Source organism: Triticum aestivum, chromosome 7A, assembly GCF_018294505.1.
Source record: "Triticum aestivum cultivar Chinese Spring chromosome 7A, IWGSC CS RefSeq v2.1, whole genome shotgun sequence".
Classification (NCBI taxonomy): Eukaryota; Viridiplantae; Streptophyta; class Magnoliopsida; order Poales; family Poaceae; genus Triticum; species Triticum aestivum.
Window position 1 is genome coordinate 216,472,960 of NC_057812.1, and position 71,476 is coordinate 216,544,435.

The window sequence follows — 71,476 nt, forward strand, 5'->3', positions numbered from 1 at the left end:
CAGGGCAAACCATTGAGATAGGTTCAACAACTAAGGGCTCTGTGGGAGCAGCCCGATCCTTCTTGGTCTTCTGCTTCTTCTTGGAGGGAGCAGCATCAGAGGCTTCAGGATGTTTCCTCTTTCTCGCTTCAGCCTCAGCAGTCCTCGTCTTCTTCAGTTCTGAAGCAGTTGACCTGACCTTTGGCTTCGAGCTAGTCATGCTGGCTGGGAAGACAATGGGATGTGCTTCCTGCCTTGGTGCGTCGGGTTCAGCCATAGCGGGCTTCTTCTTCTTCTTTGTTGTCATCCTGGGATCGATGCCAGGGCACCCAAGGACCTTGCGATTCTCAGCCTCATTGTAGACTTTCACACACTTGTCAGCCAGGCTCTTCATGCGCTCACGAGAACCTTGAGCTTCTGCATGCTTCTTGAGAAAGGCTTCTTTGAGCTCGTGCAGCATGATCTTGAAGTTCTTGACCTCTTGCACGCTGAGCTTGGCCATATGCTTGTTAAACTGAGCTTTCTCAAAGTCGATCTTTTGCTTCAGTTCAACGATGTGCTGAGGTAGAGCTAGCTCTGAAGCAATGGCGCCATGGAAGGCGACACTGAGGCCAATTGGAAGTTGCAGATCTTCAAAGCTGAGGTTGGGTGTGTCAAACCACTCATCAATGAAGTTATGGATGATTGCCACATCAAAGAGAGGCAAATCATTGAAGATTTATGCTTCTTCTTTGCTCTTGATCAGTTGCTCAAGAGCGTCATCTGCAAGATCTTCATCGCTGGATAGATCAATAGTATCATTGCGCAGAATAGCAGCAGCAGTCAGTTCTTGGCTGGTGTGTTGCAAAGGCATCTTTGCTTTCGAGGGCTTGGAGATGCATGACAAATCTTCAGACTGCACACTGTCTTTAGGAGGTGCAGTAGCCAGTGGCTTCGCTCGTGAGATTTTTGGTGCTGAGGCAGGCTTTGAAGCTTTAGGCTGCTTCAGTTTCTTTGGCTTCGGCGGTGCAGGCGCTTCATCAGATTCAGCGTCATCTGCAGGCTCATCCACGGTTGTCCCTTGAACCATGATATGAGTGATGAGACCTTCCAGGTTGTAGAAGGGCCCAACAAGATTGGGTTCAGCTTCGCGGGTGCCATCGGCACGGGGAGCAGAGGGACCAGGGTTGAAGTCTAGTCCCAATGACTTCTTGTTCTGCTTTGCCGAGGCAAACAGGAAGTTGCGCTTGAACATATTGTCGTCACGGCACCATAGTAATATCGATGGGTCAGCCTCCGCAGGCTGTGGTCCACGGACCATGCAGGGATAGAAGCCTTGTTCAATGGCTTCATCTCTGGACCTGGGTTGAAGATTTTTGTATAGGATGTCTCCCCATGGTCGCTTGATGGCATTCTTCTCAGCATATTCCTTGGTCACAAACCTGTACTTGAACCACTGTTCTGCCCAATATCGTCGAATCCATTGGATTCGTGTCTTGCGCTGATTGTAATCTTCTTCTAGATCTGTCTTGTACAACTCTGAGAGGTCATCGGGCAGATCTCTTGATGTTTCACCTCGACGCTTTCTGCCACCCTTCCTTACTGATTTCTCTGAATCCATGAACTTCAAACTGAATGGCTTTAATACGTTCAAAGACTTCAAAGGCTTTTGCTTGTTGGATAAACAGGAACTAGCTTCGGGAGAATTTATATGATGCTGTAAGAATTCTGCAAATGAATGCAGACTATGAGAACCAAGGGATTCTCCCACGAACATGTACCTGTGACAGCATTAAGGTGCGAGGGAAGGGGAAGAGGTCATATGCATTCTCAGAAGATTTTGAAGATAAATCAGTTCAGAAGACATTGACCTCATCGTGCGAAGACATTCACTCATAGATAGGGCATTGGTTCCAGATTTGTACGAATCCACGGATCAGTACAAGTGAGGAATCTAACTACTTTGTGAAGCATAAGTGAACATACTAGGCATATTATGAGATGCAGTATGAAATAGATCCAACTTGTGTGAACAGAAACTGCTTGTGGTAGAAAGTGACGAATCTATAGGATCAAAGGGGCCGTAAAAAGGAAGTTTTATTTACCACACAAAGAACTGCTAGACGGAGTGGAAGAGGAGGCCGAGCAGTTCAATCGTCCGTGCCCTAACTTGGCGACGGAGGACACCTACGGCAACGGCGGAGAAGACGATGTCCGCGGTCGGCGTGAAGACGGTGTCGGAGAGGTCGCGGCAGCTAAGTGCTTCGTCGCCGGCGTCGTCGAGGGCTAGCGGTGGCGCTAGGGTTTGTGCGAGAGTGGAAGAAAGGATAATGACTGTGGTGAGGTGTGTATTTATAGGGACAGGGACGGCACAGCGTTATTACACAGGTGCCCCTGGCGATTCACATCTGAAGAACACGTGGCCATCATGCAACATATCGGAGGTTGTTCCACGTTCCCACGCACGCCTGGATTGTCGGGTGGTCGTTCCCACTTCTCCGGGTTTCAGGTGAAGGAATTAGCATTGAAAGCGGACTTAATGTTTGTCTCTATATCTTCTGCTGATAAGGACGCAGAGAAGACATTCGATAGTTTCAATAGAATGCATATGATTTGGAGAGATAGAGTTTGAGATAGATAGCATAGAGAGGTTAGGGTCCGATCACATTCACTTAGTTCAAAAGATTCAACAAGAAGACATAGCTATAAGTGAATGCTGTAGAGGACAAAACACTAGTATATATATATATATATATATATAATCAACATAGTGAAGATAATCATGAAGACATGTTGAGATTGAAGCCAAACCAAATGTGAAGACATAGCAAGTGTAACGCCATGGGTAAAACACTTCAAACATAAGAATTTGGGGGTGGCGTTACCCACCGTATAGGAAGTATTAGACCCAGACATGGCGCACAATTATCGTGGCGCTCCGACGTCAAATTCCACATTAATGTATTCACACTTAGAATGTATGTCTTCATTGATTGAAGATATACTTTACTTCATGTGTTTCACACCTAAGTCATCAATACGCATAAGTGTTAGGATGTGTGCCGGATCACAGGACATTTGAGGATTCCAAGATATCTAGCTCACACTGTAACTTGCAAAATCTCTTCTCATCCAAGGGCTTGGTGAAGATATCTGCCAATTGCTCTTCAGTGTTGACGTGTATGATATCAATATCTTCCTTCACAACATGATCTCTGAGAAAGTGATGACGAATTTCAATGTGCTTTGTCTTCGAGTGCTGAACTGGGTTGTTGGCGATCTTGATGGCGCTTTCGTTGTCGCAGTAGAGTGGCACTTGCTTCAGATGAATGCCATAGTCTTTGAGTGTTTGCTTCATCCACAGAAGCTGAGCGCAGCAAGATCCAGCAGCAATGTATTCAGATTCAGCAGTGGAGAGAGATACACAGTTCTGCTTCTTTGAAGACCAACATACAAGTGATCGTCCCAGAAAATGACATGTGCCTGATGTAGACTTGCGATCCACCTTGTCACCAGCATAATCAGCATCCGAGAATCCAACCAGATCAAACTCTGAGCCCTTTGGATACCATAATCCTAGTGTTGGGGTGTAAGCCAAATATCGAAGAATTCGCTTCACAGCTAAGTGATGCGATTCCTTTGGTGCCGCTTGGAATCGAGCACACATGCAAACACTAAGCATAATATCTGGCCTAGATGCACATAGATAAAGTAAAGAACCAATCATGGAGCGGTATACCTTTTGATCGAACTCTTTACCATTGTCGTCGGGACCCAGATGATGTTTGGCTGGCATTGGCGTCGTGAAGCCTTTGCAGTCTTGCATACCAAATTTCTTCAGGCAATCTTTGAGGTACTTCTCTTGAGATATAAAGATGTCGTTGCGTTGCTGACGTATTTGAAGACCAAGGAAGAACTTCAGCTCACCCATCATGGACATCTGATATTGCTCTTGCATCATATATCCAAACTCTTCACTGTATTTCTGATTGGTGCAGCCGAAGATAATGTCATCCACATATATTTGGCACACAAACAGTTCACCATCATATGTCTTCGTGAAGAGAGTGGGGTCGAGGGAACCAGGTTTGAAGCCTTTGCTCTTCAGGAAGTATTTGAGTGTGTCATACCAAGCCCGAGGGGCTTGTTTGAGGCCATACAGTGCCTTGTTGAGCTTGTACACCATGTCAGGATGTTTTGGATCTTCAAAGCCAGGCGGTTGTGCAACATATACTTCTTCTTCAATCTTGCCATTGAGAAAAGCGCTCTTCACATCCATTTGATATAGAAGTATGTTATGATGATTTGCATAGGCCAGCAGTATGCGTATGGCTTCAAGTCTAGCCACAGGAGCAAATGTTTCATCGAAGTCAATCCCTTCAACTTGAGTGTATCCTTGAGCAACGAGACGAGCTTTGTTTCTGACAACTTGACCATGCTCATCTTGCTTGTTGCGATATATCCATTTGGTGCCTATTATATTGTGCTTGCGAGGATCAGGACGCTTAACCAGTTCCCATACATTATTCAGCTCAAACTGTTGAAGCTCTTCTTGCATAGCTTGAATCCATTCAGGTTCCATGAAGGCTTCTTCAACTTTCTTGGGTTCAGTTATTGAGACGAATGCGAAGTGCCCACAGAAATTTGCTAGCTGTGTTGCCCTTGAACGAGTGAGTGGACCTGGTGCATTGATGCTATCAATTATTCTCTCAATCTGCACTTCATTTGCAACACGAGGATGTACAGGACGAAGATTTTGCTCTTGCTGATCATTGTCATTGTTAGAGGGATTGTCTTCAGGCTGAGCATTGTCTTCAGGTTGATCAGGTGCGGAGATGATAAGTTCCTCTTCAGGTTGAGCTTCAGAAGGTATGATTTCTCCAGTTCCCATAAGTTTGATTGATTCACTGGATGGAACTTCATCTAGCACATTTGGCAGGTGCTCTCTTTGTGAGCCGTTAGTCTCATCGAACCGCACATCCACTGTTTCAACCACTTTATAATGAAAGAGGTTGAAGACTCTGTAGGAGTGCGAATCCTTTCCATATCCAAGCATAAAACCCTCATGTGCTTTTGGTGCAAATTTTGAAGTGTGATGTGGATCCTTGATCCAGCACCTGGCGCCAAATACTCTGAAGTAACTGACATTTGGCTTCTTGCCAGTAAGGAGCTCATAGGATGTCTTGTTCAGAAGCTTGTGAAGATAAACACGGTTGATGATATGGCATGCAGTGTCAATGGCTTCAGGCCAGAATTTTCTTGGAGTCTTGTATTCATCAAGCATCGTCCGAGCCATCTCAATAAGTGTTCTGTTCTTGCGTTCGACGACGCCATTCTGCTGTGGCGTGTACGGAGCTGAGAATTCATGTGTGATGCCTAAGTATCAAGATATGTATCTAGGCCAGTGTTCTTGAATTCAGTGCCATTGTCACTTCTGATGTGCTTTATCTTGGCGCCATAGTTGTTCATTGCTCGATTGGCGAAGCGTCTGAAGACATCCTGCACTTCAGTCTTGTAAAGGATTATATGCACCCAAGTATATCTTGAATAATCATCAACAATGACAAAGCCATAGAGACAAGCAGTAGTAGTAAGAGTTGAGTAATGAGTGGGACCGAAAAGATCCATGTGTAGCAGTTCGAAGGGTTGAGTCGTTGTCATGATTGTCTTCGAGGGATGCTTGGCCCTCGTCATCTTTCCTGCTTCACAGGCACCGCATAAGTGATCCTTCTTGAACTTGACGCCCTCGATGCCTATGACATGCTTCTTCCTTGCAAGGGTGTGGAGGTTCCTCATGCCAGCATGCCCTAGCCTTCGATGCCAGAGCCAGCATTCAGAAGCTTTTGCTAGAAGACATACTGCAAGTTGTGGTCCTGCTGAGAAATCTACCACGTACAAATCATCTTTCCGATACCCTTCAAACACTAGAGACTTGTCAGATTCCATTAGTACAAGGCAACGATATTTTCCAAACATCACAATCATGTTTAAATCACAAAGCATTGAGACAGACATTAAGTTGAAACCAAGGGATTCAACAAACATGACTTTATCCATGTGTTGATCCTTTGAGATTGCAACTCTACCTAGACCCAATACATTGCTTTTACCAGTGTCATCAAATGTGATGTGACTTTTGTCAGATGGACGTAAAGTTGAGTCCATGAGAAGGCTTCGCTTGCCAGTCATGTGATTTGTACACCCACTATCAATAATCCATTCTGAAGCAGCTGGTGTCGTACCCTACAGTGCAGTTAGGGGGATAGGCTTCACGAAGAGAATTGTGAAGCAAAAACATTTGACGAACCAGTGGATTATTAAAGTTTAGATCGAGATTAGGACTGATAGGGCAAGTTGCAAGCGATTCAGGAACAAAGTACATAATAAGACCATTTGGGCATTTGATCTTGCGCCCTACAAGATGTTTAAGGTCCCCAACAATAGTGTCAGACGATTTTGGTTTTCGGCTGGAGACCTTTCCCTGCAAAAGAGAGTTAAGCTTTCTTAGCCACCCACATCTTCAGGGGTGGCTTCGAAGCAATGAGTCTAAGTGCAGCATCTGAGAATTTTGGCTTTGGAGCCCTAGCAAAAAGTCTTGCAGGTGGACAATAGTACTCATAAGAATAAGCAGAATAGTTCTTGGTCTTATGAACATGGCGGTTTGATGAACCGCGCTCATATTCATAGGCCTGAGTATGGCTTCCCTGCAAAACATTTGTGTTAGTGCAACTCAGGTGAGTCCTCTGTCTGTATGAAGCCCTTGGACCGTATGAAGCCCGTGGTCTGGGGTTTGTCTTCTTCACATGTGGTGTCATGATGACATTCATAGGAAGATTCTCCAAACACCTTTTCGGCACCCAGATCTTCTTCATAGGCGGTCCATTCCTGCAGTTAGTACAAATATACCTGGCAAACACTTCACCATTCTGATTCTTAAACAGTTTATAGTTTGCATCAAAGGATTCATCAATAACAATGGGGTTAGCACAACTGAAGCCAAATAGGGTGGATGGATCTGCTGAAGGTTCCTTTGCAGCAACCCATGTGGTTTTGGGGTACTGCTCAGGTTTCCAGTAAGAGCCATCAGCATTCATTTTCCTTTCGAACCCAACACCATCTTTCCTAGGGTTCTGGTTCAGGATCTGCCTTTTGAGGACATCACATAGTGTTTGATGCCCTTTGAGACTTTTGTACATCCCTGTTTCAAGCAGTGTCTTCAACCTAGCATTCTCATCAGCAATAGCAGTGGTATCCTCAGCAGAGGGGTTAGTTACCACATCAACAATTGAAGATATTGCAACAGTAGCAGCAGTAGAACATTCAGCAACAGAAGTAGCGTTATCACGCTCAATGCATTTAAGACATGGTTGTTCAAATCCTTCCTGAGCTGAACTGATCTGTTCGGCGCGAAGTGACTCGTTTTCCTTTTGAAGATCTTCATGAGCCGCTCTCAATTTCTCAAGATCTTGCTTCCTTTGAAGATAATCATAGGAAAGCCTTTCATGAGTTGTTGAGAGCATTTCATGACGACTTTCAAGTTCCTCATACTTAACGTGAAGATTTTTTATGTCTTCAATTAAGGACTGAGATCGAGTCATTTCAGCGTCTAACAGATCATCGCTTTTGTCTAACAGTTTTTGAATGTGTTCCATAGCTTTCTGTTGTTCAGTTGCAATTTTAGCAAGTGTTTTGTAGTTGGGTTTGGAACCACAATCAGAGTCATCGTCACTAGATGTTTGATAGTGAGTAGTGCGTGTGTTTACCTTGGCACTGCATGCCATGAAGCACTAGGAAGGAGCGGAGTAGTCCTTGTCATTTGCATCAGTGTCGGTGATGAAGTCATTGTCTTTAGTGTTGAAGATGGACTTGGCAACGTATGTTGTAGCCAGACTCGCAACGCCAGAATCGGACTCCTCCTCAGACTTCACCTCCGCCTCCTCAGAAGTAGACTCCTCCTCAGAATCCATTTCCTTGCCAACAAACGCACGTGCCTTGCCAGATGAGCTCTTCTTGTGTGATGAAGACTCTGAGGAAGACTTGGAAGAAGACTTTGAGTATTTCTTCTTCTTCTTCTTATCGTCAGAGTCATACTCCTTGCTCTTCTTCTTCTTGTTCTCATTGTCCCACTGTGGGCACTCAGAGATGTAGTGGCCAGGTTTCTTGCACTTGTGACATGATCTCTTCTTGTAGTCATGAGCAGAAGCTTCATCATTCCTTGAGCTTGATCGTGAAGACTTTCTGAAGCCTTTCTTCTTGGTGAATTTTTGGAACTTCTTCACAAGCATAGCGAGCTCCCTTCCAATGTCTTCAGGATCATCAGAACTGCTATCAGATTCTTCTTCAGATGAGGAGACAGCTTTTGCCTTCAAGGCACGAGTTCGCCCATAGTTGGGACCATAGATGTCTCTTTTCTCAGAAAGCTGAAACTCGTGTGTGTTGAGCCTCTCAAGTATGTCAGACGGATCGAGTGTCTTGAAATCAGGACGTTCTTGAATCATCAAGGCTAGGGTGTCAAAGAAACTGTCAAGTGATCTCAGGAGTGTCTTGACGACTTCATGCTTGGTGATCTCAGTAGCGCCGAGGGCTTGAAGCTCATTTGTGATGTCAGTGAGTCGATCAAATGTGAGCTGGACATTCTCATTGTCATTTCTCTTCAAGCGGTTGAAGAGGTTGCGAAGGACACTGATTCTTTGATCTCTCTGGGTTGAGACGCCTTTGTTGACCTTGGAGAGCCAGTCCCAGACTAGTTTAGATGTTTCCAAAGCACACACACGGCCATACTGTCCTTTGGTCAGATGACCACAGATGATATTCTTGGCAGTAGAGTCCAGTTGAACTAACTTCTTGACATCAGCGGCAGTGACACCTTCTCTAGCCTTGGGAACGCCGTTCTTGACGACATACCATAGGTCGACATCAATGGCTTCAAGATGCGTGCGCATCTTATTCTTCCAGTAGGGATATTCAGTTCCATCGAAGACGGGGCACACAGCGGAGACTTTAATTATCCCTGCAGTCGACATAGCTAAAACTCTAGGTGGTTAAACCGAATCACACAGAACAAGGGAGTACCTTGCTCTGATACCAATTGAAAATCACACAAAACAAGGATTTGAACCACCATGTCTTAAATGCATTGAGCGTGATAATGCTACTTCTGTTGTTGAATGTTCTACTACTACTACTACTACTGTTGCAATATCTTCAACTGTTGATGTGGTAACTAACCCCTCTGTTGAGTATACCACTGCTATTGCTGCTGAGAATGCTAGGTTGAAGACATTGCTTGAAACAGGGATGTACAAAAGTCTTAAAGGGCATCAGACACTATGTGATGTCCTCAAAAAGCAGATTCTGAACCGAAACCCGAGGAAAGAGGGTGTTGGGTTCGTAAGGAAAATGAATGCTGATGGCTCTTACTAGAAACCTGAGCAGTACCCCAAAACCACGTGGATTGCTGCAAAGGAACCTTCAGCAGATCCATCCAATCTATCTGGCTTCACTTGTTCTAACCCCATTATCATTGATGAATCCCTTGATGCAAACTATAAACTGTTTAAGAATCAGAATGGTGAAGTGTTTGCCAGGTACATTGGTACTAACTACAGGAATGGACCGCCTATGAAGAAGATCTGGGTTCCGAAAAGGTATCTGGAGAATCTTCCTTTGAATGTCATCATGACACCTCACGTGAAGAAGACAAACCTCAGACCAAAGGCTTCATACGGTCCAAAGGCTTCATACAGACAGAGAACTCACCTGAGTCGCACTAACGCAAATGTTTTGCAGGGAAACCATACTCAGGCATATGAATATGAGAGCGGTTCATCAAACCGCCATGTTCATAAGACCAAGAACTATTCTGCTTATTCTTATGAGTACTATTGTCCGCTTGCAAGACTGTTTGCTAGGGCTCCAAAGCCAAAGTTCTCAGATGCTGCACTTAGACTTATTGCTTCTAAGCCACCCTTGAAGATGTGGGTGGCTAAGAAAGCTTAACTCTCTTTTGCAGGGAAAGGTCTCCAGCAGAAAACCAAAATCGTCTGACGCTATTGCTGGGGACCTTAAACATCCTGTAGGGCGCAAGATCAAATGCCCGAATGGTCTTACTATGTACTTCGTTCCTGAATCGCTTGCTACTCTCCCTATTAGTCCTAATCTGGATCTAAGCTTTCATAACCCACTGGTTCGTCAAATGTTTTTGCTTCACAATGCTCTTCGTGAAGCCTATCCCCCTAACTGCACTGTAGGGTACGACACCAGCGTCTTCAGAATGGATTATTGATAGTGGGTGTACAAATCACATGACTGGCAAAAGAAGCCTTCTGATGGACTCAACCTTACGTCCATCCGACAAGAGCCACATCACATTTGTTGACACTAGTAAAAGTAAGGTATTGGGTCTAGGTAGAGTTGCAATCTCAAGGGATCAACACATGGATAAAGTCATGTTTGTTGAATCCCTTGCTTCAACTTAATGTCTGTCTCAATGCTTTGCGATTTAAACATGATCGTAGTATTTGGAAAATATCGTTGCCTTGTTCTAATGGAATCTGACAAGTCTCTAGTATTTGAAGGGTATCGAAAAGATGATTTGTACGTGGTAGATTTCTCAGCAGGACCACAACTTGCCATATGTCTTCTAGCAAAAGCTTCAGAATGTTGGCTCTGGCATCGGAGGCTTGGGCATGCTGGCATGAGGAACCTCCACACCCTGGCAAAGAAGAAGCATGTCATAGGCATCAAGGGCGTCAAGTTCAAGAAAGATCACTTATGCGGTGCATGTGAGGCAGGAAAGATGACGAGGGCCAAACATCCCTCGAAGACAATCATGACCACTACTCGACCCTTCGAACTGCTTCACATGGATCTTTTAGGTCCCACTCATTACTCAACTCTTACTACTACTGCTTGTCTCTATGGCTTTGTCATTGTTGATGATTATTCTAGATATACTTGGGTGCACATAATCCTTTACAAGACTGAAGTGCAGGATGTCTTCAGACGCTTCGCCAATCGAGCAATGAACAACTATGGCGCCAAGATAAAGCATATCAGAAGTGACAATGGCACTGAATTCAAGAACACTGGCCTTGATACATATCTTGATACCTTGGGCATCACACATGAATTCTCAGCCTCGTACACGCCACAGCAGAATGGGGTCGTCGAATGCAAGAACATAACACTCATTGAGATGGCCAGAACGATGCTAGATGAATACAAGACTCCAAGAAAATTCTGGCCTGAAGCCATTGATACTGCATGCCATACAATCAATCGTGTTTATCTTCACAAGCTTCTGAACAAGACATCTTATGAGCTCCTTACTGGAAAGAAGCCAAATGTCAGTTACTTCAGAGTATTTGGCGCCAGGTGCTGGATCAAGGACCCACATCACACCTCAAAGTTTGCACCAAAAGCACATGAGGGTTTTATGCTTGGATATGGAAAGGATTGCACTCCTACAGAGTCTTCAATCTCTTTCATTACAAAGTGGTTGAAACAGTGGATGTGCGGTTCGATGAGACCAACGGTTCACAAAGAGAGCAACTGCCAAATGTGCTAGATGAAGTTCCATCGAGTGAATCAATCAAGCTAATGGGAACTGGAGAAATTATACCTTCTGAAGCTCATACTAAAGAAGAACTTATCATCTCAGCACCTGATCAACATGAAGACAATGCTCAGCCTAAAGACATTCCTTCTAACAACGACAATGATCAGCAAGAGCAAAATCTTTCGCCCTGTACATCCTCGCATTGCCAATGAAGTGCAGATTGAAAGAATAATTGATAGCATCAATGCACCCGGTCCACTCACTCGTTCAAGGGCAACTCAGCTAGCAAATTTCTGTGGGCACTTCGCATTCGTCTCAATAACAGAACCCAAGAAAGTTGAAGAAGCCTTCATGGAACCTAAATGGATTCAAGCTATGCAAGACGAGATTCAACAGTTTGAGCTGAATAATGTATGGGAACTGGTCAAGCGTCCCGATCCTTGGAAGCACAACATAATAGGCACCAAATGGATATACCGCAACAAGCAAGATGAGCATGGTCAAGTTGTCAGAAACAAAGCTCGTCTCGTTGCTCAAGGATATACTCAAGTGGAAGGCATTGATTTCGATGAAACATTTGCTCCTGTGGCTAGACTTGACGCCATACGCATACTGTTGGCCTATGCAAATCATCACAACATTCTTTATCAAATGGATGTGAAGAGCGCCTTTGTCGGTGTCAAAACCGGCGGATCTCGGGTAGGGGGTCCCGAACTGTGCGTCTAGGCCGGATGGTAACAGGAGGCAGGGAACACTTTGTTTTACCCAGGTTCGGGCCCTCTCGATGGAGGTAATACCCTACTCCTGCTTGATTAATATTGATGATATGGGTAGTACAAGAGTAGATCTACCACGAGATCAAGGAGGCTAAACCCTAGAAGCTAGCCTATGGTATGATTGTTGTGTATGGAGTTGATTGCCTACGGACTACAACCCTCTGGTTTATATAGACACCGGATAGGGTTAGGGTTACATAAAGTCGGTTACAATGGTAGGAGATCTTGAATATCCGCATCGCCAAGCTTGCCTTCCACGCCAAGGAAAATCCCATCCGGACACGGGACGAAGTCTTCAATCTTGTATCTTCATAGTCCAGGAGTCCGGCTGAAGGTATAGTCCGGCTACCCGAACACCCCCTAATCCAGGACTCCCTCAGTAGCCCCCGAACTAGGCTTCAATGACGATGAGTCCGGCGCGCAGATTGTTCGGCATTGCAAGGCGGGTTCCTCTCCAAATCTTGTGTACCTATAGGAATAATGTCCGATTTTTGTAACGTAGTGATCCTCGGCTTCTACACCCAATAATGGCCGTCTTCCACGTGTTCAAACGAATGCGAAAAGCCAGGGTGTTCTTACATCCACACCCCTAGCCATATAAATGAGCCGCCTATTTAACGGGATGGGGATTTAGGTCCAAAACACATCTTCTCCTCTCTGCGAGTTATCATCAGAGCGCTTCCAGCAAACGTCCATTCCAGCATGGCCAACCGTCGCAGCTCCTTCCCTCGCCCCTCCGGTCCCAAACCCGGGGACTGGGAGAGTTGCACCGTCCCGCATAGCAAGTTAGCATCACTTCAGGCCAAGGGATTTCTCCCTCAGGCGTACATGGTCCAGGTCTGAGCCGGTCTCGCCACCTACAATGGCGGAAAACAAGCGGAGAGCACCCCCAATCCTTCTAAAGGAGAGCGGGTGTGCTTCGCCCCTATCTAATAAGGGGACTGGGATTTCCAATTCATCCATTTCTCCGCGGGCTTCTGGAGTTCTACGGCCTCCAGCTGCACAATCTCACGCCCGCCTCCGTATTGCATATTGCCGGTTTCGTCGCCCTTTGCGAGCTATTTTTAGGCGTTGAGACTCATTTCGCGCTGTGGAAGAGGTTATTCTGCCTGGTGCCCCGTTCTCAAAAGGGTTCTATATACCAAGTGGGCGGAGCCGAAGTATGGCGCATCTTCGGGACCGGATACCTATCCGGAACCCCAAAGAAGGCGTCTGAGGACTGGCCTTCGGAATGGTTCTATATAGATAACATCCCGCTACCGGACCCTATCCGGGTCGGTCTCCCTGAGTTCAACAGTGCTCCATTGAAGAAACGCTTGAGCTGGCGTCCGCGGAGCTCTCAGAGAGAAAGCGACAGAGACGTCCTTTACGTGATGGGCCGGATAAGACTGTTGGCTCATTTCGGACTAACCATGATTGGAGTCATGGCCGCATGCATTATGCGGGGGGTGCAGCCGCTTCAATATAGAGGCCACCCCATGTGGGATTTCAACAGGGAGGATGACGCCACTCGTTACGGTCGTAAGGGGCCAGCCTCAGGTGCCGCCCTAGTAAAGATCCTATCCTCTTTGTACAAGGGAGAAAAAGGAGGAATTCCTCTGCGTCAATCCGCGGGCCGGATTTACTATGTACGATCCTCCAAGTTGGGTAAGTGAATAATTGCGCTTGCCCATTTGTTTGATATTCCCACGGTTAGATATGTAGTCTAACGACTTTATTGCAGGAACTGCGACAGGAGGTAAAGGATATAAACAGCCGCCCCCCATAGCCCGAGGACCCAGAACGGTCCCTCGATCCGGACTCCGAAGTGGATCCGGACATATTGGTGGAGCTTATCGACGGGGTGTTCCATCAGCTAAGCAAGGACAATACCTTGGTAGCCATCACGGCTGATTACCCAGGGTTAATCCCGGACTCCCAGGTGACAGAAACCGGAGTCTCATTCCCTTGAGAGAGATTCCATTCTCACGTATTCCAGTGTTTCTGACGACAACCGTGTTTTGCAGGGGAGATTTCCGAGGCAGGAGGCCGAACCTGCGGCGGCTAGCCAACGAGGGGCCGCAGGGCCCCGTGGGGCAAAAAGGAATGTAGTCCGGACTGAGATGCCGGCGCAAAGGTATAGCGCACCCTCTATTTCCCTGGTGTTATTCTGTCAGGGCATATTAACGTTCGTGCTATCTTTAGAACGAAGAGACCTCGCCGGACTACATCCGGAGAGATTGCCAATCGCGCCTCGACCAGCCAGGCTCCAACATCTGGCCAGGAAGCGGAGGTGAGCACAAGGTGCGCACCGGACGCTCCTCTGACGGAGGATGCGGACAGGCTGTCTACCACAAATTCTGAAGTGGAGAGTGCCATGAACCACAGGCATCGCCGGACAGTTCTACGCGACGCTTGTTTCTCCCAAGAGGCTTTAGATGCCTTTAATTCAGGAGATGCGTACCTCCGTGCCGCTCAAAATGGTTTAGCCAGAGCCACAGAGCAGTATGTAAAAGACATACGGGTAAGAAAATTTTGGTCAAATATATATATATACCAGTAGCCCTCGAGACTTGAAACAGTTAGAGCAACTGATTTAAGAATCATTTAATATGCAGGTTCTTACAGAGAAGAATACCGTACTGTCCCAGGAGTTGGAAAAGTGCAAGGCCCAACTAGAGGCCGCACTAGCCGCAGCAGGGGAGCCCAAAGAGACCCCCTCGGGTAAGATACACTTCGAAAGATTAGTATTGTGCAGTGTGGGTGCAAATCTGACAAATTATGTTGCAGATGGCGCCGAACTCGATCCGGAAAAGCAACAACTCTTACGCCGGCTAAAGGCCGGTGAGAGTACGTTGACAAAGGTGAGGCGAGAGAAGAATGATCTTCAGGATGCCAACACCAGGCTGGACGTCGAACTTAAAGATGTTCATGGCCAGCTGTCGGACTCCACGAAGGAGAATCAGCGGCTTCGACGCGGCATTTTTAGTAAGTGCTTGAATGAACTTTGAAAAAAGAGTTTGGCGAGGAAGTCGACTAACAGAGTAATGTCTGTAGGTATGCTCACAGGTCGTCCTTCAGAGGAGATGCCCGGTTCTACGGGTGACCTTCTTCCCGAACTCATGCAACTGCACGAGCGAATTCGGCAGGCGATGCGAGGCGTTGCCCAAGCCTTATGGCCTGCCCACTCCATGCCCGAGGGCCTTGGAGAGCTTGCGGAGAAGCTGAAGGGAGCTCGGCGGCGCTTCCGGTTGTGGAAGATATCGGCCTGCCAACAAGGCGCTAGGGAGGCCTGGGCCATGGTGAAGACCCGTTTTACGAAGTCTGACCCAAACCACATGGCCGAGGTCGGACCAGTGGGGCCTGACGGGAAGGAGATCCCTGTAAGCTTAGTATACGGCCAAGTAGAGTTAGCCGCGAAGTATTCCCAGCAGGACTGTAAATTAGACAGCCTGTTAGATGGTATAGAAGAGGAATACAATCAGTCAGAATGACTATGTAATTTTGAATTGACATGTGTAATGCCTTCTAGCCGGATTGTAGATCGTTTGTCGTTGCCGACCTTTTCGCTTCAACCTCGGGACCTGACGGTCCGGAGTGTGTCCGAATACCATAGCGGTTATATAAGAACCAGGGTATGCGTGGAGACCAGGCGTAGGGGTCATTAGTGCTTTATCAGACAAGTGCCCAACTAGTTATGTTATATTACATGGTTAGTAAGAAACATCTTCCAGAGAGAATAGTTCCGTTAGGGGTTCCTTTCGCTGGGAGGCATGCCCTAAAGTGCATGTCCGGACTGCGTAAAAAGACGCAGAAAAAAAGCATCTGGGGGCACATAAAATGAGTAAAAAGATCATCTTTTATTTCACCGACCGAATATTCCCTTAAGAACGCTAGCTTTCGGCTTCACCCAGTCTGAGGTACACATCCGGCTGACCCGGCAGTAACAATCGCAGAGGTGCTCCCTTTACCTCCTAGCCGAACAATCGGGAACGTAGGGGTAAGCACAGGAGCCAGGCAACCCAGCTTGGCCAAAACTTAAGTCATATCGATGCATATAATGGTGAAGAAAAAGGTACATGCGGAAGTTTGACGCATGTGTTGGGCGTGAAGCCCGTATAAATAAGCTTCTGTTAAAGAAGCCCCCAGGTTTAATGAGCGCGAGTGGAGCGTCACTAGATGAGCCTTTAAGGGCTATAAAATAAAAGAGGGGAAGGAGAGAAATGTAAGACAGAAAAATGCAAAAAATGGACAGAGGAAGGAGACGAACACAGAGTCCGGCGCTAGGCATAGAATCTTCGGAGACGGGTGGCGTTCCACGGGTTCGGCTCGAGTCGGTTATCCGACGCATCTCGCAGGCGGTACGCCCCGCCAGTCAGGACTTGGTCGATTATGAATGGACCTTCCCACTTGGGCTTGAGTTTGTCCTTTTTCTTATCCGGCAGGCGTAGAACTAGTTCGCCAACATTGTAATTTTTGGCCCGTACTTCTCTGCTTTGATATCTTCGGGCCTGCTGTTGATAAAATGCGGAACGGGCTTTTGCCACGTCACGCTCCTCCTCCAGGGCGTCCAAGTTGTCCTGCCGATCGAGCTCGGCTTCTCTTTCTTCGTACATGCGCACTCTAGGTGAGTCATGAATTATGTCGCAGGGCAGAACTGCCTCTGCGCCGTACACCATAAAAAATGGTGTGTATCCGGTGGTGCGATTTGGCGTGGTCCGCAGCCCCCATAGCACGGAGTCGAGCTCCTCTACCCAGTGCGTGTTAGATTCCTTGAGGGACCGCACCAGTCTGGGTTTAATGCCGCTCATGATAAGACCATTTGCACGTTCGACCTGGCCGTTGGTTTGTGGGTGATAGACGGAAGCATAATCGAGCTTGATGCCCATGTTTTTGCACCAGAGTTTTACCTCGTCGGCGGTAAAGTTTGTACTGTTACCGGTTATGATGCTGTGCGGGACGCCATAACGGTGTACAACCCCGGATATGAAGTCTATCATAGGTCCGGATTCGGCCGTTTTAACAGGCTTGGCTTCTATCCATTTGGTGAATTTATCCACCATGACCAGTAAGTATTTTTTCCTATCGGTCACACCTTTAAGGGGTCCGACCATGTCAAGCCCCCCAGACCGCAAAAGGCCAGGTGATGGGTATAGTTTGGAGTGCGGTGGGTGGCATGTGGCTTTGGTTGGCAAAAAGTTGGCAACCAGCGCATTGTTGGACTAGGTCCTGAGCGTCTGCCCGGGCCGTCGGCCAATAAAAGCTTGTACGGAAAGCCTTGCTAACAAGGGACCGAGCAGCAGCGTGGTGACCACCGAGTCCGGCATGAATTTCAGCCAGAAGGTTCCGCCCTTCCTCTTCGGAGATGCACCTTTGAAGGACTCCGGTAGTGCTTTTCTTATAAAGCTCTCCCTCATGGACTCTATAGGCTTTAGATCGCCGCACTATGTAGTGGGCCTCGTTTTGGTCCTCTAGGAGTTCCTGCCTAGTAAGGTAGGCTAGGAATGGTTCTGTCCACGGGGCGATGACCGCCATTATTACGTGGGCTGAAGGTGTAATTTCGTTGGCAGAGCCTCCAATTGTGTCAGATTGTTCGGCGTCGGGTGGTGCGGCTGGGTCCGGGCTGTTATTTGCGGGTTCCCCCTCCCATGCTACGGATGGCTTGAACAATCTTTCCAAAAAGATGTTGGGGGGGACTGCATCGCGTTTTGCTCCGATGTGTGCCAGGACGTCCGCTGCTTGATTGTTTTCTCGGGCTATATGGTGAAACTCCAGCCCTTCGAACCGAGCTGACATTTTTAGGACGGCATTGCGGTAAGCTGCCATTTTTGGGTCCTTGGCGTCGAAGTCTCCATTAATTTGGGATATCGTGAGGTTTGAATCCCCGCGTACCTCTAGGCACTGGATACCCATGGATACTGCTATCCGGAGGCCATGTAGGAGGGCCTCATATTCGGCTGCATTGTTGGAATCCATGTACATGATCTGGAGCACATATTGGACTGTGTCTCCTGTGGGGGACGTCAGGACGACGCCAGCCCCCAGTCCGGCCAACATTTTGGAGCCGTCGAAATGCATAATCCAGTTTGAATGTGTGTCGTACTCTTTAGGGAGCTCGTCCTCCGTCCATTCTGCGACGAAGTCGACCAAAACTTGCGATTTAATAGCTCGCTGTGGCTTATAGGTTATATCGAACGGGAGAAGCTCGATGGCCCATTTTGCAATCCGGCCCGTTGCGTCGCGGTTGTTGATAATATCGTTGAGTGGTACTTCCGAGGCTACTGTTATGGAACACTCTTGAAAGTAGTGTCGTAGCTTCCGGGATGCCATGAATACCGCGTATGCAATCTTTTGATAATGCGGGTACCGTGATTTGCATGGAGTGAGGACAGTGGATACGTAGTAGACCGGCCTTTGAAGGGGGAATTTGTGTCCATCCGTTTCCCGCTCGACAACAAGCACTGCGCTGACAACTTGATGTGTTGCTGCAATGTACAATAACATTGGTTCGCCGGTGTTCGGCGCGGCCAGGACTGGGTTTGTTGCCAATATGGCTTTTATTTCATCAAGTCCGGCCGTGGCGGCCTCCGTCCACTCGAAGTGTTCGGTGCGCCGAAGGAGGCGATAGAGGGGTAGTGCCTTTTCTCCCAAGCGGGAGATGAAGCGGCTTAAAGCCGCCACGCATCCGGTTAATTTTTGTATTTGTTTGAGGTCCTTTGGGACATCCAATTGTGACAAAGCTCGGATCTTGGCTGGGTTTGCTTCAATTCCTCTACCGGATACAATGAAGCCCAAGAGCTTTCCGGCTGGAACGCCGAAGACGCATTTTTCTGGGTTGAGCTTGATGTCATATTGTTCGGAGGTTATCGAATGTAAGCCTCAAGTCGTTTACTAGGGATTCGACATGTCTTGATTTGACGACCACATCATCCACATACGCCTCCACTGTTTTGCCGATCTGGTTTGCCAGACATGTCTGGATCATGCGCTGATATGTTGCGCCGGCGTTTTTCAGCCCGAAGGGCATTGTGTTGAAGCAGAATGGGCCGTATGGTGTGATGAATGCTGTTGCGGCTTGGTCTGATTCTGCCATCTTGATTTGATGGTAACCGGAGTATGCGTCGAGGAAACACAACGAATCGTGTCCTGTGGTGGCATCGATAATTTGATCGATGCGGGGGAGGGGAAGGGATCCTTTGGGCAAGCCTTGTTAAGGTCTTTAAAATCGACACACAGGCGCCAGGATTTGTCCTTCTTTGGTACCATCACCAGGTTTGCTAGCCAGTCCGGATGTTTTATGTCTCTAATGAATCCGGCCTCCAATAGCTTGGCTAGCTCCTCTCCCATAGCCTGTCTCTTGGGTTCGGAAAAATGCCGAAGGGCTTGTTTGACAGGTTTGAATCCTTTTAGGATATTTAAGCTGTGTTCGGCCAGCCTGCGTGGGATCCCTGGCATGTCTGAAGGGTGCCAGGCGAAAATGTCCCAGTTCTCTCGTAGGAACTCTCGCAGTGCGGCGTCTGCATCAGGGTTCAGTCGTGCCCCGATTGAAGCTGTTTTATTGGGGTCCGTTGGATGGACCTGGAATTTGACTATTTCGTCGGCTGGCTTGAAGGATGTGGATTTGGATCTCTTATCGAGTATCACATCATCCCTGTTAACCGTGGAGCGCAGCGCAGTCAGTTCCTCGGCCACTAAGGCTTCGGATAGTGCCTCAAGGGCTAATGCGGCCGTCTTGTTTTCGGCGCGGAGTGCTATGTCCGGATCACTAGCTAGAGTGATAATTCCATTCGGCCCGGGCATCTTAAGCTTCATGTACCCGTAATGGGGTATTGCTTGGAAGATTGTGAATGCTTCCCGCCCTAGTAAAGCGTGATATCCGCTCTTAAACGGGGCCACCTGAAACGTGACTTCTTCGGACCTGTAATTATCCGGCGTGCCGAACACCACATCTAGTGTGATTTTTCCTGTGCAGCGCGCTTCCCGACTGGGGATTATTCCTCTAAAGGTTGTGCTGCTTCGCTGATGCGGTTCCAGTCTATTTCCATTTTTTGAAGGGTTTCCTCATAAATGAGGTTCAGTCCGCTGCCTCCATCCATGAGCACCTTGGTGAGGCGAAAGACGTCCACTATGGGACTGAGGACCAATGCTGCTGGTGCTCGGGCTGTTCGGAATCTAGGTTCATCACTTGCATTGAAGGTAATAGCAGTGTCGCTCCATGGATTTATTGTTGCAACTTGATAGACTTCGGCGAGGCTGCGGAGTGTTCTTTTTCGCATATTGTTTGATGTGAAAGTCTCGAAGACTATGAGAACGGTACTGGTGTCCTTGGGCTGGCTTTCTGCGGCCTCCAGAATTAAGAGGTCCTCTCCAATTTTGGCCACCTGCCGGAGTATCCAACACGCTCTAAGGCTTTGAGTTGGTGTGGCGTCCTCCGTACTGTGAATTCTACAGGGTCCATCAAGCCACCTTTCTAGTACGGTTCCATGCCCTGTAGAGGGTTTTGGTTTTTTGGTGTTTATCCCGGGTGTCCTATGATGATGCACCCTCTTAGTTCGGATGGGATTACTATTCAAGGTCGGATTGTCCCAAAATTTTATTTCGGTTTTCCAAGCGCTTTCCATCGCACAGTATTTTTGTACTATGGACACCGAGTCAGCGAAGCGTGTAATATCACGACGGCTTACGACGTTAAGGATTCCCTCGTCCGTGCAATTACTGCAAAAAATAGAGATTGCGTCTCCCTCGCGGCAATCCTTTATCCTGTTCATAACCAGGAGGAATCTGGCCCAGTAATGATGTACTGTTTCCTCGGGCCTCTGCCTGATTTGGGAGAGATCGCTTATGTTCGGGTGGGCGGGTGTCGTTGAATCTGAAACCTCGCCCAATCCAAGATTCGGAGGCCGAAGAGTTTCCGAACTCTGAAGTTCGGATTCTTGGATGTTGTCCAACGAATCTAGCCCGTTGCCTGATCCTAAGCTCAGGTCTTGAGTTACATCCTCCTCTCCGCGGGTATCCGGCTTGGAGGAGTCGGGAATTCGGACGTAGCTAGTCCTTAAAATAGATGAAGGGTCGCCGCACTGCGCCTCTACCACGGCAACGTGGTGGGTGACTTGGGGAGAGTTAATTTCTCTTAGATCGGGTTTAAGCCCAACCTGGTCGTAATCCGTAGCGACCCCCAGGGCGGCGATGCGATCCAAGAGCTCGTTTACGGAAGAGAGCTCCATTGGATCTAGCTGCTCGACGAGCTCCGAGCTGACGTGTAGGTTGCTTTTGATGACCCGAGGGGTCACCGTCGGCGCAACAGCCGAACAGGCGGTCATGAGGAAACCACCTAGCCGGAGGGTTTGGCCGACAGCCAAGGCTCCCTTAGCAACGGCGCCATCTTTAAAGACGGGAGGAGGCATCCTTCCTGATTGTGACGGCGCAGAGGACTCTCAATGAAAGCACCAATGTCGGTGTCAAAACCGGCGGATCTCGGGTAGGGGGTCCCGAACTGTGCCTCTAGGTCGGATGGTAACAGGAGGCAGGGAACACTTGTTTTACCCAGGTTCGGGCCCTCTCTATGGAGGTAATACCCTACTCCTGCTTGATTAATATTGATGATATGGGTAGTACAAGAGTAGATCTACCACGAGGTCAAGGAGGCTAAACCCTAGAAGCTAGCCTATGGTATGATTGTTGTGTATGGAGTTGATTGCCTACGGACTACAACCCTCCGGTTTATATAGACACCGGATAGGGTTAGGGTCACATAAAGTCGGTTACAATGGTAGGAGATCTTGAATATCCGCATCGCCAAGCTTGCCTTCCACGCCAAGGAAAGTCCCATCCGGACACGAGACGAAGTCTTCAATCTTGTATCTTCATAGTCTAGGAGTCCGGCTGAAGGTATAGTCCGGCTACCCGAACACCCCCTAATGCAGGACTCCCTCAGCCTCCTGGCAAGATTGAAGAAGAAGTGTATGTTGCACAACCTCCTGGCTTTGAAGATCCAAAACATCCTGACATGGTATACAAGCTCAACAAGGCACTGTATGGCCTCAAACAAGCCCCTCGGGCCTGGTATGACACACTCAAATACTTCCTGAAGAGCAAAGGCTTCATACCTGGTTCTCTCGACCCCACTCTCTTCACGAAGACATATGATGGTGAACTGTTTGTGTGCCAAATATATGTGGATGACATTATCTTCGGCTGCACCAATCAGAAGTACAGTGAAGAGTTTGGATATATGATGCAAGAGCAATATCAAATGTCTATGATGGGAGAGCTGAAGTTCTTTCTCGGTCTTCAAATACGACAGCAACGCAACGGCATCTTCATATCTCAAGAGAAGTATCTCAAAGATTGCCTGAAGAAGTTCGGTATGCAACACTGCAAAGGCTTCACGACGCCAATGCCAGCCAAGCATCATCTGGGTCCTGACGACAATGGTAAAGAGTTCGATCAAAAGGTATACCGCTCCATGATTGGTTCCTTACTTTATCTATGTGCATCTAGGCCAGATATTATGCTTAGTGTTTGCATGTGTGCTCAATTTCAAGCGGCACCAAAGGAGTCACATCACTTAGCTGTGAAGCGAATTCTTCGATATTTGGCTCACACCCCAACTCTAGGATTATGGTATCCAAAGGGCTCAGAGTTTGATCTGGTTGGATTCTCGGATGCTAATTATGCTGGTGAAAAAGTTGATCGCAAGTCTACATCAGGCACATGTCACTTTCTGGGACAATCACTTGTATGTTGGTCTTCAAAGAAGCAGAACTGTGTATCTCTCTCCACTCCTGAATCTGAATACATTGCTGTTGGATCTTGCTGCGCTCAGCTTCTGTGGATGAAGCAAACGCTCAAAGACTATGGCATTCATCTGAAGCAAGTGCCACTCTACTGCGACAACGAAAGCGCCATCAAGATTGCCAACAACCTAGTTCAGCACTCGAAGACAAAGCACATTGAAATTCGTCATCACTTTCTCAGAGATCATGTTGTGAAGGAAGATATTGATATCATACACATCAACACTGAAGAGCAATTGGCAGATATCTTCACCAAGCCCTTGAATGAGAAGAGATTTTGCAAGTTACGGTGTGAGCTAAATATCCTAGAATCCTCAAATTTCCTATGATCAGGCACACATCCTAACCCTTATGCATATTGATGACTTAGATGTGCAACACATGAAGTAAAGTATATCTTCAATCAATGAAGACATACATTCTAAGTGTGAATACATTAATGTGGAATTTGACTTCGGAGCGCCACGATAATTGTGCGCCGTGTCTGGGTCTAATACTTCCTATACGGTGGGTAACGCCACCACCAAATGTTCTATTTTGAAGTGTTTCACTCATGGCGTTACCTTGCTATGTCTTCACATTTGGTTTGGCTTCAATCTCAACATGTCTTCATGATTATCTTCACTATGTTGATTATATATATATACTAGTGTTCTGTCCTCTACAGCATTCACTTATAGCTATGTCTTCTTGTTGAATCTTTTGAACTAAGTGAATGTGATCGGACCCTAACCTCTCTATGCTATCTATCTCAAACTCTATCTCTCCAAATCATATGCATTCTATTGAAACTGTCGAATGTCTTCTCTACGTCCTTGTCAGCAGAAGATACAAAGACAAACCTTAAGTCCACCTTCAATGCTCATTCCTCCACATGAAACCCGGAGAAGTAGGAACGACCACCCGACAATCCAGGCGTGCGTGGGACATGGAACAAACCCCAAAATTTTGCATAATGGCCACGTGTTCCTCAGATGCAAATCGCCAGGGGCACCTGTGTAATAACGCAGTGCCGCCCCTGTACCTATAAATACACACTTCACGGCGGTCATTATCTCTTCTTCCACTCTCGCACGAACCCTAGTGCCACCGCTAGCCCTCGACGACGCCGACGACGAAGTGCTTCGCTGCCGCAACCTCTCCGACGCCGTCTTCACGCCGACCGCGGACATCGTCCTCTCCGCCGTCGCCTTAGGTGTCCTCCGTCGCCAAGTTAGGGCACGGAAGATCGAACTGCTCGGCCTCATCTTCCACTCCGTCTAGCAGTTCTTAGTGTGGTAAATAAAACTTCCTTTTTACGGCACCGTTGATCCTATGGCTTTGTCACTTTCTACCACAAGCAGTTTCTATTCACACAAGTTAGATCTCTCTCATACTGCATCTCATAACATGCCTAGTATATTCACTTATGCTTCACAAAGTAGTTAGATTCCTCACTTGTACTGATCTCTGGATTCATACAAATCTGGAACCAACTCCTTATCTATGAGTGAATGTCTTCGCACGATGAGGTCAATGTCTTCTAAACTGATTTATATTCAAAATCTTCTAAGAATGCATATGACCTCTTCCCCTTCCCTCGCACCTTAATGCTATCACAGGTACATGTCCGTGGGAGAATCCCTTGGTTCTCATAGTCTGCATTCATTTGCAGAATTCTTACAGCATCATATAAATTCTCCCGAAGCAAGTTTCTGTTTGTCCAGCAAGTGAAAATCTTTGAAGCCTTTGAACGTGTTGAAGCCTTTTAGTTTAAAGTTCATGGCTTCAGAGAAATCAGCAAGGAAGGGTGGCAGAAAGCGTCGTGGAGAAACATCTAGAGATCTGCCAGATGACCTCTCAGAACTGTACAAGACAGATCCTGAAGAGGATTACAATCAGCGCAAGACCCGAATCCAATGGATTCGAAGATATTTGGCAGAACAATGGTTCAAATACCGATTTGTAACCCAGGAATATGCTGAGAAAATGCCATCAAGAGACCGTGGGGAGACATCCTATACAAGAATCTTCAACCCAGGTCCAGAGATGAAGCCATTGAACAAGGCTTCTATCCCTGCATGGTCCGTGGGCCACGTCCTGTTGATGCACACCCATCGTCACTACTATGGTGTCGTGACGACATTCTATTCAAGCGCAACTTCCAGTTTTCCCAGAACTCAGAGAAGCAAAACAAGAAGACATTGGGACTAGACTTCAACCCTGGTCCCTCAGCTCCAAGGGCTAATGGCACACGAGATGCAGAACCCAATGTCGTCGGTCCTTTCTACAACCTTGAAGGCCTCATCACCCATATCTTGGTTCAAGGGACTGCAGTGAATGAGCCTGCAGCTGTCGCTGAATCAGATGAAGCGCCTGCAGCGCCAAAGTCAAAGAAGTTGAAGAAGCCAAAAGCTTCAAAGCTTGCCCCTTCACCAAAAATCTCACGGGCGAAGCCACTGGCAACTGCACCTCCTGAAGACAGTGTGCAGTCCGAAGATTTATCACGCATCTCCAAGCCCCAGAAGGTCAAGATGCCTCTGCCACACACTGGCCAAGAGCTAACAGCTGCTGCCATTCTGCGCAATGATGCCATTGATCTGTCAAGTGATGAAGATCTTGCAGATGACGCTCTTAAGCAACTCATCAAGAGCAAAGAAGAAGCAGAAATCTTCAATGATCTGCCTCTCTTTGATGTAACAATCATCCACAACTTCATTGATGAATGGTTTGACACGCCAAACATTAGATCTGCAACTACCCATTGGCCTCAGTGTCGCCTTCCATGGTGCCATTGCTTCAGAGTTAGCTATCGCCCAGCGCATTGTTGAACTGAAGCAAAAGATTGACTATGAAAAGGCTCAGTTCAAGAAGCATATGGCCAAGCTCAGCGTGCAAGAGGTGAAGAACTTCAAGATTATGCTGCACGAGCTCAAGGAAGCCTTTCTCAAGAAACGTGCAGAAGCTCAAGGTTCTCGTGAGCGCATGAAGGTTCTGGTTGACAAATGTGTGCAGGCCTACAATGAGGCTGAGAAGCGCAAGGCCCTTGGGCATCCTAGCATCGACCCCAGGATGGCCGCAAAGAAGAAGAAGAAGCCCACTACGGCTGAACCCGATGCACCAAGGCAGGAAGCAGATCCCATTGTCTTCCCAACTAGCATGACTGGCTCGAAGCCAAAGGCCAGGTCAACCGCTTCAGAACTGAAGAAGACGAGGACTGCTGAGGCTAAAGCCAGAAAGAGGAAACATCCTGAAGCCTCTACTACTGCTCCCTCCAAGAAGAAGCGGAAGACCAAGAAGGAACGGGCTACTCCCACAGAGCCCTTAATTGTTGAACCCATCTCCATGGTTCGCCCTGACGCTGAACATCAAGAGCGTCAACTGACTATCCATGAGCCTGCTTTCACAGAGGCTCATGAAGCTGAAGACTTTCCAGCAGCTGATCCCATCGCTGCTGAAGACATTAGTCATCATGACCATGTTGAAGATGATGCAACCCTTCCTCAGCTAGAACACCAACAGGTATCATCGCCTGTGCTAACGCACAGCGAACTCATCAGCATTGGTCGTCCACTGACACCAATTGCATAGGATGCTTCATGGGCGGATCACCCACAAGCACAAGAGGAACATGACTTTGGGGCCCAGCTAACTCCAACTCCACAAGCGTCGCCAGCGTTACGCAGGCTTCGCAAAGGACCAAGGCCTCCAGTCTCTGAGTTTGAAGGTAAAGCTGCTGAAGACATTCCGGCTGCATCAACCTATGAAGAAGAAACCCCAAGCGCTGCTACACCCCCGTCTCACCAAGAAGCTGTTCTCGAGGAGAACGTGACTGTGACCGACCCTCCAGCTCATCAAGTGGAGGTTGAAAATCTTGAGGCTGCCACCACCACCACCAATGAAGCCACTGACGCTGTCATGGCTGAAGCTAATGTGGAACCCTCCCCACCAAAAGCATCAGAAGTCAGTGAAGCCACTGATCCCACTGCTTCTATTCCTGCACTTGCTGCCGGTCCCCAGTTCGACTATCATGTTGAGCACAGGCCTCAGGTACAGAAGTCAATCCCAAGATTGCCCAGGTTCCCAGGTCCTGCATCAGCACCTGGATCCTTCAATATCAATGGCTTCAGAGCAGACAACACATTCTTCAATAGCTCCAGGAACCCCTACTCAAGGGAAAGAATATCATCTGATCAGTTCTAGAGCTATCCACAGAGAAGCTATTACTCCTGCATTCTTTACAATCAAGGTCGCATCTTCCCCCACAAGCGTCTTGACATTGAAGCTATAGCTGGTCTGCCATGTCTGGAAGAAGCTCTGGATTGCTTCAAAGAAGTTGGACTGCTGTCGTTCGTCACTGACCAAGAGCATTGGAATGAAGAGTTGCTGCTCCAATTCTATGCCACACTTCACATCCGCGGGTATAGCAGAGATCCGAAGACTTGGGTCCTGGAGTGGATGACAGGAAACGTTCATCACGAAGCCAAAGCCTTTGACATCATTGAGCTCACTGGTTTGCCCACTCCTGGCGATCTCTACGAGCATGGTTGTCCGCTTCATAGTGAAGCTATTGAGAGCATCTTTCAGAAGACTGAACCTAATATGAGTCAGATGCTCAGTATGATGAAGCCATTGCCCCAAGATGCTGCTTATCCCACGGAGTTCTTCATTGAAGACCTTGAGTATCTGCCAAGAACCATTTATCACATCATAAGGCGAACTCTCTGGCCAATCAAAGGACATTCTCCCCATGCCAACCTGGAAGGTGCAATGAAGACTTTGGTCTTCTACATTCTTCATGGAAAATGCTTCAATACACAAGATTTCTTCATTCGCCAACTTGCTGCATCAGGCTCTGATCTGTTTGGCTTGAAGTTCTACGCCCCATGGGTAATGCGGCTGATCAAACTTCACTCCGCTATCTCATATCAGCCATCTGTTTGCAATCATCGGATTTTTCTGCCTGATGTGGATATGTCTATTGAAGCCATCTATCCTGAGCCTGCCAAGGAACCTCTAAGTCTTCAGAATGCAGAGCATCAAAGTTTTTCTCAGAACATTGAAGGAGTTGAAGTAGTCACTCGTGTGTATCCTTTGGCTGGCACTACACGTGCACCGCATCCTGCTCTCACTGAAGCCACTGACAGTACAACTGCTCCACGACCCAAGAAGCGCACTCGTGTTCTCAACGACCGAGAGCTTCTTGTGGCTCTTCATCAGAAACAGGATAGGCATCATGACTGGCTGAAGCGTCAGATGCAAAGCCTCTTGGTGGATGTTAATCGCATTCGCAATCTTGCCACCAAGAATGCTTTTGTTGCCCATGAAACCTCTCGCCGCACATGGAAAGGGCTAACGCTGATGTGTTCTGAAGATGATCTTCAAGAGGATGGCTTCACTGAGCGATTCAAGTTTGACTCCACACCTCCTCGAAGGGCAGTGCTGCGACGAACTCCATCCCTTGAAGACTCTGCGTTCTCTTCCTCTGCTGCAACTGTGAATGCCAGAGTGATCGAGGATGAAGACGATGCTACTTCACCGCCACCTCCTTCAGCACGCTTCGACTCTGCTCCAAGCTCTTCAGCACCGCCAAACACCACCCACGACACTGCTGCTTCACCTACTCCTCATGGGAACGAGTAGATGCTCTATGTCTTCAAACCTTTTTGGTCCTTACTGACAAAAGGGGGAGAAGCATATGAGGTTGATAGTCTTCAAGCGGGTCCATATGGGCGGGTGCTTTATATTTTGCTTCGTGCTTACAACTCTCGTTTTGCTACATTTGGTTCTTTGAGTTGTAACACTTAAACTCGATGGTCGTCTGCTACTTATCTGCCACCTTGTGTTGCGATGATAAATTCCGCACTTAGATCATTTTGCAGATGTCCATTTTCCATTATGCATGTCATTATCTTCATATACTTTCACATGCATAGTGGATTGTCATCATAAGTTGAAGTGGATCTCCACAAGTACAACCTCCCATGTGCATTTGCATTCCAAAAGCAAATTACTTATATGCACATCTTCAGGGGGAGCCCTTGCAACTTATGAAAATAATTCCTTATCCTTTACAATTTCACAGATTATATCCCCCGTTGAAAAATTCAACTAGTTTGTCATCAATCACCAAAAGGGGGAGATTGTAAGTGCATCTAGTGCCACCCCTAGTTGGTTTTGGAGTATTGACGACAAACCTAGTTGAGGGACTAATGTGTTTGTGAGAATTGCAGGATAACACAGGTAGAAGTCCCTCATTGATCCGGTTTTCCTACCAGAGATGACCCCTAAAAATGTATGAAGACATTGAAGTCAAAGGTGGTATATGAAGATATTCACATTGAAGACTATGACAAGAGAAGGCACCACATGAAGCATATGGAGCTCGAAGACTTAGATCTTTCGTAGTTCTCTTTCTTCTGTGTTGAGTCATAGGAACCATCGTACTGTTAAGTGGGGTCCAAGAGAACCAGTCAGAATGACTGAAGTGATGCTTAAACAAAACCTATGTCTTCGAGTGAAGACTTTGAGAGCGAATCTTGTCCAGAGTCGGGCAAGTCAGCTTTGCTTGAAGCCCAAGTAAAGTTGCCGTGTGAGTTTGAAATCTAACTGTTGGAACACGTGTCAGTTCCTTAGTGACCCAGGGTCATTTCGGACAAATCAGGTCGGGTTGCCAAGTGGCTATAAATAGCCCACCCCCTACAACCATAAATGGTTGCCTGCTCAGATTCAGAGTACGGCTTTTGTCGTTTGAGAGCAACCCACCTCGAAGCCTTTGAGAGAGAATTCCTTGCGAGGATAAAGCCCTAACCACCCAGAGCCAAAGAGAATTAGGCATCACTTAAGTCTTCTTGTCTGTGTGATCTGAAGACTTATTACACTTGAGGACTGTGCATCCTCCAGCCGGTTAGGCGTCGCGTTCTGGGCATCCAAGAGACATTGTGGATTGCCGGTGAACGAAGTCTGTGAAGGTTTGGGAGTCTACCTTGAAGACTTACCAGAGTGATTGGGCGAGGTCTGTGTGACCTTAGCTCAAGGGGAATATGGTGAGGACTGGGTGTCCTGAGCTGCATGTTCAGGACTGGGTGTCCGGGACTGTGTGTCCTAAGGTTTAAATACCTAGCCGCCCTAACCAGACATACAGTTGTCACAGCAACTGGAACTGGTCCAACAAATCATTGTCTTCAGCGAGTCACTGGTTTCATCTTCCCTTCCCTTTACTTACTGTTACTCCTTGTGAAGTCATTGTATGTTCGCACTATCTTTTGTCTTCACTGAGTGACTGCGTGTTCTGTGTGGCTTCACAATATCTTCCTACCTGATCCTTACTACATTGCTGCTATTAGTCATTGTGCTTTCACTTTATTGAATACTTGACTATGGCTTGCCTAGTGTAGTCTACCTTCCGCTGCAGGGTAATAGGTTTATTTCTATCGTTTGTCTTCATAACTTCCACGTTTTGAAGACTTTCATAAAAATCGCCTATTCACCCCCCCTCTAGTCGATATAACGCACTTTCAGCAGCTAGGCAGTAAGGATCAGGTAGGAAGATATGGTGAAACCAATCAGTACAAGTAATCACTTAGTGAAGTCGAATGGTGATGCTATCGTACAGTGACTTCACAAGAACCAACAGTAAGTAAAGGGAAGGGAAGGATGAAACCAGTGACTCGTTGAAGACAATGATTTGTTGGACCAGTTCCAGTTGCTGTGACAACTGTACGTCTGGTTAGGGAGGCTGAGATTCAACTCAGAAGACCTCGTCTTCACCTTATTCCCCTTGAGCTAAGGTCACACAGACCTCGCCCAATCACTCTGGTAAGTCTTCAAGGTAGAATTCCAAACCTTCACAGACTTCGTTCACCGACGATCGACAATTACTCTTGGATGCTCAGAACGCGACACCTAACCGGCTGGAGGATTCACAGTCCTCAAGTGTAATAAGTCTTCAGATCACACAGACAAAAAGACTTAAGTGATGCCTAACACTCTTTGGCTCTGAGTGGTTAGGGCTTTATCCTCTCAAGGAATTCTCTCTCAAAGGCTTCGAGGTGGGTTGCTCTCAAATGACAAAAGCCGTACTTTAACTCTGAGCAGCCAACCGTTCATGGTTGTAGGGGGTGGGCTATTTATAGCCATTAGGAAACCCGACCTAATTTGTCCGAAATGACCCTGGGTCACTAAGGAACTGACACGTGTTCCAACGGTCAGATTTCAAACACACACGACAACTTTACTTGGGCTACAAGCAAAGCTGACTTGTCCAACTCTGGACAAGATTCGCTCTCATAGTCTTCACTCGAAGACATAGGATTTTGGTTAAGCATCACTTCAGTCATTCTGACTGGCTCTCTTGGACCCCACTTAACAGTATGGTGGTTCCTATGACTCAACAAAGAAGAAAAAGAACAAAGAAAGATCTAAGTCTTCGCGCTCCATAGTCTTCATGCGATGTCTTCTCTTGTCATAGTCTTCAATGTGAATGTCTTCACATACCACCTTTGACTTCAATGTCTTCATACATTTTTAGGGGTCATCTCTGGTAGGAAAACCGAATCAATGAGGGACTTCTACCTGTGTTATCCTGCAATTCTCACAAACACATTAGTCCCTCAACTAGGTTTGTCGTCAATACTCCAAAACCAACTAGGGGTGGCACTAGATGCACTTACAACTACATCAAGTTTGATTTTCCCCGAACATCATGCTTCTCGGTTGGGGATGATACCTCGAAAGGTGGTACTGCTTTGCTTGATGCATGCTCTATCAATATGCATTTTGTCGAGCATGTCCTCGTAGATGAGGTTGAGTCCACTACCGCCGTCCATGAGCACTTTGGTAAGTCGGAACCCGTACACAATTGGGTTTAAGACCAAGGTGGCAGGTGCTCGGACTGATCGGGTGCTTGGTTCATCGGCGGCGGTGAAAGTTATTGTCATGTTGTTCCATGGAGTCATTGCGGCTACTTGGTTAATTTCGGCGAGGTCGCGGAGTGCCCTTTTGCGCTGATTATTTGAAGAGAAGGTCTCGAAGACCGTAAAGACGTTAAGGCCGTCATCCTCCGGAGAATGCTTTTCTGGGGTAACGGTGGTGAGGATAGCCTTGCCGCTTTTAGCCACCTGCCGGAGTACCCAACATGCCCAAAGGTTGTGAGTTGGTTCAGTGCTCGGTGTTGCATGTACCTGACAGGGCTTGTCGAGGAGTTCGTCAAGGACGGACCTGTGTCCCGCAAAGGGTTTGTTTTTCTTGCCGACAGGCTTGTGATCGGATGCCTCGTAAGGGTGTACCCGTTTTGCCCAAGCGGTGCGCTGCTTAAAGGCGGCGGGTTTCAATTGGATTTTTTGGGCCTTCCATGTGCTTTCCATCACGCAGTACTTCCATACTACGTGCAATAGTTCCGTGAAATTCTGTATGCGACGACGGTTGAGGGCATTCCGAATTCCCTCATCGATGCAATTGCGATGAAAAACCGAGACCGCATCGTCGTCGCAGCAATCTTTAATCTTGTTTTTAACAAGTAGAAACCTGGCCCAAAAGTGATGGACCGTTTCCTAAGGTTGCTGTCATACATACATTAGGTCGTATATGTCTGGAGGGCCTGAATTACTTGGAGCGTATTGATTGTGGTGGGCGGGTGGGCTAAAACTTAAATCCCGGCCCAAAATTCTGTTCGGAGCTTGTAAAATATCCGAGATCACCGGTTCGGGTCTGGGAAGATCTAAGTGCTCCCAGGACTCTAAGCCTGACCCTGAGTTCGGGGGACGCAAGATCTCCTCAAAAGGAAGAATATCCGGTTCAATGGGTTCGGAGATCCGAACATAGCTGGTTTTTAATTTATGGTAGGAAGTGTTCTTGTCTCGTTCCTCGACGACCGCCACCAGGTGAGTGATCGACGGGAGATTGATTTCCTCTGGTCAGGTTTAAGCCCGATCCGATCATAGTCCGTTGAAATCCCCAGGGTGGCGATGCAATCCAGCAGTTCGTTCAAGGACGAGATGTCCGCCGGATCCATCTTTTCGGTGTGTTCGAGACCGATGCGGAGGCGATGCCTGGTGATCACGGGGGCACCATCGGCTTGGTGGCCGTGTGGGTGCCCATGGTGAAACTGCCGAGCTGGAGGACTTGTCTCGAAGTTAGGCTCCTTCCAAAAGTGATATCGTTGTTGATGACAAGGCGAGCCATCGATCCTTCTATCGACAACACAACTGAACTTTCAATGAAAGCACCAATACTGGTGTCAAACCAACAGATCTCGGATAGGGGGTCCCAAACTGTGTGTTTGAGGATCGAGGGTAACAAGGGACGATGGGGACACATTGTTACCCAGGTTCGAGCCCTCTTAAAGGAGGTAAAACTCTGTGTCCTGCTTGATTGTATTCAATGAGAATATGGGTTACAAGAGTTGATCTACCTCGAGATCGTAATGGCTAAACCCCAACTTTCTAACCTATGAGAATTCTAATGATCTCCATGGACTAAACCCTCTGGTTTATATACACACTGAAGGGGCCTAGGGTCGTACAAAATCGGCTTGAAGAGGAAGGAAATAATACATCCGGACACTAAAACTTGCCGTTCACGCATAAAAGAGTCCTACCCGGACACGGGGATGATCTTCAGCGTTCATCTTCACGGCCCATCAGTGCGGCCTATGATGAATAGGCCGGGCACCCGAGGACCCCCTAATCCAGGACTACTCGATCTCCTTGAGCCTCTCATCTACACTAGAAATGACCAGGTTCAACTCGATTGCCAAAAAAAATGAGATGAAATATCACAAAGAAACTCACCCAAGCAATTCGTTGAACACTTGAAGGACGAAGGAGGTGTCAGGGTCGGTCGGTGGCGTTGAGCCAGTGCCCAAGATGCTAGTGATAGGCGGGGCTTTGAGATGGCCGGCAGTCAATGAAGGGGCACATAAGGAGAAGATGCAGTGCGTGCTCCCGACGATGGGATTGACGCGGCGACGACAGCGATATAGATTTATTTTGGCGACAACAGCAACCAGTGAGCATCTCGAAGTGGGGCCAGGCGGGCAACGAAGGCAGCGGGGTATCGATTGAGGCAAAGGATGGTCACAGAGGCAACACCTACGATGATGTGGCGCGGGGTGGGGAGCGTGCCGACGTGGGATCGAGGGGATAATTTTACTCCACGGGTGAGCGGTCGAGTATATTTGAGAGTCAGGACGGCCGAGGAGTAAATGTTTTACTGCTCTAACAACGATAAGGGATCAGTTATGTGCGGTTCAGAAGAACAAAACCAATTTTTTACTCTTCTAACATCTTTTATGTAATCCGCGTTAGAGATGCCTTAAGGACGGAGTGAGTAATAGAAAATGTTTAGGAACATTGCTTCTTTGAGAAGAAGAAAAATGATCGAATGTGTAGAACGAGCCGAAAGTTCGTATTCGGCCTAGTCTAGAAGTCGGGCCAGCCTATTTCCGAGCGTGCACACCCGCACGCATTTTTCGTGTGTAGTGGAAATGCACGACGTGACCAGCGCCTAAACCCCACAATTTTTCCGCTTCTAAAATCTCCGGCGAGCTCTGCCTTCCGCTGCTTCTTCCTCCGCAAGCCACCGCGCAACCGCCTGCCATGATGGGGAGCAGGGTGGCCGCGTCGCTGCTCCGCCGGGGCAGGGACCAGGCCTCCGCCCTGATGACGATCCCTCGCCTCCCGAGGAGCGCTCCAGCTCCGCCCCCCGCTCCTCCTAGGGTTGGATCCGGCTCGTGCGGCGGGGGCGGCCGCCACCTCCCCCCGCCGCCACCCCCGCAATCGACTGGCGGCTTATTCGCCGCCTCCCGAGTTGCCTCGTACCACGCCTTCCGCTCTTTCGGCCCTAAGGTGAGCGTTTCTCTTCCCTTCCCCTCTTCCTCTGCTTGCGTGGTTCCTCTTGGTTACGCCATCATTTTGTAGGCGCGTGAGTCGTACAGTAATTTTCTATGATTCGAATGTCGTGTGACCATTTTGTGAGATTTCTGTCTAAAGTGGCATAATGTTGGACTCGATGTGAGACATTCTGGTTTAGAGTTTAACATCTGATTACGTTGTAGTGGAAAAGGCTATCTGATTGCTGTAATAAACTTGTAGTTGTAGCTCCAATAATGCTTATTGCTTAGCCGTGGTCATGCTTTAATTTTTGCAGTTAGAGGAATATCACACATGCTACTAACCTGATAACGGTGTCTTAGTCGGCTGCAATTATTCAACTTAAAAGAGTTGATTGTTTTCCTTGGATATGTTGATACCAAGGAATACACTATGTAGCTCATCACAATCACCTGTTTAAATTTCAATTTTCTGTTACAAAATGCTACACTTGTTGAAAGTAATTTCCAAAAATTTACTGGTGCTTCATTTGCATCATGTTAGAGTTTTATGGGCCAATGCACACGGAAAATGTCTACTACTGCAGCTGCACTGAATTCAAATATGGCAAACGCAACAGCAAATTCAGGACTGAAGCTGCTAGTTACCAAAGGGCCTCAAGCACAGAAGGCAGTTGGTATATGGCTCTTTGGATGTGCTGCCTGGGTGTTCAGCATGGTCATACTTGGTGGAGTCACTCGGCTCACACGTTCGGGGCTGTCAATGACTGACTGGAAGTTCGCCGGGGGCTTGCCTCCAATGTCGGAAGAAGAGTGGCTACTGGAATTTCAGAAATACAAGCAGTCACCTGAGTACATGAGGTAAGAATGCAATCGATGCATTCATTATTTGTCGCCTTGCTCCAGTCTTTAATTTTTACTGTCCTCTCAGACGATCGTAGCATTTCAAGGAAGTCCTGTTGGTGCTAGTGCTACAGATTTTCACGTCTCTTTTGCCTCAATCCTTAACAAATCCCATTCTCAGTTTACGATTCTGAGAACAAGTGTTTACAGCTTTAATCAAAAACATAGCTTAGATATTTAAGTTGCTTGAAACAAAATAAATGATATTTCATTTCCTTAGATTAGATGCTCCGTAAGGACTGATTAATTGTCATCACTGGCCCCGCTAGAAAATGCCTGTGAGATCACATTCTAACTTGATAATCTCAACACTAGCAGCCTATATGAAGGTGCTGATAGAAATTGTGAGAAAGTTTTGGCTGGGCTTTATTCTCTGTTCCAGTTACTCTTTTAGAGAACTTGATATGGTTTTGCTAGTTATGTGGTAAAGTAACTTCACACATTTTGTAGGAAGAAAGCATAAACTTACTTTTGGCTCTAATTATTGTGAGATCTTTCGTTTCTCTCATCTGTAGTCAGTTGCATCTAGCTCTTTTCTCCTTCCATGTTTCTGCTAATGTGATAGCAGCATTCATTTAACATTTCTAGGGTGAACAAAGGAATGAACCTTGACGATTTCAAATTTATATACTGGATGGAGTATGCACACAGAATGTGGGGAAGAGCTTTGGGCTTTGTATTTGCTGTTCCTTTTGCATACTTTGTTGCAAAAGGCTATGTTACCCGCCAACTTGGCGTCAGGCTCTCTGCTCTTTTTGCACTTGGTGGTGCGCAAGGACTGATTGGCTGGTGGATGGTGAAAAGTGGTCTTGAGGTACTAATACAATGCCCTTGTTGAACTAGTAAGTTTGTGGCTTAGAGGTTCACCACTCGTTTTTTCTCATATTAGGAACCAGCATCTGAGTATGTTGAACCAAGAGTTAGCCCATACAGGCTGGCAGCTCATCTGACCTCTGCATTTGTTATATATTGTGGTATATTGTGGACTGCTCTTTCAGTAGTAATGCCAGACCCTCCGGCTGAATCAATGAAATGGGTAAAAGGGGCAGCAAAATTTAGAAAGCTGGCAATTCCTGCCAGTGCTGTTGTAGGCATTACTGCCATATCTGGAGCGTTCGTTGCAGGGAATGATGCAGTATGTCAACACTTCTCTTGCTCTCATAGAAACTATGCTTAGCTTCCGTTTGCCCTGTATGCCTAATTATTTGTTATGACCAGGGGCGTGCATACAATACATTTCCGAAGATGGGTGACAGTTGGATTCCAGAAGATGTGTTCAGTATGGAGCCTTTTATACGTAATTTCTTTGAAAATACATCTACTGTGCAGGTAACATTTTGTCCGCAATCATGATAGGAGTTTATAGCTCTGAAAATTATGCCGTGTTAAACTTCTGTTGTTAATTGGTTTGCTCATTCATTCTCTTAGCTCCTTAGCGTTTGAGTTATTCATTTTTTCTATGAAGGGTAACCTGGCTAGAATCATAAACTTCTTTTTTTATATATTAATCGATAGCTCCTTCAAAAAAAATGCATCAATCAGTATTGATAAGAGTCTTATCAGTACTAATTCTTGTGACCAGTTCACTAATTCTTGTAGCACATAACCACCATCTTTTTATGCAGCGGAGAACTTGTTGCAGGTTAACATGTTTTTTTTTTCACATTCTTGTAGCTTAATCACCGAATTCTTGCTACAAGCACCTTATTGTCTGTGAGTGCCTTATGGCTGGCTGCAAAGAAAGTAGATATGCATCCAGCGGTCAAATCTCTGGTTGGAAGCACACTTGGGATGGCTGCTCTTCAGGTATAGTTCACATGTTTGACTCTCTTGTTGACATTGTGTAAATAATGTTTCAACTATCCATGCAGTTCTGACTTATAAGCTGATTTAAAACTCATGACCTCTGTATAGCTGATGAATGATTTTATGAAAATTATCCCAACCTAACATTTCGAAACTGCAGCATCGAACGGTTTCGGGTTTTTTTTGCGGGGTGTCGAACGATTTCGTTACCCATATTAATACATGCAGCACTATTAACTGTGCTACCTGTTTTGTTTCAGGTTACATTGGGAATATCCACACTTCTGATGTATGTTCCTACCTCTTTAGGCTCAGCTCATCAAGCTGGGGCATTGACACTACTGTCACTGATGATCCTTCTCACTCACACATTAAGAAGACCATCACCAGCTCTCTTGAAGTCACTTGCTTCTGCTGTGAAATCAACCTGATACCACGCCATGAATTAGTCACAATGGCTATGTGATATATTTTGCCCTTCTAATGTGCACTGGCCCCCTTGTTTCTTTGAGTGCTAAAGTATTTTGGTAAAAAAAAACAATTCTTGGGTAGAGGCTGCTTCATAGTAGTTTTCTAGCGCCAAATATTACAAACCCTTCTCGAAGTTCTTTTGATACATCACAATTTTGCATGAGAGTGGCGTTTTGGCTCCTAGGTGCATATGCACCCATTGTCGAAATCCAAATTCCTAGAAGTTGAAAAATTCGAAACAAAAATCCCGCGTGTATATCCGGACATTTTATGTGCTTTCACAAGGTTTCGGTGAAAAACGACGTTTTTTGTGGCTTGTGTAAAAAAGACAATTTCTGATGCTTCATTCTAACTATTCACGAGGCATTTCTTTATCTTTTTTACACAAGCCACAAAAAACGTCGTTTTTCACTGAAACCTTGTGAACGCACATAAAATGTCCGGATATACACGCGGGATTTTTGTTTCGAATTTTTTAACTTCTCGGAATTTGGATTTCGACAATGGGTGCATATGCACCTAGGAGCCAAAGGCAATTACCGATTTTGCATGCAGTATCTCATTCTCGGGGTGCTGTACAGAAGTGTGTACTCTGATAGATGTTATCTGTTGAAACATACAACGTACGTACCAAAACGCTGCCAAGATTTGGTTCATCTCTAGTTATGTATATAATGTATAAATAAGTACCAAGAAGTGCTTATTGTCCGCCCTAATTATGCCTATGTGAGCTCGTTAGGTTTTGATCAATGGTATGCCAGTATGTGTTCATGTACCCGGCAATGTACATTTTGCATGTGTAGAGGTACACTATCGGTTTACATAGAAGCAGTAACAGTTTTATGTTGAACCCTTGTACCGACCGAACACCGAACGTTTGTTGGAAGACATAGCAATTGCGAAGGATTTGAATGGCAATTTTTGTTATATGTGGATGGCAAGTTCAGTTGGCAAGCATGACAAATCCGCCTAGTTTATTTTTTTTGCCAGGATTTGGCGTGCTTGTTAACTAAATTTGCCATCCTTGCGGCAACTAAAATTGTCATAAAAATGTTTGTTTTGCCATGTCTTTCTGCGGAATGTCATCACAATAACATTCCCCATGTTTCGAAGCCCATTAAGGCGCCACTGAGACGGGAATATAAGGAAATTTGGATAATCTGTTCCTGATTATAGCAAAATCCCCTTACGCTCCAAACAGGCCTGAAGCAAACAGTGTTGTCGGAGAAGTCTGTGAGGTCAAGCAACAAAGGTTGGTGTCGTGAGGACAATGGAAATGTTTGTTTTTATTTCATAAACAAATGGAAGTGGATTTAGGTATGGTAGTTGGTTGTGGCAAAATGGCAGGATCATATGTCGGATCTCTCTAAAGTCTGAAGTCTGAACCCATCCTGGAGATGGAAGCAGAGAGCAAATTTGGAGGCACCCCCTGAGGTCTCCAACACGTACAGTCATTGACGCACGCCACTGCCATGTGGCGATCTTCCCCTGCGATGCCAATATGCCACCGCCATCGTAGGGGCTGCACACGTACACTATCCGTCTAGTACGTGCCCGTCTAGCCCTATCTATCTGTCTGCCCACCGACGCCGATGGCCGCGCCGAATCTTCGTGTCGGCCGTCCCGATCCATGCATCAACACACGAAAAATAACGCATGATTTTGTCTAAGCCGTTCATATTTTTGGCGAGCCATGGCCATGGGCTACATGGTTCGCGTTGTGACGGTAGACCGAAGTAGATATCCACCTCCGCCCACAGCTCCGGGAGCACGTTATTCTGCACCATTACGCAAACCAAAACGAAGGGCTGATTAATTATGCCAGCGACGAACTGTTTCCTGAGCCATTCGTCACCCTAAGCTCCACCGTAAATATCAGAATTTGAACCACACTGGCGGGGACGGGTGATGCATTCCTCCACGGCACCGCCAGCACCGCCTAGCAACAGCCTGGTGGACGGCTCACCTCTCTCACAGTCTACTGCTAACTTCCAACGTAATTACTCTACTACGTAGAGAGTTTACGCACTAGCGGACGGTGTCATCTTGCAGCACAACCAGTTGCACCACCCAACAAAAGCCGGTTCACTTTACCTGCCGTTTGCTTGCACTGACAGCTCACTGACTTAACCTCCAGCCGGAGATTACTGCGGGGCCGCGCGCGGCTGTAACGTACGTGCGGTCCTTGCGGCCGTTGCAGCCCGCTGGCCGGCCCCGTATGCCGCATGCCCCGCGCGCGCGCGCCCGGCCGGCCGATGCACCGGCGCCAGCCCGTGCCGTGCCGTTCCCGCGACCCCTCGTTTGTTCTCTTCCTAACCGGTAACCGCTGCCGCGTGCATGCCACGAGCACGAAAGGTGCCACCCGGCCGTGCCATGGGGCGGGTGGGCCGGCGGGCGCACGCGACGGCCCTGCAGGGGGCTGGAGATAGCAGTAGATGGATAGGATGGAGCCAGCGCTGGTCCTGTCATCGCCCCTCCCTGCGTGCGTACTCCTACGTGCCAATTTTGCTCCCGGGCTGCTCCATCCGCCGCTTAAGGTAGTATCTGCATGCATGCATGCACGCACGCACGCTGATCTGTTGAGCTGTGGGCGGGGACGGACGATCGATCGTACGCCAGAAACGTATGCCCGCTGGTGACATCGCTTGTGTGTGAGAGCCCGTCGGTCGGTCGTGTGCGACCTGTTTTTCTTAATGATTGGTGCTGCTAAGTGCCAAGGAACAATATCTTGAAAATTAGCGCAAAAAAGAAAACAATGTCTGCAAAACCATCAATCTATGAACTGATCGATACGTGTATACTTGCAAGTGTCCCTTGATGAATAGATTGCGACGAACACGATTTTTCTAGAATCCACCGTCGGCGCATGCTTTTCAGAAGTGTGTTGTATTTCTATTTTTATGCAATGCATATTTTACATGCTCTCATGTATTCACGTATGTATTTTGTATATTTATACATGCACCGAACCGCTGAAATATATCGATTTATATATGCAACCGGAATAGTTTTCTAATACCCTTGTTTTTTTGAAAAATTGTAATTTGTGAAAATGCGTGAATTTTTGGTTGTGGGTCCAGGCATTGCAAATTTTAATTGTACTTGATCATGATTGAAATGCTATCATATGAATTTTAAATGTACTCGATGCTTTTCTTAAATGCATTCAAATGTTATGGAATCAAGACTTAAATTCATTAAAATGCATTTGAAGCTTTCTAAATCTGAACTAAAATTAAGAAAAATGCATTTGAAGTTTGACTAGATCATGATTAAAATGCATTTCAAACTTTTGTGAAATGTATACACATATTATCGGATTATGGCTGACATGCATTTCGAATGCATTCGAAATGATGCTATTTTTTGGAACTTTTGTGAAAGTGTCCTAATATTATTGAATCAAGATCGAAATACAGTGTAATGCATTTCAAATTACTGAACCATTGGTAAAACTAAGTGATGCATTTCAAATTTAATGATATCTTTACTTCATGGAAAATTGAAACAAAGCACATAGAAAATGTGTTCGAACACATTTCAAATATATAGTTTTTTGAAAATATGAAACTTCAATGATTTTTCAAAATTGCGGATCCCATATTAAATATAAATCAGTACGTTGAGGTATAGAAATGGAGTGTGAATCTGAAAACACCATGGAAGGCTCTAATGGGTGTGCTATGTCGCTTGCGTGTTATGGTAGAGCAGATTAACGCAAACTAAACATCATATCATTATCATAACCAATGTCCTTTTTTGAACAATAATTGGAATTGACAATAAATAGTTAGTCTGGGTAGCTTTTTTCGAACAAACCAATCATTGTCAATTTCAATTTAAGGACAAGTTGATCATTTCCTTTATGACAATCTTTTAACGGCCAACAGGTAATTTTCACCAAACACACACGAAAAAGATACGATTTTATAATCGACTGAAGTTTTACAAATGTTTTATTATTTATATTTCCGTGGCACCATCCCTCAGTTATATAACGAATCATTTCGTTCACCCTCCTTTCTTCCACTCCTACATTTCTGTGGCACTATATTTCCCTTTCGCCGAGCGCCCCCCTCCCCCTCCTCATTTTTTTTCTATAAAGCATCGTTCCGCTCGCCCTCCTTTCTCCACATTCCCCGTGGGACTATGTTCCCCCTTCTGCGCAGAGCTCCCCCCCCCTTCCCAATTTTTTTCTATAAAGCATCGTTCCGCTCGCCCTCCTTTCTCCCCATTCCCCGTGGGACCATGTTCCCCCCTTTCGCCCAGACCCCCCCCCCCCCCCTCATCGCCATGGCCCGTTCTACACCTATTATCACCTGCGGACCTTCCGACCACAAAATTCACCATCTTCCCTGTCTTTTCCATCCCTCGACCTCCTCCGGCATCTGGCCGGCCACCGCCATCCCTCGGCTTCCTTAGGTTCTCTCTTGCATCGTCATCTCCCGTAATAGATCCAGGTACCGGCATCCTCATTTTAGGTAGTTGACACCTAAAGGTTCTATCATTCAATGAACCTCATCGCCATGCTCCAGTATCCCCTCCTCGTGTGATTTCACCTTCGCCATCTCCACCCTCAGTTCTAGCAAATATGAATCCAAGACCAGAATACTGCTCTTGAAGTGAGTCGACCTACATAGATCTTGATGTGAATTTGATGGCGATGATAGGTAATCGACTTTCCTCTTCACGAATAGTTAAGCATCTTCCATCCCTAGATCTCCTTTGGTTCTCTCTTGCATCGCCACCTTCCATCATAGATCCAGGTAGCGACATACCACACTTCAGGTAGTTGACACCCTTAAGGTTCTATTATTCGACAAAGCTCTTCACATACTCATAGCACCTGTCGACCACTTGATACCATGTTTATCACATCCACAACCTCGCTTCTAGTCACCGGGAACCTAGATCCCCTAGTCGCCATAACATTAGGAGTAGGCTGACCGATGCGGATCTAGATGTGGATCCGATGAGAACTCATATCCGACTTTCCCCTTCGGCAACAAATATGTTTTTTGATCTTCCATTAGTTCTTTACCATATCAAAAATTCCCTTGGTCGCCATGGCATTAGGAGTCGGCTGACCTACGCCGATATGGATGTGGATCCGGTGAGAACTCATATCCGACTTCCCCCTTCGGCAATAGGTATTTTTCAATCTTTCATAACTCTTTACCATATAAAGTATTCCCTTGGTCGCCATAACATTAGGAGTCGACTGATCTATGCAGATAAGGATGTGGATCCGGTGAGAACTCGTATCCGATTTTCCCCTTCGGTAACAGGTATTCTTTTGATCTTTCGTTAATTCTTTACCATATCGAAAATTCCCTTGGTCGCCATAACATCAGTAGTCGGTTGACCTATGCAGATCTGGATGTGGATCCGGTGAGAACTCGTATCCGACTTTCCCCTTCGGCACCAGGTATATTTTCGATCTTTAATTAATTCTTTAACATATCTATAATAATTTTTTATTATTATTCTACTGCAACTGCCCACAAAAAGGAAAGAGCCCCGAACACATCCATAACAATCACTAGCTGCCCTTGAAATCAGCACATAAAGCTACTTCTACCTCCATCCAATTCAAACGGCACCAGTACAAAACTACAATTCATACAAAATCAGTTCACTTTTTTATATTTCTTTTCTCAAAAAGGAGGACCACCCCCGGCCTTCCAGTGTCACATGGAATCCATGTTGATACAAAAGTAGTAGTGGGATGCCGTGCAAAACACCGTCCATCGCCCTCGGCCTCTCACCCTGAAGGCCGTCAGTACACAGCGTGTGTCTTCTATATATAGACGCACACACCCTAACATAGTTTCCACACCACCGCATCGATCCCCCCAACCACACCAACCACCGCCGCCACCGCAAAAGACCGAACACCTGAGGAGAGGGCCGGCGCCTCTCCCCAGCCCCGACATTATCCTTCCTTGCCTAGAAGGCTAGAAGCACAGGTAACTGAATGCATGCGGATGTGTTCTTGCGATGAACAATTGAACATCGATCAAACAGTAGCTCCTGTGTTTCTTGTTGCATGCAAAGTGGAGTAAGATATATTTGTTGTCGGAGCTGAGATGTTGGTGTGCATGCGTGTGTGTGTTTGTTTGTGTTGTGTAGCGCGGCGCATGGATCAGCGGGAGGGCAGCAGGAAGCGTGCGCGGGGAGAGGAGGAGGAGGGGGACTCGCCGCCAGCGAAGATGTCGGCTCTGGCGGCGGCGGCGGCGGCTGATGCGCAGGCGGAAGCGGCATTCCATGAGGCGGCGCCGGCGGTGGTGGAGGGCGGGGATGGGGATGGGGATGCGTGGAAGCCGCCGCCGGGGGTGTTCGACTTCCCGTGGCTGAGTTGCCACGGCGGCCTGGACGCCCCCGTCACCAGCCCCCTGGTGGAGCTCCGGGAGGTGTTCTTCCGTTCGGCTGTGGACGGGCACGTGGCGGCGGTGGGCGTGCCCGGCGACCGCTTCATCGCGCCGCCGAGCAACATGATGCTGTTCGTCGTCCTGGAGGAGTGGGTCGTCACCGCCGGCGACGACGAGGTGGACCCCATGTGGCGCGCCGTGCTCGAGGGGGCCAATCCCGCCGCATGACGCAACGTGGCGATCGAGGTCAGCACGGAGCCCGGACCCCACCCGCCCGAGGTTCCGTCCGTGTCAGCGGCGATGCGCTGACGTCGCTGGATAGAGAGGTCGATGATCCTAGCTAGGAAGGAAATCATGGATGCATCTGACGAGAGGGCGTCCCGTTCTTGTTGCTTTGCTTCTTTCTCCTCGCTTTACTTTTCTGTGTGTAAGATAAGATGTTTCAGTTGTCAGTTTTGAGTTTATGTGCGTTGGAGGGTCTGGGTCTTGTACTCTTGTTGCAGTCGCCCCAAATCAATAAAAACTTGAGCCAAGTTCGTGCTAGCAGTGGTTAACTGAATTGTTCTGCTCCCTCCTATCCAAAATAAGCATCATAGTTTTGAACTACAATTTGCCTAATTCACATTTAGATATTTTCTAAGAATGTCACATCTAAACTCTCACAAATACACAACAACAAGGAATAAAAAAAATAAAAAAAAATAGACCACAAATATAGTAGATATCAGGTTAGATGTGACATAACTATGTCACATCTAAATGTGTCTTAGACACACCTTTTGAACTAAGGTTGAAGGTGGTAATTAAGTGCGTTGTTCTATCTAGGTTATTGAGAACGAAGGCCTGATGAAAAGCAAAATATCCTAGTATTTCATGCAAGAACATGACAGCTGCTAGAGTAGAAGAATCCGGCCTGGAGTAGAGCTGTCAGCGGCGGCCGTTCGCCGGAGTTTGTGGCCGGACGCCAAACGCTTTCGCGTGTTTGCGCCCAGAAGCATGCACTGTTTCGGCCAGATTAACTGGACGAGCGGGTGAGAGCGAGCATTCATCCAGAAGCTTTAATTAAAAGAAATATCAACTCTACTCGAGGAAGCGCCCAAAATTTGGGCTTTGCCCAGTTGCGGTAACTGCCGTTCCAAATTTGGACGAGTTAAATACATTAGAAGTCTTATAACTTGCGCGCGACGATCAGTTTGGTGCACGAACTTGCAAAATATGTGTTTCTGGTCATTAAACTTGTGCGGGTGTGCAAATACGGTCATATTTCCCGTACGTGGATGTATTTGCTGCCTACGTGGCAATGCCAGTGTAGCAAGGGCCCATTGTCAGTGCCTAGTGAACGTGATGTTTTTCTGCAAAAACACCCTCATTTTTTTACTTTGTACAAAAGCACTCCAACAATAGTTGTCCGCTGGGTCTCAGCCGTCAGTATTCGCTGTAAAAACATTTGGCTGGGAAAAAAAGGGACGGAGCGAGTTTGAAACTACAAACTGTTGTAATGGCGCTAACAACCTAACCACCTCAACTGATCGTGCTTGCTGTTTCATTTGGACTACTAAGGTATATCACCTCTTGGATAAAAGTACACATTCTGAATATATTTTCTTTTCTCTACATTTTCCAATTCAAAATGATTCAGATTCAAACAAAATTTCCACTGATTTGTTTGAAAGAAAATTACATACATCCTTCTGCACAACATTTTCTTTTATCTAGATTTTTAATTTAAAATTCGAATTTAAAGAAAAAATTATTTGATTTTTCCGGGAAAAAATTACGTAAATTCATTCGGACCTGTATTTTCGTTTATCAAGATTTTCCAATTTTAATATATTCGAATTCAGACAAAATATCCAGTGATTTGTTCGAAAGAAATTTGCGTACATTGATTATGAACTGTATTTCTTTTATATAGCTTATTCAAATTCAAACAAAAATTAGATGATTTGTCCAAACAATACTTACATTCATTCTGAGCCACATTCCTTTTCTCTAGATTTTCAAATTTCGAATTATTCGATTTGAAACAAAGTTTTTCTGATTTGTCCCCATAAAATGTGTATATTCATTGTGCACTATATTTACTGTGCACTATATTCACTTTTCCATATTTTTAATTTTTAAATTACTTGAATTCAAGCAAAAAAAAGTTAATTTCTCCAAAAAAATTATGTACATTATTTTTTACATATAATTTTTTATCTAGATTTTCGAATTTATAATGAGTTCTGTTGATTGTCCGAAAGAAATTGATGTATATTCATTATGAACTATATTTTATTGTAAATAGAAAAAAGAAAGAAGAATACATAAGATAAATTGTGTTTATCTATTTAAATGTCATTGTGGCTGATGTTTTTTTAACTCATTGTGGCCGGATGGTTGGTGCTCCCACACGCGGCGAGCTTATGTGTTCATAGGTTCTTCTAAAAAATGTGATCATAGGTTCGAACCGGTGCCTTCCCTTTTTCTCGTTTTGGTTTCTATTTTAGCTCGTACTATCTTTTTTTAAGGCCGCACAATATTTCTTATATAAAGCTAATTGTGCTCCAAGAGTGTGAACAATATATAGGTCAATTGGTTATCGAAGCGTGGCGGATCGTAGCAGGTGTTCTGTTCGAATCCCAATATTCGTTCATCATTTTTCATTTTATTTGAGGATTTTTTTGCATAAATAAAAAAAATGCAAGGGTGCTTCCTGAAGAAAAAAGATAGTGCACACGGGTTACCCATCGCTGACAATGGACCCCTGCCATGTAGGCACGCCATGTATTGACATGATACAGCTGAATACGGTAGAAAGCACCGTATATGAACGGAGGGACAAGTTAGATGACCAGAAACACGTATTTTACAAGTTTATGCATCAAACTAACCGTCGCGTGCAAGTTCTATGACTTGCAGTGTATTTACCTCAATTTGGACCGTCTTAACTTAACCCGGTGGTAGCACATTGATTGCGAATTTGTCGAGTCACTAATAACTGCAGTGATTTAATGGGGACGCCAGCTAGCTACTACCTCCGTCCCGGTGTATAAGTCATTCGCGTAGTTCTAGGTCGATAATTTAACTATCTAAATATGTATTATATGTGACAAAAAATATATATTTAGAAACTACATCCGCGTGAAAATCTACTGATATACTTTTCATGACATATAACACATATTTAATTCCTCAATCGATGACCTAGAACTACGCGAATGACTTATACACCCGGACAAAGGGAGTAATTAAGTTTCTCTAGATGATGATGAGGCGCCGGTGAGTAGTCGTTGCGTTTAGCAGGCCGGACCACGTAACATGTGCACGTACGTCCACCGGCACCCTGGAACGAACTCTGGGGCGCAGACCGCATGCATGGGTGCAGAACGGATGGAGCGATCCGGGCGGTCGGGTGCTCCCGGGGACGGCCGGGGCCGAGGTGTGGTGGTACGAGGGAGGGAAACGCGAAAGGCATTGGCGTGGAGTGCTGCGCTGGGTCCGCCGCCCATGCACCAGGGAATGTGGGTTCCGTGGCCAGGAGGAGCCCGATCAGGACCATCCGTCCGTCCGTCCCCAGGCCAGGTGAATCCGTGGCGCCAGGGAAGGGGCAGGGGTCCACGCGGTGCACGCCTGCCTCTGCCCGCGCGAGCGCAACCGCCTCCTTCCTTGGCCGAGGCTCGAGAGAGATGCCTCCGCGCGCCTTGGCAGTTGCATGTCGACCTGAGTTGCCATTTGTTTCACATAGAAGAAGATGGCACAAAAAATATTGATTCTTTTTACATGTGATGTTCATGTAATTTGTCATGGTATATAAACAGAATTTACCATGCTTTGTTCAACAAATTTTCTATGCTTCAAAAATAATTTACAAAACAGATTTTATTATGGTGTATGCGGGCGAGAATTAGCAAAATCCCGCCCCAAACAGAACCACCGGAGCGTGGCAACCCTGATCTTGACGGCCTGGCGTGAACCTGAATGCGCACTGACCCGCAGAGGTCTCTCTGAACCGAACGCTCCCAGGACACTCATAAGCGGCGGCTCTAATCATCACGTCGCCGGAGACGATCGACTGCGGCCATGGCCGCGGCGCGGCGGTGGCGGCGAAAATGTAGGACGCGGGACGCAGTGCTGGCGCTGCTCATCGCCTCGGTGCTCGCGCCCCTCGCGCTCTACAGCGGCGCACCCATCTCCCCCTTCTCCGGCCCCGCCCGTACGCCTCTTGCCCTTGCCCCTTCGTTCGCAACGGAGTGCCCACCGAACCCGTCCCTGACGCGTGTGTGTTCTTGGTGATTTTCGCAGTGACAGGGAGCGCCTTCGGCCCTGATCCCTCCAATTTGGTATGGCCGCGTTTGGGAATTTCTTCATGTTACTGAAAGGCTTTCGGAGGTCGACTGAAGCTTTGCGGTCCTGACGTGTTTCCCTTTTCGTAGATTTCCCGGAACGAGGCGGGGAAGCGCCTGAACGCTCTGCCGCAGGTGAATTTCTTCTTAGATATGCGTCCATTTGTTCTTCTTCTTCCTAAATGAATGTGAAAGGTTGTCATCTGAAGTTTGTAGTGCTGAATATATTCCTAGGACACATTTGATCCTGTGCCGAAGGATGCATCGGATACAGGAGCGAACAATGTGGGCGATCAGGGTACTCAACTGGGACAGAATGGTGGAATTCATCAAGTTGTCATGGGAAGCAATATAGAGATGTCAGGTGAATCCAGGGTTAGTAAGGACAGCGGAGTGCGCAATGTAGAAGAGGCGAAGGTGTCGTCACATGATATGAGTAAGAGAAAACGAGCTGATGGCGTGGTTATTACTTCGGAGGAGGGTGCTCAGCTCACCAAACAGAGTGGCCTGACCAATTTTGGTGCAGCCGGGGATAACAAAGTTCGTGCAATGCACAATGCTGGAGATCTAAATGTCCAATTGGACAAGGTAATGACTGTTTTGTTTTTTGGAAACTAGAGCTGTGCATACATTCCTGCTCATCAATTAAAACTTATAGGTGTTACATTTGTACATAAATAACTCTGAATTATGTGAACAGACAAAATCCTTATTACCGGATTAAGTCTAGGCTTATTGAGGCATGGTTTATTACATTCTGTCACTAACAGAGTCATCCTAGGTCAACATTCAGTTTGCAGTTTCTGCTGTGCTGCCGGGCTGGTGGCCTCATGGAATATCAAATTTTCGTCATGACTAATCTCAAAGTACTCCCTCCAAATTTGAACAGAAACCACGACAAGTATTTTGGAACGGAGGGAGTACTATTTGTTTCACTTCTTTGCGGTTCTTATGTTTATTAGCTTTCCTTCTTGTAACTAATTGTAGGCGCATCTCCTTTCCATTTATTGAGGCAACGAATCCTTTTGGTTTTGTTCTTACAAATGCTTTCTTTGTAGAAACACTAATTGAAGAGAACCTGCCGTTTACTCCCTGTTGTGGACTTGCCTATCATTTAGGCTTTGTTATTGCTCTGCAGTCTTTTTTCTTCAACATATTAATAGATAATAAACCAGTGGTGGTGTATTTTAGGGAAAAAAAGAACTTGGAAAATATTATTACGAGTCACTTATTGAGAGAAGCTTTCTATACCTAGCTTTTTGTGTAATTTATAGAATTAATCTGCAGCTTTTAGTTTTCACAGGCTGACAGTATACTTTTTCTTTTGGCATTAGGTAATGATTTAACCAATAGTGATTTGATTTTCCAGAATGATGAAAAATCATCTCAGCAAATTACAGACTCTACGTCAAAAGAGTCTGGTGCAATGATAACTAGTAGTAATACTAGTTATTCCCCAACTTCTTCAGATAAGACGATACTCGTTCTCAAGGACCAGTTGAGAAGAGCGAAAGGATACATTGGATTTTTACCTTCTAGAGGCAATCATGGGTTTGTAAAGGATCTCCGAAGAAGGATGAGGGATATCCAGCAAGCACTGAGTGGTACAACCATTGATAGGCAGTTACCAAAGAAGTACTTCTCTTTCTTTGTATTAAAAAGTATTTCACCCTTGGTGTTGAGTGATGATGCGTACCTGCTGTTTTGGTTACTCTTTTATAACAAGTGACCGGCTCTTAACTATTTAACCCAATTTTATTGTTTACAGTGTCCATAAAAAAATTAGAGCGATGGAATTGATATTAGCAAAGATCAAACAAGTCCATGACAACTGTGCAGCTGCCATTGATAAGCTACAAACAAACCTTCACTGGACAGAGAACCAGCTCGAGGCTAACAAGCAAGAGGCTACCTACGCAGCACAGGTAGCAGCTAAAGCTCTGCCAAAGAGGCTTCATTGTCTTGCGCTGCGGCTTACAAATGAGTACTATACATCCAGTTCCAACAATAAGCATTTTCCATATCAAGACAAGTTGGAAGATCCGAAACTACATCACTATGCATTATTCTCTGACAATGTACTTGCCGCCGCTGTGGTTGTGAACTCAACTCTTATACATGCTAAGGTATATTGTTTGGTGCAGAAGGGAGCACGCATAACTAATTAGGTGCTTACATCATTGCAAGTAAACTTATGGTGCAGTGACCATTTTCAGAAAATTCAAATTCATTTTACATGTACCAAGTACTAATATCTTAACCTAAATAAAATGCAGAAACCAGCAGACCATGTCTTCCATATTGTGACTGATAAACTTAATTATGCTGCAATGAGGATGTGGTTTTTGGCGAATCCCCCGGTTAAAGCTGCTATTCAGGTCCAGAAAGTTGATGACTTTACATGGCTAAATTCGAGCTACAGTCCAGTTCTGAAGCAACTGGCGTCCCAGTTCATGATCAATTACTACTTCCATACTCCACAGAATAAACCTGATAGAAACCCCAAGTTCCGGAACCCCAAGTACCTGTCAATTCTCAATCATCTGAGGTTTTATCTTCCTGAGATCTTCCCAAAACTTAACAAGGTGTTATTTGTCGATGATGACATTGTAGTCCAGCAGGACTTAAGTCCACTTTGGTCGGTAGATCTCAAAGGCAGGGTTAATGGTGCCGTCAAAACCTGTGGTGAGATTTTCCATAGGTTTGATAGGTATCTCAACTTCTCAAACCCTCTTATCGCCAAGAAATTTGACCGACGTGCATGTGGGTGGGCATATGGCATGAACATGTTTGATTTGTCTGAGTGGAGAAGGCAGAATATTACTGCTGTGTATCACTACTGGCAAGAACAGGTGAGTATTCGTGAGCTTCTCAACGATATTTAAAGTGAGCCCTCAACTTTATATTTCGCATGAGCTCCGACAACAAGTAAAATGAAAATTGCATTTCTTTCTTTCCGTATGAGCATTATTTATTTGCCATTGATCCCTTTTATTTAAGTACTGAACTATGTTGGAGCTGAGTATGTTTTTGCTATTCTGTTCTACTCTTGCCATATATTCCACAAAGCACATGTTTCTCATTCTGCAGAATGAACATAGACTGTTATGGAAGTTAGGAACACTCCCTGCTGGCCTGGTGACATTCTGGAACAACACCTTCCCTCTCGATCGCTCATGGCATCTCTTGGGCTTAGGATACAAGCGGAATGTCAACCCAAAGGATATCGATCGGGCTGCAGTCATACACTACAACGGGAATCTGAAACCTTGGCTTGAGGTTGGGTTGCCAAAATACCGCAATTACTGGTCCAAGTATGTCATTTTCGATCACGCGTTCGTAAGGGAGTGCCACATACATCCGTGAGTTGCTGCTGCGGAATCCTGTGCATAGTCTGCTGAGATGGTTTCAGGTTTTTTGTAGCTCTGTAGGGCGTCTCTTCCTTGGTATCCACATTATCTAGAGCGTTGGTTTGCTGACTAAATCACAGTGCAAGCAAGTCGTAGCAGGCCTTGGAATAAAATGTGCAGTAGAGGCTAGAGCCAACAGTGCTGTAGAGGTCAAATCTGTAGTAGGTTTGTTCTATTGGTTCTTTCTGATGCTACTGCTTTTTGTAGGAGTGGTAAAAAAAATTAGCTTTTGTTTGTCAACCCTAGTTCTGTTTGGTCTGGTCAGCATGCATATCTTACCCAGTTAAGTAGCTATACGAAATGAGTTTGCTTGCTACTGGTAAATTCACACCGCTCAAGCGATATTAGTATCGTCATGCGCTGTCTAACAGATCTTGCAACAGACACAAACATTACTCGTTACTCCACCATTCTAAAACTCTCCACCATGGCCATCAATGGCCGTGAAGACAGCTTCAATACGAGTAACGGAGTCCTGGGAGTAATCTACAGTAACCAACAGCGTTACCGCGCTGGTTTAATCTGCAAGTGAGACACGGACACCTTGCTCTACAAATACTGCACTGTGTACTACTGACACAGCACAGCAGCATTGCAGAGTTGCGTGCGTGCGTACGTACAACCGCCACCTCGTGCTGCACGCAACAATGGCGGGCCACTCGTGCTCGGTCCTCCGCCTTTGCCTCCCGATCCTCGTCCTCGTCGTCGGGCACGCCGTGTCGACGACGGCCGCCGCGGCGGCAGAGGCCCCTGGGCACCGCGGCCGCCCGGTCGCCCCCGACTGCTGGAAGACCGTGATGGAGACGCCGGTGCCGTGCGCGCGCGACATCATCCGGACGCTAGTCCGGGGCGTGCCGCACCTCAGCAAGGAGTGCTGCGTGGTGCTGGGGCAGGTCGGCGAGAAGTGCGTCGTCGACGTGTTCTCCCGCCTCCACTTGGGCGCCGCCTACCTCCCCGTCGTCAACCGCATTTGTGGCTTGCTCTCCGGCGTCGTTGCCTAGGCCCTATGCTATAGCTCCTGCTTTCGAGTGGCACGCACGGCGTACTGAACAATTCCATGCACGCAACAATAACAACAACAACAAAATGGGTGTTTTTTTTTGATTGGAGAACACCGCATAAAACTCACTCAGGATTCGCCTCTTGTACCTTCTCTGGGCATCTTCATCCTCACTGTCCACATCGCCAGACAACACCTATACATATAGTAAAACAAATTTGGCATCAAATCACTGATTACATGCCGTGAAGTAGGATTAGAAATTTATGGCTATTTATTTATACATATTTAGAGATTATGATTCAATCTTTAAGCACAGTCGTCTATGTACAGACCAATCTTGAAGAAAATAATGGCACAAACATATGTAGGTCATTCAAAATCAATTGTCAAGTCCTGGTTAGGAATTATTAGCACGAACACTAACCCTAGTCGGATTACTAGCAGAAATTATTTGCACAGATGAAACAACTAATCACTTATCACCTGTACCATTCAAACAATCAATATACTACACGGATCTAACGAAACTTACTCAGATTTCATGGATTGGGAGAACATAACCACATGATTTCTATTCCAAAAAGGGGGAGGCAGGAGTAACCAAAGAAACCCTATGATCTATTTGATACATAAATGGGTATAGATTACTAACCAGCTGTCCGTCTTTGTCGGAGTCATCGCCGGAGTGGTTGTCGGAGTCGTCGCCAGAGTGGTCGTCGGAGTCATCGCCGGAGTGTTCGTCGGAGTCATCACCAAAGTGGTTGTCGGAGTCGTCGCCGGAGTGGTCGTCGGAGTCGGTGTGGAACTCCGCCTCCGGCTGTGGAAGCTCGACGCCGTCGATGACGTCAGGGTGCAGCGATAACTCGCCAGCGGTGACGGCAACCTCTGTCTCCATCTCCACGCCGTGCTCCGGTGCTTTAGCAGCCTCGGAGTTGCCACTCCCTCCGATGGGGCGCTTCGGCGGCATCCTCATACACTGACGACTTTGAGGACTGAGAGCGGCGTCGAGGTTGCAAGCGGAGAGAGAGAATTGTGTGTGCGTAGCGATGATGGGTGGTGTGGCCGCTCGGGCGCACCATTAATATGGAGTAGTGGGAGTTGTGGGAGAGAGGCGGGCGGCGGTCAAACCGATGGCTCGCCTCCCGGTGAGCCTACGCACCGGACTGCTGGCATGCCTACCAAAGTTTCACACAACTACTCGCACGCTTCCCAATGACACTGCACAACGAGCACGCCTCCGTCAATTCACACACCTGCACACACGCCTCCCCGTCTACCTGCACGGCGGACTACTCCCATGCGCCCCGTCAACTCACGCCTGCTCGCACGCCACACGGATCGCACAGCGGCACGTATATTGTTTTTCTATTTGGATGATTAATGCTGTCGCTTTATTGCTTAACCGAAGCATGGCACATATCCATTGTTGGTCTAACGCTCACGGTTCGAATAAATAATCCGTTTGGGATATTGGTTCCCAATTATTAATAATATCTCATCTGTAATTAGATAAAGATTACATCAAAACTGGTCTCAAATTTGACAAAAAAGTACAATGCCACTTTGTATTGGTGTCCACATGACAACATGATAAGTTTCATGAAGTTCAAATAAGTTTTGGATGTAGTAGAATTTAAAAATCAAAATTCTCAATGTTTGAAATTTGTTGCACGGGGAGTAAACATGCACCTAGTGAGACACATGTGTTTTTGCAATCCATTTAGGTGCACTGTCACGTGTGCATGTAGCTCAAATTTGATTTTTGCATATTATACCCATAGAAAATCAATCAATCAATGCATTAAAACGTTTTAATGATCTCTGTGAATTTTTTTAAATTAAAACGTCCCTCCTTTGGTAACATGTATGTTCACCGTGGGATAATTAATTTAACATGCATCGTAGTTACGGTGGATTCGCGGTGTGTGTGTGGGTGTGTGCGTCTGGGGATGGCGGGTGGCTCGCAGTACACTGCGAGTTGTGAGCCACTGTGTGGGTTGGCCATTTTGTTAGGTAGGTTGGTGCCACATCAGAGTCGTGAAATCGTTATTTAAAACATTACCCAACCCTTTCATACATAATTTTTTTGGCCACATGCAGTCGATGGTTGTCCTACACGACACTCGATACTCGCGTGTGACGCTTTCTGTGGGCCCACGAGGTTGTCGTCCATCACTTTGACGAACAACCGACAGTGTGGTTAATTTGACCAGCAAGGTGTAATATTTTTTGTTTATGTTATGGTGGTATATAGTACGCGTCGAAGAGGTGGGAGGGGACTAGCATATATACTATACGTATGCGTCCGTGAACAAGTACACCTCACTTAGTGTTGGGACTTTTTGGTTACCAAGGCACATGCCACATCAAAATTGAGAAATTGGTTATTCAAACATCACACAACATCTTTTTGGGCCACATGCATATATATCCTAGCTAGGACACTCACGTGTGACGCTTCCATCTGTGGACCCATGAGGCCATCATCGATGCATGCATGCATGCATCACTTTGACCTACATCGAGAGAGGTTAATTAATTTCATCGTCGATGAGGATTCTTTTGGGTTGTACATATATTACGGCAGGAGCATATAGTATGCAGTGAAGAGGGGGGAAGGGGACCATCATATGTAGTACGCTTGATATGAACCTCGCTATGTGTGGGTGCATGGTTTACGGTTTTTGAGGCATGTGGCACATCAAAGTTATGCATTTTGGGTATTCAACATATATATGTTTGGCCCACATGCAAAGCGGTGGTGGTTGTCCTCTCGCACCCACTTAGGCGGTTATCAGCGATATCGATGCTTTCCATCTGTGGGCCCGCTTGGTCCATCACTTCTTTTTGCCTGACAACAAGAGAGCTTAATTTGACTTAGGAGGGGATTATTATTTTTGCTCTGGGATGACATGCATGATACACTTTGAGCACACACATATGCATGTGTACGCATGAATCCGTCCCATCGAGTCGAAGTGGCTAGTACAATGATACCATCATGAACCGATCTCGCTCTGTGTGGGGAGCTAGTGTATGATTTTTGACACACACACCATATCAATGTTGTGTATTCAAACATGCATGCACGCATCACCTCCATACATATGCATATAGTGGTTGCCTTCGAACGATACACTCTCTCGCGTGATTATCAGCGACAAGCCTATATATTCGTGGGCCCGCGTGGACATCCATGATCACCTTGACCAACAACAAGATAGGTTACCATGGTGGATTCTTCATTTGGTTAGTGTTATTGTAGTATAGGTCATGGTGAGATTCAGACCTAATTAAGTTTGAGCGCATATACTATGCACGCATGCATGCATATATAAATCCCCCGTTGGAAATATGCCCTAGAGGCAATAATAAAATGATTATTATATTTCCTTGTTCATGATAATTGTCTATTATTCATGCTATAATTGTATTATCCGGAAATCGCAATACATGTGTGAATACATAGACCACAATGTGTCCCTAGTGAGCCTCTAGTTGACTAGCTCGTTGATCAACAGATAGTCATGGTTTCCTGGCTATGGACATGGGGATGTCATTGATAACGGGATCACATCATTAGGAGAATGATGTGATGGACAAGACCCAAACCTAAGCATAGCACAAAGATCATGTAGTTCGTTTGCTGTAGCTTTTCTAGATGTCAAGTATCATTTCCTTAGACCATGAGATTGCGCAACTCCCGGATACCGTAGGAGTGCCTTGGGTGTGCCAAACGTCACAACGTAACCGGGTGACTATAAAGGTACATCACAGGTATCTCCGAAAGTGTCTGTTGGGTTGGCATGAATCGAGACTGGGATTTGTCACTCCGTATGACGGAGAGGTATCTCTGGGCCCACTCGGTAATGCATCATCATAATGAGCTCAATGTGATCAAGTGGTTGATCACGGGATCATGCATTATGGTACGAGTAAAGTGACTTGCCGGTAACGAGACTGAAAAAGGTATTGGGATACCGACGATCGAGTCTCGGGCAAGTAACGTACCGATTGACAAAGGGAATTGAGTACGGAATTGATTAGGTCCTCGACATCGTGGTTCATCCGATGAGATCATCGAGGAGCATGTGGGAGCCAACATGGGTATCCAGATCCCGCTGTTGGTTATTGACCAGAGAGTCGTCTCGGTCATGTCTGCTTGTCTCCCGAACCCGTAGGGTCTACACACTTAAGGTTCGATGACGCTAGGGTTGTATAGATATGAGTATGCAGTAATCCGAAAGTTGTTCGGAGTCCCGGATGAGATCCTGGACGTCATGAGGAGTTCCGGAATTGTCCGGAGGTGAAGAATTATATATAGGAAGTGTAGTTTCGGCCATCGGGAAAGTTTCGAGTTCACCGGTATTGTACCGGGACCACCGGATGGGTCCCGGGGGTCCACCGGGTGGGGCCACCCATCCCGGAGGGCCCCATGGGCTGAAGTGGGGAGGGTAACCAGCCCATAGTGGGCTGGTGCGCCCCCCCCTTGGGCCCCCATGCGCCTAGGGTTGGGAACCCTAGGGGAGGGGGCGCCTCCACTTGCCTTGGGGGGTACTCCACCCCCTTGGCCGCCCCCCCTAGGAGATCCCATCTCCTAGGGCTGGCGCACCCCCCTAGGGGGCCTATATAAAGGGGGGGAGGGAGGGCAGCTAAACCTCAAGTCTTGGCGCCTCCCTCTCCCCTGCTACACCTCTCCCTCTCACAGAAGCTCGGCGAAGCCCTGCTGCGATCACTGCTGCATCCACCACCACGCCGTCGTGCTGCTGGATCTTCATCAACCTCTCCTCCCCCCTTGCTGGATCAAGAAGGAGGAGACGTCATCTGCTTCGTACGTGCGTTGAACACGGAGGTGCCGTCCGTTCGACACTTGGTCATCGGTGATTTGGATCACGGCGAGTACGACTCCATCATCCCTGTTCTCTTGAACGCTTCCGCTCGCGATCTACAAGGGTATGTAGATGCACTCTCCTCTCGTTGCTAGTTGACTCCATAGATTGATCTTGGTGAAACGTAGGAATTTGTTTTGTTTTCTGCAACGTTCCCCAACAGTGGCATCATGAGCTAGGTCTATGCGTAGTTACTATGCACGAGTAGAACACAAAGTAGTTGTGGGCGTCGATATTGTCAATTTGCTTGCCGTTACTAGTCTTACCTTGATTCGGCGGCATCGTGGGATGAAGCGGTCCGGACCAACCTTACACGTACGCTTACGTGAGACCGGTTCCATCGATTGACATGCACTAGTTGCATAAGGTGGCTGGCGGGTGTCTGTCTCTCCCACTTTAGTCGGATCGGATTCGATGAACAGGGTCCTTATGAAGGGTAAATAGAAATTGGCAATTCACGTTGTGGTTTTGGCGTAGGTAAGAAACGTTCTTGCTAGAAACCTATAGCAGCCACGTAAAAACTTGCAACAACAATTAGAGGACGTCTAACTTGTTTTTGTAGCAAGTGTTTTGTGATGTGATATGGCCAAAAGTTGTGATGAATGATGAATGATATATGTGATGTATGAGATTGATCATGTTCTTGTAATAGGGATCACGACTTGCATGTCGATGAGTATGACAACCGGCAGGAGCCATAGGAGTTGACTTTATTTATTTATGACCTGCGTGTCAACTTAAATGTCATGTAATTACTTTACTTTATTGCTAAAGCGTTAGCCATAGTAGTAGAAGTAATAGATGACGAGACAACTTCAAGAAGACACGATGATGGAGATCATGGTGTCATGCCGGTGACAAGATGATCATGGAGCCCCAAGATGGAGATCAAAGGAGCTATATGATATTGGCCATATCATGTCACTATTATTTGATTGCATGTGATGTTTATCATGTTTTTGCATCTTGTTTACTTAGAACGACGGTAGTAAATAAGATGATCCCTCATAATAATTTCAAGAAAGTGTTCCCCCTAACTGTGTGCCGTTGCGACAGTTCGTTGTTTCGAAGCACCACGTGATGATCGGGTGTGATAGATTCCAACGTTCACATACAACGGGTGTAAGACAGATTTACACACGCAATACACTTAGGTTGACTTGACGAGCCTAGCATGTACAGACATGGCCTCGGAACACAGAAGACCGAAAGGTCGAGCATGAGTCGTATAGAAGATACGATCAACATGAAGATGTTCACCGATGTTGACTAGTCCGTCTCACGTGATGATCGGACACGGCCTAGTCAACTCGGATCATGTTATACTTAGATGACTGGAGGGATGTCTATCTAAGTGGGAATTCATTGAATAATTTGATTAGATGAACTTAATTATCATGAACTTCGTCTAAAATCTTTACAATATGTGTTGTAGATCAAATGGCCAACGTTGTCCTCAACTTCAATGCGTTCCTAGAGAAAACCAAGCTGAAAGACGATGGCATCAACTATACGGACTGGGTCTGGAACCTGAGGATCATCCTCATAGCTGCCAAGAAAGATTATGTCCTAGAAGCACCGCTAGGTGACGCACCCGTCCCACAGAACCAAGACGTTATGAACGCTTGGCAGACACGTGCTGATGATTACTCCCTCGTTCAGTGCGGCATGCTTTACAGCTTAGAACCGGGGCTCCAAAAGCGTTTTGAGCGACAAGGAGCATATGAGATGTTCGAAGAGCTGAAAATGGTTTTCCAAGCTCATGCCTGGGTCGAGAGATATGAAGTCTCCGACAAGTTCTTCAGCTGTAAGATGGAGGAAAATAGTTCTGTCAGTGAGCACATACTCAAAATGTCTGGGTTGCATAACCGCTTGACTTAGCTGGGAGTTAATCTACCGGATGACGCGGTCATTGACAGAATCCTTCAGTCGCTTCCACCAAGATACAAGAGCTTTGTGATGAACTTCAATATGCAGGGGATGGAAAAGACCATTCCTGAAGTATTTGCAATGCTGAAATCAACAGAGGTAGAAGTCAAAAAGGAACATCAAGTGTTGATGGTGAATAAAACCACTAAGTTCAAGAAAGGCAAGGGTAAGAATAACTTCAAGAAGGACGGCAAGGGAGTTGCCGCGCCCGGTAAGCAAGCTGCTAGGAAGAAGCCAAAGAATGGACCCAAGCCCGAGACTGAGTGCTTTTATTGCAAGGGAAGTGGTCACTGGAAGCGGAACTGCCCCAAATACTTAGCGGACAAGAAGGCCGGCATCACAAAAGGTATATGTGATATACATGTAATTGATGTGTACCTTACCAGTACTCGTAGTAGCTCCTGGGTATTTGATACCGGTGCGGTTGCTCACATTTGTAACTCAAAGCAGGAGCTGCGGAATAAGCAGAGACTGGCGAAGGACGAGGTGACGATGCGCGTCGGGAATGGTTCCAAGGTCAATGTGAATGCCGTCGGCACACTACCTCTACATTTACCTACATGATTAGTTTTAAACCTCAATAATTGTTATTTAGTGCCAGCTTTGAGCATGAACATTGTATCAGGATCTCGTTTAATACGAGATGGCTACTCATTTAAATCCGAGAATAATGGTTGTTCTATTTATATGAGAGATATGTTTTATGGTCATGCTCCGATGGTGAATGGTTTATTCTTAATGAATCTCGAGCGTAATGCTACACATATTCATAGTGTGAATACCAAAAGATGTAAGGTTGATAATGATAGTCCCACATACTTGTGGCGCTGCCGCCTTGGTCACATAGGTGTCAAACGCATGAAGAAACTCCATGCAGATGGACTTTTAGAGTCTCTTGATTACGAATCATTTGACACGTGCGAACCATGCCTCATGGGTAAAATGACCAAGACTCCGTTCTCAGGAACAATGGAGCGAGCAACCAACTTATTGGAAATCATACATACTGATGTGTGCGGTCCAATGAGTGTTGAGGCTCGCGGTGGTTATCGTTATGTTCTCACCCTCACTGATGACTTGAGTAGATATGGGTATGTCTACTTAATGAAACACAAGTCTGAGACCTTTGAAAAGTTCAAGGAATTTCAGAGTGAGGTTGAGAATCAACGTGACAGGAAAATCAAGTTCTTGCGATCAGATCATGGGGGAGAATACTTGAGTCACGAATTTGGCACACACTTAAGAAAATATGGAATAGTTTCACAACTCACGCCGCCTGGAACACCTCAGCGTAATGGTGTGTCCGAACGTCGTAAGCGCACTCTATTAGATATGGTGCGATCTATGATGTCTCTTACCGATTTACCGCTATCATTTTGGGGCTATGCTTTAGAGACTGCCGCATTCACTTTAAATAGGGCTCCGTCGAAATCCGTTGAGACGACACCGTATGAATTATGGTTTGGGAAGAAACCTAAGCTGTCGTTTCTAAAAGTTTGGGGATGCGATGCTTATGTCAAGAAACTTCAACCTGAAAAGCTCGAACCCAAGTCGGAAAAATGTGTCTTCATAGGATACCCCTAAAGAAACTGTTGGGTATACCTTCTACCTCAGATCCGAAGGCAAGATTTTTGTTGCCAAGAATGGGTCCTTTCTAGAGAAGGAGTTTCTCTCGAAAGAAATAAGTGGGAGGAAGGTAGAACTTGATGAAGTATTACCTCTTGAACCGGTAAGTGGCGCAGCTCAAGAAAATGTTCCTGAGGTGCCGTCACCGACTAGAGAGGAAGTTGATGATGGTGATCATGAAACTTCAGATCAAGTTGCTACTGAACTTCGTAGGTCCACAAGGACACGTTTCGCACCAGAGTGGTACGGCAACCCTGTCTTGGAAATCATGTTGTTAGACAACGGTGAACCTTCGAACTATGAAGAAGCGATGGCGGGCCCGGATTCCGACAAATGGCTGGAAGCCATGAAATCGGAGATAGGATCCATGTATGAAAACGAAGTATGGACTTTGACTGACTTGCCCGTTGATCGGCGAGCCATAGAAAATAAATGGATCTTTAAGAAGAAGACATACACGGATGGTAATGTGACCATCTATAAGGCTCGGCTTGTCGCTAAGGGTTATCGACAAGTTCAAGGGGTTGACTACGATGAGACTTTCTCACCTGTAGCGAAGCTGAAATCCGTCCGAATCATGTTAGCAATTGCCGCATTCTATGATTATGAGATATGGCAAATGGACGCGAAAACGGCATTCCTTAATGGTTTCCTTAAGGAAGAATTGTATATGATGCAGCCAGAAGGTTTTGTCGATCCTAAGAATGCTGACAAGGTGTGCAAGCTCCAACGCTCGATTTATGGGCTGGTGCAAGCATCTCGGAGTTGGAACATTCGCTTTGATGAGATGATCAAAGCGTTTGGGTTTATGCAGACTTATGGAGAAGCCTGCATTTACAAGAAAGTGAGTGGGAGCTCTGTAGCATTTCTCATATTGTATGTGGATGACATACTGTTGATGGGAAATGATATAGAATTCTTGGAAAGCATAAAGGCCTATTTGAACAAGTGTTTTTCAATGAAGGACCTTGGAGAAGCTGCTTATATATTAGGCATCAAGATCTATAGAGATAGATCGAGACGCCTCATTGGTCTTTCACAGAGTACGTACCTTGACAAGATTTTGAAGAAGTTCAAAATGGATGAGTCAAAGAAGGGGTTCTTTCCTGTATTGCAAGGTACGAGATTGAGCTTGGCTCAATGCCCGACCATGGCAGAAGATAGAGAAAAGATGAGTGTCGTCCCCTATGCCTTGGCCATAGGGTCTATCATGTATGCTATGCTGTGTACCAGACCTGATGTAAACCTTGCTATGAGTTTTGTAGGTAGGTACCAAAGTAATCCCGACATGGAACACTGGACAGCGGTCAAAAATATCCTGAAGTACCTGAAAAGGACTAAGGAAATGTTTCTCGTTTATGGAGGTGACGAAGAGCTCGTCGTAAAGGGTTACGTCGATGCTAGCTTCGACACAGATCTGGATGACTCTAAGTCACAAACCATATACGTGTATATTTTGAATGGTGGGGCAGTAAGCTGCTGCAGTTGCAAGCAAAGCGTTGTGGCGGGATCTACATGTGAAGCGGAGTACATGGCAGCCTCGGAGGCAGCACACGAAGTAGTCTGGGTGAAGGAGTTCATTACCGACCTAGGAGTCATACCCAATGCGTCAGGCCCGATGATTCTCTTCTGTGACAACACTAGAGCTATTGCCCTTGCAAAGGAGCCCAGGTTTCACATGAAGACCAGGCATATCAAGCGTCACTTCAACTCCATTCGTGAAAGTGTTCAAAATGGAGACATAGAGATTTGTAAAGTACATACGGACTTGAATGTAGCAGATCCGTTGACTAAACCTCTCCCTAGAGCAAAACATGATCAACACCAGAATTCCATGGGTGTTCGATTCATCACAATGTAACTAGATGATTGACTCTAGTGCAAGTGGGAGACTGTTGGAAATATGCCCTAGAGGCAATAATAAAATGATTATTATATTTCCTTGTTCATGATAATTGTCTATTATTCATGTTATAATTGTATTATCCGGAAATCGTAATACATGTGTGAATACATAGACCACAATGTGTCCCTAGTGAGCCTCTAGTTGACTAGCTCGTTGATCAACAGATAGTCATGGTTTCCTGGCTATGGACATGGGGATGTCATTAATAACGGGATCACATCATTAGGAGAATGATGTGATGGACAAGACCCAAACCTAAGCATAGCACAAAGATCGTGTAGTTCGTTTGCTGTAGCTTTTCTAGATGTCAAGTATCATTTCCTTAGACCATGAGATTGTGCAACTCCCGGATACCGTAGGAGTGCCTTGGGTGTGCCAAACGTCACAACGTAACCGGGTGACTATAAAGGTACATTACAGGTATCTCCGAAAGTGTCTGTTGGGTTGGCACGAATCGAGACTGGGATTTGTAACTCCGTATGACGGAGAGGTATCTCTGGGCCCACTCGGTAATGCATCATCATAATGAGCTCAATGTGATCAAGTGGTTGATGACGGGATCATGCATTACGGTACGAGTAAAGTGACTTGCCGGTAACGAGACTGAACAAGGTATTGGGATACCGACGATCGAGTCTCGGGCAAGTAACGTACCGATTGACAAAGGGAATTGAGTACGGGATTGGTTAGGTCCTCGACATCGTGGTTCATCTGATGAGATCATCGAGGAGCATGTGGGAGCCAACATGGGTATCCAGATCCCGCTGTTGGTTATTTACCAGAGAGTCGTCTCGGTCATGTCCGCTTGTCTCCCGAACCCGTAGGGTCTACACACTTAAGGTTCGGTGACGCTAGGGTTGTATAGATATGAGTATGCAGTAATCCGAAAGTTGTTCGGAGTCCCGGATGAGATCCTGGACGTCACGAGGAGTTCCGAAATTGTCCGGAGGTGAAGAATTATATATAGGAAGTGTAGTTTCGGCCATCGGGAAAGTTTCGGGTTCACCGGTATTGTACCGGGACCACCGGATGGGTCCCGGGGGTCCACCGGGTGGGGCCACCCATCCCGGAGGGCCCCATGGGCTGAAGTGGGGAGGGTAACCAGCCCATAGTGGGCTGGTGCGCCCCCCTTGGGCCCCCCATGCGCCTAGGGTTGGGAACCCTAGGGGAGGGGGCGCCTCCACTTGCCTTGGGGGTACTCCTCCCCCTTGGCCGCCGCCCCCCTAGGAGATCCCATCTCCTAGGGCTGGCGCACCCCCCTAGGGGGCCTATATAAAGGGGGGGGAGGGAGGGCAGCTAAACCTCAAGTCTTGGCGCCTCCCTCTCCCCTGCTACACCTCTCCCTCTCGCAGAAGCTCGGCGAAGCCCTGCTGCGATCACTGCTGCATCCACCACCACGCCGTCGTGCTGCTGGATCTTCATCAACCTCTCCTTCCCCCTTGCTGGATCAAGAAGGAGGAGACATCATCCGCTCCGTACGTGCGTTGAACGCGGAGGTGCCGTCCGTTCGGCACTTGGTCATCGGTGATTTGGATCACGGCGAGTACGACTCCATCATCCCCGTTCTCTTGAACGCTTCCGCTCGCGATCTACAAGGGTATGTAGACGCACTCACCTCTCGTTGCTAGTTGACTCCATAGATTGATCTTGGTGAAACGTAGGAATTTTTTTTGTTTTCTGCAACGTTCCCCAACATCCCCGTCATTGGCTTGAAGTGTGGTGTAACATACATATGCATCGTCAACCTAACCCTCACTCAGTGTGGGGATTTCTAGTTCGAAATCACGGTGCCACATCAAAGTTGTTCATTGTTACTTAAAAACACACCTCTCCATGCATATGTTTGGGCCACATGCATGAAGTGGTTGTCTTCGGTCACTAGCTACTTGCGTGATTATTGGCGAGCTAGCCCATCTCCGGGGTCGCATAGATAGCCATCACTTTGACCAACAACAAGAGAGAGGTCGTACGACCATGGTGGATTATTCTTGGTCCGTTTTATGATCTATCTTGGTGAGATATATGCCTCTCTGGCCCGCCGACTGAAAGTGTGTGTGTGTGTGGGGGGGGGGGGTTGCTACATCACACTTTGCTTGGTGAACCTCGGTTGGGGGAGGGCATGCATTCATAGCTTAATTAGGATTCCCTTCGTGGCGACACGAGGGGGGGTGGGGGCTGCTAGCTACTTCACACTTTGCTAGGTGAACCTCGGTTGGGGGGCGGGGGGGGGGGAGGGGGCATTGTCGGTGTCAAAACCGGCAGATCTCGGGTAGGGGGTCCTGAACTGTGTGTCTAAGGCGGATGGTAACAGGAGACAGGGGACACGATGTTTACCCAGGTTCGGGCCCTCTTGATGGAGGTAAAACCCTACGTCCTGCTTGATTATTCTGGATGATATGAGTGTTACAAGAGTTGATCTACCACGAGATGTGAGAGGCTAAACCCTAGAAGCTAGCCTATGGTATGATAGTTGTTGTCCTACGGACTAAAACCCTCCGGTTTATATAGACACCAGAGGGGGCTAGGGTTACACAAGGTCGGTTACAAAGGAGGAGATATACATATCCGTATTGCCTAGCTTGCCTTCTATGCCAAGTAAAAGTCCCATCCGGACACGAGACGAAGTCTTCAATCTTGTATCTTCATAGTCCAACAGTCCGGCCAAAGGATATAGTCCGGCTGTCCGGAGACCCCCTAATCCAGGACTCCCTCAGTAGCCCCCGAACCAGGCTTCAATGACGTCAAGTCCGACACGCAGTATTGTCTTCGGCATTGCAAGGCGGGTTCTTCTCCAAATTTTGAATGTTTGTCAAGTAGTGTCCGACACCATAAATGTTGGACTTCTTGGCTTCTGTGCCCAATAAGGGCTATCTTCCACGCGTCGAATGAATACGAGGAGCCAGGGCGTTTTTACATTCGCCCCCCTAGCCAGATAAATAAATTGTCTATTAAAGGGATGGGGATTCTTAGATCCAATCCATACCATCCTCCCACAGCGAGAATCCATCGGAGCGCGCTTCGGAAAAATCCACTCCAACATGGCCGACCACCGCAACTCCTCCTCTCGCCCCCATAGCCCTAAGCCCGGTGATTGGGAGAGGTGTTCTGCTCACATAGTCGATTAGTCGAACTGCGGACTCAGGGATTTCTCCCTCCAGCGTATATGGTTCCCGTCCGAGCCGGGCTCGCCACCTACAATGGCGGGGAGCAAGCGGAGAGCTTCCCCAGCCCCTCTACGGGGGAGCGGGTGTGCCTTGTTCCTTACTTATTAAGGGGACTCAGATTTCCGATTCATCTGTTCCTCCGCGGGCTCCTGGAGTTTTACGGCCTCCAACTACATAATTTCACCCCTGCTTCCATATTACACATCACCGGCTATGTTGCCCTTTGTGAGTTATTCCTGGGCTGCGAGGCTCATTTCGAGCTGTGGAAAAGGTTATTTTGCCTCGTCCCCCGCACACAGAAGGGGTCACTTTATCAAGTGGGCGGAGCCGAAATATGGCGCATTGCCGAAACCGGATACCTGTCCGGTACTCCGAAGAAGACGTCCGAAGACTGGCCTTCGGAATGGTTTTATATGGAGGACGTCCCCCTTCCGGACCCTGTTCGGCGGGGTCTTCCTGAGTTGAACAATGCTCCTATGAAGAAACGCCAAAGCTGGCACCCACGGAGCCCCCAGGAGGAAGACAACGGAGAAGTCCTTTACCTGATGAACCGGATTAAAGCGCTGGCTCAATCAGGATTGACAGTAATCGAGGTTATGTCAATATGCATAATGCGGGGAGTGCAGCCACTTCAATATCGAGGGCACCCCCTGTGGTGTTTTAACGGGGAAGATGATGCCACCCGTTGCGGGCGTAAGGGTCCGGACACCGCTGCTGCTTTAGCAAAAATTCCGTCTGAGTTGTTCAAGGGAGAGGAAGAGGAGTTCATCCGCATCAAGCCACGGGATGGATTCTCCATGTACAACCCTCCAAGCTGGGTGAGTTATATCTCCTTACTCCCATTCTTCCCGCATTCTTTGTCGTAGGTACTCACCTTGCCATTTTATGGCAGGAACTGCGAAAAGCCGTAAGGGAGGTCGACAGCCCATCTCCACAACCAGAGGACCCTGACCGGGCCCTTGGTCCCGGACTCGAAGAAGATCCAGACATATTCGTGGAGCTGATAGACAGGCAGTTCTATCAATTGAGCTGTGATGACGCCATGGTGGCCATTACGGCCGACTATCCCGGACTGCTCCCTGCGTCGCACGTAAGAAAAACCAAAATCCCGACTCCAAAAACTAGGATCCCCTTTTAGACACTTCACCTACCATATACATATGGTGTTTTATAGGGAAGGCATTCGTGATGCCGTGCCGAACCCGCAGCAACTCACCAACAAGAGGCACCGAGGCCGGGTAGGCCAAAAAGGAAGGCGGTCAGGACGGAGACGCCGGCGCAGAGGTATGACAAAAAACCCCGCTCCGTGGTTGTCGTCTTTCTCAAAATGTAATGACGTCCATATTTCTTAGTAGAAATAACGCTCGCTGGAATATGTCCGGAGAGGCTGTCGACCATGCTTCCACCAGTCAGGCTCTAGGGCCGGACATAGAGGCGGAAGTCGACATGGGGCGGACGTTAGATACTCCTCCTACAGAGGATGCGGATAGACTGTCCGCTACAAATTCAGAAGTGGAGAGCGCCATGAATCATAGGCGTCGCCGGGGCATACTCCGTGACACTTGCTTCTCACCAGAGGCATTTGATGCCTTCAATTCTGAAGATGTGTACCTCCGTGCTGCTCAAAATGGTCTAGCCAGAGCCACGGACCAGTATGTAAGGGATGTACGGGTAAGTGAATCTGACGATTATATGTATCAGTAGCCCCTGAGACTTGAAACAGTTGGCACAACTGATTTAAGGATCATTTATTGTGTAGGTTCTTACAAAGAAGAATACTCGACTGTCACAGGAGCTGGAGGAATGCAAGACCCAACTTCGGGCCGCTATTGCCGCATTGAAGGAACCTGAAAAGTCCCCAGCTGGTAACATTTGTTTCAAAGAATGATAGGTACCCAGCTGGTGTGCGGTATGGCTGCAGATCTAACAGTAGACATTGCAGATGACTCCAGAGAGAATCCGGAGGACCAACATGTCGTACGACAGCTAAAGGCTGGTGAACACGTGCTAACTAAGGTCAGGCTGGAGAAAAACAATCTCCAAGACGCCAACACCAAGCTGAGCATGGAACTGAAAGATGTTCGAGCCCAGCTTGCGGACTCCGATAAGGAGAATAAGCGGCTTCGACGCGGCATTTTTAGTAAGTGCTTGAACGAACCCTTAAAAGGGTGCGGCAGAGAAGTCGGCTAACAGAGTTATGTCTGCAGGTATGCTGACGGGTCGTCCCGCGAAGGAGATGCCCGGGTCTGCGGGTGATCTTCTACCCGAGCTCTCACAACTGCACGAACAAGTTCGGCAGGTGATGCAAGGTATTACCCAGGCCTTGTGGCCATCCGTCTCCCTGCCAGAAGGCATTGGACAGCTTGCGGAGAAGCTCAAGGGAGCACGTCGGCGCTTCCGATTATGGAAGATATCGGCCTGCCGTCAAGGTGCCAGGGAAGCCTGGGCCATGGTGAATACGCGGTATACCAAGGCTGACCCAAACCACATGGCCGAGGTCGGACCTGTGGGGCCCGATGGGAAAGAGATCCCCGTTAGCTTAGTGTATGGGCAAGTAGAATTAGCCGCAAAGTATTCCCAACAGGATTGTAGACTAGACAGCCTGTTGGATGGTATAGAAGAGGAATTTAGTCAGTCTACATGACTATGTAATTAAAGTGACATGTATAATGCCTTCTAGCCGGATTGTAAATCATTTGTCATGGCGGACCTTTTCGCTTCAACCTCGGGACCCAATAGTCCGGAGTGTATCCGAATACCCGCTCAGTTATATAAGAACCGGGGTATGCGTGGAAACCAGGCGTAGGGGTCATTAGTGCTTGAACAGACAAGTATCCAACTAGTTATGTTATATTACATGGGTAGTAAGAAACATCTTCCAGGGAGAATAGTTCCGTTAAGGGTTCCTTTCCCTGGGTACGCATGCCCTAAAGTGCATGTCCGGACTGCGAGAGGAGACGCAGGCAAAAACATCTGGGGGCACATATGGAAAATAAATAAAAATCATCTTTTGTTCACCGACCGAATATTCCCTTAAGAACGCTAGCTTTCGGCTTCACCCAGTCTGAGGTACACATCCGGCTGACCCGGCAGTAACAATCGCAGAGGTGCTCCCCTTATGCCCTAGCCGAATTAACGGGAACGTAGGGCATAAATACAAGAGCCAGGCAACCCAGCTTGGCCAAAACTTAAGTCATATCGATGCATATAATGGCGAAGAAAAGGTACATGCGGAAGAATAACACATGTGCGGGGCATGAAGCCCAGATGAATAATTAAGCTTCTGTGTAAGAAGCCCCCAGGTATAATGAGCGTGGTTAGCGCGTCAATAGTGTGCAAGCAAGGCACAAGTTGGCCCTTGAAGGCCTTGAGAAAGAATAAAAGAAAGGAAGAGAAAAAAGACAGATAATGTATATGCAAAAAATGGACAGAGGAAGGAGACGCACATAGAGTCCGGCACTAGGCGTAGAATCTTCGGAGCCTGGCTGCGTTCCATGGGTTCGGCTCAAGTCGATTATTCGATGCATCCCGCAGACGGTACGCTCCACCGGTCAGAACTTGGTCAATAATGAAGGGACCTTCCCATTTGGGCTCGAGCTTGGTCTTTTTCTTCTCCGGCAGGCGTAGAACTAGCTCGCCAACGTTATAAGTTTTGGCCCGTACTTCTCTGCTTTGGTATCTGCGAGCCTGTTGCTGATAGAATGCGGAACGGGCTTTTGCCACGTCGCGCTCCTCCTCCAGGGTGTCCAGACTGTCCTGCCGATCGAGCTCGGCTTCTCTTTCTTCGTACATGCGCACTCGAGGTGAGTCATGAATTATGTCGCAGGGCAGAACCGCCTCTGCGCCGTACACCATAAAGAAGGGTGTGTATCTGGTAGTACGATTCGGCGTGGTCCGCAGCCCCCAGAGTACGGAGTCGAGCTCCTCTACCCAGTGCGTGTTAGACTCCTTTAAGGACCGCACTAATCTGGGTTTGATGCCGCTCATGATAAGACCATTTGCTCGCTCAACTTGGCCATTAGTTTGTGGGTGATAGACAGAGGCATAATCGAGCTTAATGCCCATGTTGTTGCACCAGAGTTTTACCTCGTCGGCCGTGAAGTTCGTGCCGTTGTCAGTGATGATGCTGTGGGGGACGCCATAATGGTGTACAACCCCGGATATGAAGTCTATCACCGGTCCGGATTCGGCCGTTTTAACAGGTTTGGCTTCTATCCATTTGGTGAATTTATCCACCATGACCAGTAAGTATTTTTTCTTATGGGTTCCCCCTTTAAGGGGTCCAACCATGTCAAGCCCCCAGACCGCGAAGGGCCAGGTAATGGGGATTGTTTGGAGGGCGGTGGGTGGCATGTGGCTTTGGTTTGCAAAAAGCTGGCAACCGACGCATCGTTGGACCAAGTCCTGTGCATCTACCCGGGCCGTCAGCCAATAAAAACCTGTACAGAAGGCCTTGCTTACAAGGGCCCGGGCTGCGGCGTGGTGGCCGCCGAGTCCGGCGTGAATTTCTGCCAAAAGCTTCCGCCCTTCCTCTTCGGAGATGCACCTTTGAAGGACTCCGGTAGTGCTTTTTTTATACAGCTCTCCCTCGTGGACCCTGTAGGCTTTAGATCGCCGCACTATGCAGCGTGCCTCATTTTGGTCCTCGGGAAGTTCCTGCCTAGTTAGGTAGGCCAGGAATGGTTCTGTCCACGGGGCGATGATGGCCATTATTACGTGGGCTGAAGGTGTTATTTCGGTGGCAGAGCCTCCGATTATGTCAGAGTGTTCGGTATCGGGCATTTTGGCCGGG

At 47.0% G+C, this 71,476-nt stretch overlaps 3 protein-coding genes across 4 annotated transcripts; all 3 read left to right on the forward strand.

The window, feature by feature from the left end:
* Positions 1-34,522: 34,522 nt before the first annotated feature.
* On the forward strand, positions 34,523-38,211 carry LOC123151936 (cytochrome c oxidase assembly protein COX15). The gene is made up of 7 exons (XM_044571564.1): positions 34,523-34,894; positions 35,423-35,739; positions 36,370-36,595; positions 36,671-36,916; positions 37,000-37,110; positions 37,456-37,587; positions 37,848-38,211. Exons 1-7 carry the CDS (start codon positions 34,646-34,648, stop codon positions 38,016-38,018), a joined length of 1,452 nt encoding a protein of 483 aa, XP_044427499.1. The 5' UTR covers positions 34,523-34,645; the 3' UTR covers positions 38,019-38,211.
* Positions 38,212-42,348: 4,137 nt separating this feature from the next.
* Positions 42,349-44,983, forward strand: LOC123152601 (uncharacterized). 2 transcript variants are annotated; one of them, XM_044572104.1, is made up of 4 exons: positions 42,349-43,208; positions 43,293-43,346; positions 43,433-43,486; positions 44,191-44,983. In XM_044572104.1, exons 1-4 carry the CDS (start codon positions 43,031-43,033, stop codon positions 44,655-44,657), a joined length of 753 nt encoding a protein of 250 aa, XP_044428039.1. In that variant the 5' UTR covers positions 42,349-43,030; the 3' UTR covers positions 44,658-44,983. The 2 variants fall into 2 exon arrangements, with proteins under 2 accessions (XP_044428039.1, XP_044428040.1); XM_044572105.1 differs by lacking the exons at positions 42,349-43,208; positions 43,293-43,346; positions 43,433-43,486 and adding an exon at positions 43,549-44,027.
* A 3,078-nt stretch (positions 44,984-48,061) lies between these two features.
* LOC123152600 (probable galacturonosyltransferase 4) lies at positions 48,062-52,407 on the forward strand. The gene is made up of 8 exons (XM_044572103.1): positions 48,062-48,627; positions 48,717-48,754; positions 48,848-48,892; positions 48,992-49,345; positions 50,127-50,392; positions 50,526-50,883; positions 51,034-51,609; positions 51,848-52,407. Exons 1-8 carry the CDS (start codon positions 48,495-48,497, stop codon positions 52,121-52,123), a joined length of 2,046 nt encoding a protein of 681 aa, XP_044428038.1. The 5' UTR covers positions 48,062-48,494; the 3' UTR covers positions 52,124-52,407.
* The last annotated feature ends 19,069 nt before the right edge of the window (positions 52,408-71,476 follow it).

Bases quoted from the DNA above. Each gene is read 5' to 3' on its own strand.
- LOC123151936 (XM_044571564.1), top strand. From the start codon at position 34,646: ATGATGGGGAGCAGGGTGGCCGCGTCGCTGCTCCGCCGGGGCAGGGAC. The intron at 34,895-35,422 runs GTGAGCGTTTCT...GCATCATGTTAG, and splicing joins TCCGCTCTTTCGGCCCTAAG to AGTTTTATGGGCCAATGCAC. The intron at 35,740-36,369 runs GTAAGAATGCAA...TAACATTTCTAG, and splicing joins CAGTCACCTGAGTACATGAG to GGTGAACAAAGGAATGAACC.
- LOC123152601 (XM_044572104.1), top strand. From the start codon at position 43,031: ATGAGAACTCATATCCGACTTTCCCCTTCGGCAACAAATATGTTTTTT. The intron at 43,209-43,292 runs GTATTTTTCAAT...TGATCTATGCAG, and splicing joins ACTTCCCCCTTCGGCAATAG to ATAAGGATGTGGATCCGGTG. The intron at 43,347-43,432 runs GTATTCTTTTGA...TGACCTATGCAG, and splicing joins ATTTTCCCCTTCGGTAACAG to ATCTGGATGTGGATCCGGTG.
- LOC123152600 (XM_044572103.1), top strand. From the start codon at position 48,495: ATGGCCGCGGCGCGGCGGTGGCGGCGAAAATGTAGGACGCGGGACGCA. The intron at 48,755-48,847 runs GTATGGCCGCGT...CCCTTTTCGTAG, and splicing joins GCCCTGATCCCTCCAATTTG to ATTTCCCGGAACGAGGCGGG. The intron at 50,393-50,525 runs GTACTTCTCTTT...TATTGTTTACAG, and splicing joins GATAGGCAGTTACCAAAGAA to TGTCCATAAAAAAATTAGAG.